At 41.5% G+C, this 72,089-nt stretch overlaps 3 protein-coding genes across 3 annotated transcripts in view; all 3 read right to left on the bottom strand.

The window, feature by feature from the left end:
• The window catches only part of LOC146702203 (uncharacterized), a 10,016-nt gene extending 3,029 nt beyond the window's left edge, over positions 1 to 6,987 (bottom strand). The window contains exons 1-4 of the mRNA XM_085468949.1: positions 6,726 to 6,987; positions 4,747 to 4,852; positions 2,759 to 3,355; positions 1,153 to 1,749 (exon numbers count right to left, since the gene is read on the bottom strand). Coding sequence (XP_085325075.1) covers positions 1,153 to 1,749; positions 2,759 to 3,355; positions 4,747 to 4,764 — 1,212 coding nt within the window. The 5' untranslated portion in view covers positions 4,765 to 4,852; positions 6,726 to 6,987. The remainder of the gene's footprint in view (positions 1 to 1,152; positions 1,750 to 2,758; positions 3,356 to 4,746; positions 4,853 to 6,725) is intronic.
• Positions 6,988 to 15,974: 8,987 nt separating this feature from the next.
• On the bottom strand, positions 15,975 to 23,510 carry LOC146702202 (uncharacterized). The gene is made up of 3 exons (XM_085468913.1): positions 23,504 to 23,510; positions 17,615 to 18,267; positions 15,975 to 17,062 (listed from the first exon to the last, which is right to left on the bottom strand). Exons 1-3 carry the CDS (start codon positions 23,508 to 23,510, stop codon positions 16,484 to 16,486), a joined length of 1,239 nt encoding a protein of 412 aa, XP_085325039.1. The 3' UTR covers positions 15,975 to 16,483.
• Positions 23,511 to 31,595: 8,085 nt separating this feature from the next.
• Positions 31,596 to 57,588, bottom strand: LOC146702201 (uncharacterized). The gene is made up of 5 exons (XM_085468911.1): positions 57,570 to 57,588; positions 53,773 to 54,425; positions 35,740 to 36,075; positions 33,239 to 33,751; positions 31,596 to 32,571 (listed from the first exon to the last, which is right to left on the bottom strand). The coding sequence occupies exons 1-5, from the start codon at positions 57,586 to 57,588 to the stop codon at positions 31,885 to 31,887; spliced, it is 2,208 nt and encodes a 735-aa protein (XP_085325037.1). The 3' UTR covers positions 31,596 to 31,884.
• Between the last annotated feature and the right edge of the window lie 14,501 nt (positions 57,589 to 72,089).

Below are 72,089 nucleotides of genomic sequence, written 5' to 3'. Positions count from 1 at the left end.
CTCATGATACTTGCAAGGAAATCAATTATTTTTCAAGAACATTTAAATAGATTCAACATCTTCAACAGATTTGCAGACTGCACAGATGGGACCTTCCCAAAGGAAAAAGTAGTATAGCTTACTAGGGTATATTAGACTTGATAGTTACTATATACAGTAATGAACTTCTATACATTTTACATCAGATTAAAACTTTGGGTGTAAGCTTCGTATAATTATTTATTAAAAGCTAGACATTTTAAATGAGAATATGAAAGAAAAATATGTCTTTGTGCCCCCTTTTCCCTGTTAATGCCCTATCGGCCCCCCTGGCTAAACTTTGCTAGATCAGCCCCTGCACAGTTACCAGCGTCAGCTACGTAGAAAAAGATCCTGGTGTGGAACGTAAATAAATTCTAACAACAGCTTATCAAGCTTAAACGTGCTGCAGTTGTTCAGCCGCTGGTTTCCTCTTTCTGGTGCGAAGTGGGCCAAAAACAAACAAGAGAGACGGACTCGCGACAGAAAAGCCGATCAGCTGATCATTAATCAGTTTCATGATTGAAGTAGCAGCAGGAGAGGGAGAGAGAGAGAAGAGGCAGTCGCTCCATATATCGGTTGTTAAGCTTAACGCTGGAATGCTTTACAAACATTCAGAGATGAACTTACACACTTGCTTTACTTCTCTCGGGGATAACTTCCTCAGAGATGAAATGCCGGATTGGTAGCAAGGCTCCAAATGCTCAAACAGACTGCAGACAGGTCCCGCACGCCACAACCACTTTATCACGTGATGCATACTGCTGCCACGTGCTACGGTTATGAGCCGAGTTACGCCATGTCGCAAGTTTTGTGAAGTGCTTTTTTGATATTTAATGGATCAGATTACATTTTTTATTTCTCTCCGATATCCGATCCAGTAATTTACGTCAGTATAAGACAGATACCGATACATAATATCGGATTGGTCCATCTCTAGTCTGTACATATGATTTTATGTCTTTTTTTCAGATTATGAAACTTGCTGCAAAACAATCTGAGGCAGATTAACTGTGCCGCCTCAGATGCAGCCTTTTCATGCAGTAGAATTGTTAACATGCTAACACAGTTTAATGAGCAGAGTTGTTCCAAACAGTCAGGCTAAAATGACAAGATAAAAACATAAATACATACCTCACAGTAACTGCGCTTCGAGAGTCTCTTTCTGGTGTGGCTCTGTTGGTGTCGTCTCAGGTAACGTGGAGCTTTAAAAGTCTTCTCACACAGGTCACATTTATGAGGTCTCTCCTCAGTGTGGGTAAACATGTGTTGTTGTAACTGCTGGTTTCTTGTAAAGTGTTTACCACACTGATCACAGCAGTACACATCATGTCCGGTGTGAATGCGTAGGTGTGTATTTCTGCTCACAATCAGGCTGAAAGTTTTTCCACAGATGTCACAGCTGTATGCTTTAATTCCAGAGTGGGTAACTAGATGAGCCTTTAAGTTGCTACTGTCAGTAAAAGCTCTGCCACACTGATCACAGGTGTACGCTTTAACTCCACTGTGGATGACTTGGTGTCTCTTTAGGGAATCCTTCCTGGGAAAAGTCTTTCCACACAAGTCACAGCTGTACGCTTTAACTCCAGTGTGGATGACCTGATGCTGCTTCAGTTTATCCTTCTCAGTAAAATCCTTCCCACAATCGTCACAGGTGTGTTTTTTCTCTCCCTTTCTTCTGTGAGGTTTGTCGGCCTCCTGAGAGCGCTGACTTCTCGCTCCATGTTGGTCCTGCAGTGACAGAGATACAAACAGAGGCAGTGAGTGAAATGCAGTCGTGGAACAAACTCAACCTTCAAACTCCCTCCATTAACACTAGTTTTAAACCTGAAGGTGGAGTGTGGCACCAAACACCTTAAAGGTCTCTTATCCCCACCTGCTGGTAGTTCTAACACATTACATCCAACCTGGTTTTAAAATAATTCATGACTGTTCAAACACTCTAAAATATTTTTGACTTTTTTTTTTTACTTTTACTCCTCAAACAAAAAGGACTTTCTACTCATTACATTTTCAAAACAGTCTTTTTTACTTTTGGTTTGAGAAATTTGAGGGGAGTTATTTCATCACTGCAGGCATCAAACATCAAACTGATTTGAGCCTGAAAAGTAACACATGAAAGACAATCCTGATCGTGTACTAATCACCAGGGTATGAAACAGAAAAAGAGATGAAAGAGGCAAAACTGTGAGTCATAGTCAGGAGTTAAAGTGAGACGTTGTTCTTCTTTCTTTTTTGCACAGCACCTGAACAAACAGGTAATTTCAAATGCAGCGTTTCTATCAACAAACATCAGCAAACACACAAACTGTTTGTGTGCAGTTTGTCTCACAGTGTGTTGCTGGCTAAAGGTCCAGCTGCTGCACATCACAGGGAGAGAAAAGAAAGAGAGCTAACTTCACTCAGAGATGGAGAAAGATAAGACACACAGGACAGGAGAGGAAGAAGAGAGGTTAGATTTAAAGGGAAGGACTGCTCAGTGGGATTTGATCAACTGGAGATTAAAGCTTACATGTAAGTCCTCATGTGTTGAAATCAGATATTGGGTCTGTACATGTGACACGTTTTTTTTTTTCAGATTATGAAACATGCTGCAAAACAATCTGAGGCAGATTAACTGTGCCGCCTTGATGCAGCCTTTTCCAGGCAGTAGAATTGCTAACATGCTAACACAGTTTAATTTGCGGAGTTGTTCCAAACAGTCAGGCTAAAATGACAAGATAAAAATATAAATACATACCTCACAGTAACTGCGCTTGTAGAGTCTCTTTCTGGTGTGGATCTGTTGGTGTCGTCTCAGGTAATGTGGAGATTTAAAAGTCTTCTCACACAGGTCACATTTATAAGGTCTCTCCTCAGTGTGGGTAAACATGTGGCGTTGTAACTGCATGTTGGTTATAAACCGTTTGCCACACTGATCACAGCAGTACACATCATGTCCGGTGTGAATGCGTAGATGTGTATTTCGGTGCCCTATCTGACTGAAGGTTTTCCCACAGATGTCACAGCTGTATGCCTTAATTCCAGAGTGGGTAACTAGATGCCTCTGTAAGTGGCCACTTTGAGTAAAAGCTCTGCCACACTGATCACAGCTGTACGCTTTAACTCCACTGTGGATGAGTTGGTGGTTTTTTAGGGAATCCTTCCTGGGAAAAGTCTTTCCACACAAGTCACAGCTGAACGGTTTCTCTCCAGTGTGGATGATCTGATGATGTTTTAGATTAGACTTCAGAGTAAATCCCATCCCACACTCGTCACAGCTGTATGTTTTCTCTCCCTTTCTTCTGTGAGGTTTGTCGGCCTCCTGAGAGCGCTGACTTCTCGCTCCATGTTGGTCCTGCAGTGACAGAGATACAAACAGAGGCAGTGAGTGAAATGCAGTCGTGGAACAAACTCAACCTTCAAACTCCCTCCATTAACACTAGTTTTAAACCTGAAGGTGGAGTGTGGCACCAAACACCTTAAAGGCATCTTATCCCCACCTGCTGGAAGTTCTAACACATTACATCCAACCTGGTGTTAAAAATAATTCATGACTGTTCAAACACTCTAAAATAATCTTTTCCTTATTTTCCTTACTTTTACTCCCCACAGAAAAAAAGGACTTTCTACTCATTGTATTTACAAAACAGATTTTTTGCTTTTGGTTTGAGAAATTTGAGAGGAGTCATTTCATCACTAAGGGCATCAAACATCAAACCAATATGAACCTAAAAAGTAACACATGAAAGACAATCCTGATCGTGTACTAATCACCAGGGTATGAAACATAAAAAGAGATGAAAGACGCAAAACTGTGAGTCATAGTCAGGAGTTAAAGTGAGACGTTGTTCTTCTTTCTTTTTTGCACAGCACCTGAACAAACAGGTAATTTCAAATGCAGCGTTTCTATCAACAAACATCAGCAAAATTCAGTTGTGTACATCCAGCTGATCACAGCCTGTACTTGAAGAAAATCTACTGGAGCTCTCAACAGAAATTATTGTGAGCTGTGATTCTTTTCCCCACGCTGAGCCACTACAGCTGATTTTAGGGTTCCCACCTGCTCAATCCCACTTTAACCTCTTCCCTGCTCATGTTCCTGTTTAGAGGCAAAGTCACCCTCTACAGTGTAGGCAACAGAAAATACACATATGTTTTATTTTCCTTCATTTTCTAATTAACTGATTCAAACAGAGAACCTTTATTAGAAATAAATAGTTTGTACTTCATTTACTAATCTTATTTTATTATTACATTAATAAAGCACAAGGTTCAGTTAACTTTGGATAAAAACATGTGGTTAAAATGTTCTTCAAGGAGCTACTTTTACTTTCTTACTCTGATTACATTTCAGAGCCTGTACTTTTTCACTGTTACTTAAGTAAAGAAGTTGAATGAATACTTTTACTGAAGTATTTTTAACACTAATATCTGTACTTAAGTATAGAGTAAAGAGAGTTTGAAGAGTTTCATAATAATTTCCCACTCTACAGAGCTCAGCTGACAGCTTCTGTCTGATATCGGGCTGCTGTTGTGGTGCTATGAACGTGTATTTTTGGGGATGATGAAAAAATGTTTTGTCTATTTGATTAATAAATATTTTTTATGAATAAACCTTCCTTGTTTTAACATGTGCTGTGGTCTCTAAAAAACAACATAATATGCAACACAGTCATATAACAGGTTGGGAGGATGAGAGTTTTAGACGTGACTGATTATTTGGTGAAACTGTGATATTTTCCTCACCTCCTGTGTTGAGCTCATTGTTTCCTCTGTAGTGACTCAGCTGAGTCCAGATGGCTGAAAATGTTCCTCTGCTGCTCCGTCAGACTCTTCTCCTCCTGCTGATCAGCTGGGACACAAAACAGATCTTTGTTAGGCTCCACACTGCACTGAAGAGTCAAAGTGTCTCATATGTTCATCTGACAACACAAAGTACAAATTTCACTCTGACTGCTTGTAGAAATCTTGTGAGACGTGTTGTGCTGCAAAGTGAGGAAACTCTCTCACTCACTTATACTTCAGGAGGAACTTTGTGACATTGGCTCTAATATTCTAAGCAGCCCTTTACTATGACAGGGCCAGAAAGTCCTATTTGAAGGTTTGGGAGAAGGACCATGTTAAAGGTGGATTGGGGTTTATACACTTTGTTATGATACAGGTAAGGCTGTAAGAGCCTGAGAAGGTGTCCTGAATGAACCTCTAAAACCAGTTTTCAGCTAACGACTCTGCTTCAGTCTGGAAAACAGCAACTACAAGTTTAAAGACTCCATCAACAATTCACACCCAGCAACAGCCTGAACAGCTCCTCCTGTGGTTTCCACAAACAGGGACAGACCTGTCACTCCCCCACCCCACACTTTCCACACCTTCAGCCCCCCAGTCCCACCACCTCCACCATTCCTAAAAGTTTGATTCTGTGCAGCCATTCCCCAACTGTCTGTGAACGGTACTGTCCTGATTCTTTGATGTTGGGCTGAGAACAAAAAAACATTACTCAGATCTTGTCCAGTCAACAACAATTATTTATTAAGCACATATGTGGGAGATGTACACGACACCACCCTCAGCGTAGTCCAGTAGATCTCAAAGAGGAAGCACTTCGATACACAGTTTTACATGTCAGGGTTCACGCCCCTTCATGCGTAAGCAGATAACATAACATGCACGATAGTTGTCTGCAACTCCTTTTATAGTATTGGTGTTTGTTCCTCACTAACGGTTTCAGCACTCTCTCACCTCCATCTGTTTCCTGTTTCTCGTTGTGAGGCCCCATGATCGTATATGACACATCCTGAGTCCATCCTGTTCTAATCTGCGCAGGCACGTATGCAGTTACAAGCAAAACACTACTTTAAATGTCTTCCAGTTTAAACCTTCTATCGCCTCTTGATTAATATGGCACTTATTTTAAATTACAACATTTATATTTCCCACAGTACTCATGGTCATTGATCAGTGGTTTCAGTGCTTTCCTTCCTGCTTTGACTGCAGCTGTGTTTGACACAGGAAGACATTTTTACATTCTTCACGATTATACTTTATTCTTTTTGGGGGAAGTGCAGCTTTAAACCTTCACATGATTCAAGTCAACCCAACAAATCAATCTGAACGATCACAGGTGGGAAAAACTTCTGTAGACAAAATGAAATAAAACCCAACATTTAATCCACAACATGATTAAAAACATGATTTCACCAAATCACCAAGAGCTGCACATTAACCACCACAATATATTTTATTCTCTGTGCTTTCAAATATGAACACTGTTTACTTTCATCTCTGTTTCATTAGTTTTTGTTAACATCTTCCTGTGCATCACTTTACAGCAGCCAGACTCATTAAAATGAGACTTTGTAGGAGTTCACTTCCTCTCATGTGTTCATCCACAGCAGCTGGACAATAAAGTTTATTGTGACCCTGATACTGCAGCAGATCGCTCTCATCCATTTCCTGTTATCGCTTCAAATAGAAACGAGGCTGTAGAGGTTTGGTGCAGGCAGAAAAACAGCTGCAGGGACAATGAAAAGACTTTTCTGCTCCAACTTCTCCCAGCATGCTGAGCTAATGATTAGCTGGTGTTTTTCTCCAAACACTCTCTCACGCTTCTCTCAACGTGTTCACAATAAACTGTGAACAGACACCGAGGAGAGCAGCAGAAGACCTCATTCAGGAGCTAAACTCAACATGAACTGAACTCACAGTAAAGTTAGCTCGGTGCTTACCTTTAGATGAGCCCACAAACCGAGAGAAACTCCGCGATGAAGCTGCAACTCTTTCCAAACACAGGAAACAGATCAGGGAGCAGAGACCCACGTGGTTCACGCTGATCTCAGCTACGATCCAGGAGACAAGGGTGGGCAGATCGATGCAGATATCGATCCAAACGTTGGTTTAGTTTGTTTTATCATCCAAAATCAGGATTTTACTCGCTTGGGATGAAACGGTAACTCCGTCTGCATAAACTGTGTCCAGCATGTGATCCCGGAACAGACTTCTTCTTCTTTCTATTGGTTATTGGCGGTTGTCAAACACCAAAATGGTGCATTACCACCACCAACTGGTGTGGAGTGAAACGTCGACACCAGAATCCTCCCTCAATGTATACTCTGTTTTAAAAACTGGAATAAGGCCTGACAACTTTCACTTCTTGAACCCTTTTGCAGTAAACTTACGTTTTGAACAGCGGGCGCGTCAACATTATCCCCCTATTCAGCTTCTCGGCGACTCAAAGGTTTGACAGTCACCAATAGTAGTGATCAAACCAATATGTCCAAATCTTATTCCAGATATGACCACCTCCTCTCTCCTACTCCTTCCTGTGCTTCTCATTTCTCCTACCCTCCTTAAATTTTTATACAACCATCGTCCCCTCCTTTCTTCCTCCCACTTTTTTTTTTACCATGTTTCCTTTATTTCTTGTCTTATTATACTCGTTATCTCTGTCTGACAGAAGTTAATAGCCAGTTCAGTTAACCCCATGTTTTGTGGCTTTCTTCACAACTCTGTCGTTTCATTTCCTCTGACTCCATAGTGAGCTGGAATCCATAAAAAGCCAACTATAAGTCCCATCATGTGTATTTCGTTAAATGTTTGCTGAACCTCTGTTAGTACATCTGCTCTACTTTCTGAGTGGCTACACTGTAAACTGGCCAATGAAGAGCTTCAGTCTGAACAAATGCCTGATTGTAACGGTCACATGTCTTCTACCCACTGTTACGTTTCGGTGTGTCAGTGTTTTGTTTTTGCGTGACTGTTATGTATTTCCTGCTTTACTTTGAAAGTCTGTGTTATCTTAGTGTGTTCAGTTTACGTTTTCCCTGTCTCGTCAGGTCTAATTTGCCCCAGCTGTGTTTCCCTCCTGTGGTCCATTCCCTGATTGCTCCTTCTATGTATTTAAGCCCTGTGTGTCAGTTGGTCATGGTCGTGATCTCCCCCGTGTTGTAAATAGTTTGGTGTGTTTGTTGTAAATAAATAGTCTGTTGTAAATAGTTGTGAATGGGTTTGTTAATATTTTCGTTTGAGACACCTTCGTTTTGGGATTTTGGTGGAGAGCTTTAGTTTTTTTTCTCGTGTGTTTTGCCTTATTTTTATTTTCCTGCGTTGCACCCCGGTTGCCTAGGCCGGGGTGTAACACCACTGAACAGCTGACAGTACTGGAAGCATTTCTCCAGTGTGTACTGACGGTCCACCATTGATCCTTTTCAGGTACCACAAATGCTACCCCAGTTTGACTGGCTGTATTCTTTGATGCATCTGTATATATTTGTACATAATTATAATACTGATCAATGTAAGTCTGTACTGTATGTAAGTTTAAATTAAATTCCCTATTCTTGTTCTTTTCGTGTAATGTGAAATCTACTGTGACATCAGAATATTTGGCTCCAGCTTATCCCAGGAACAACATTGGAGATTTGAGCGCAGTCCTAGGAACAGCTAGGATGCACAGGACCCTCAAGCCCCCAGGCCTCTGTTAGAGGACCTGAGCTTGAATGATAAACCACCTGCATGGGCAAGAGGGGAATTTATCATCTTTCTGTCTGGTTGTTTTTTTTTAACATCTATTTTTTATTATTTGTTAAGAGTGAGTACAAGAAAAAAATTATTATAATATGATGTGTTAAACTTGTTTAGATTATAGGAATAAGGAAGGATTTGTCTGTGTTTTAGTTTGGCTTAGCTGTAGCCTGAGATTGTGTAATTGTTTAGAGAGAAAGGAATTTATGGACACTGGGGGTCTGCTGTCATAAATGGAGGCAGGAAGCTACAGTGTGGGGTTGCTAATGCTTGTACCTTTAATAAAAACTCATAATTGTTATAAGTTAGAAGTAGGTTTGAAGGAGACTCTCCACATGCTTATCTGTAAATGTAAGACAACAAGAGGCCACTGGCCCAGTGGATGCAGAGTGGGGGTCTCAGTGTTTGTAATATGTTAACTCTGTTTTGTGTGTTGTCTAAAGTAATCTGATGTAGCTTGGTGAGGAGATTACTTTTGACCGGCAGGAAGTCACAGAGACACACACACACAGTGCTTTAACTGTTACGCACCCACATGCACACTCACTCACGTGCACACACATACACACGGGTACGCGCACACACAGGCAAGAGTGAATTCTGGTCCACACTAGTTAGTGGCGGCAATGCCCCACCTCCTTATTTGCAAACCACGAAAAAAAAGTGAGCATGCACCAGGAGAGGAAGACTGTGTCCAAATTCAGGGGATTCATACTTCAAATGCCGCATTTGTAGGCAATTATGTCACAGTGATGCGATGAAGGCTTTTCAAAGTCGAAGAGTCCTCCGAATGTGGTGACGAACGTGTCCTACTTTTCCACAGATTTCAAGGATTGGTTGGGTGTGGGGCGGAAGGGGCTTGAGCACCCGTCCCTTTCCTGATGGGAGCCCAAAGTGCCCGTTTGTTGAGGCATTTTTTTTATGTGTGTGTACTTGTGGAGTCCTGTCTGTGCCCCTCAAAAATAATATTTAACTATCAATCCTAGTTTTTGCTAAATAAAAGGAAATGACTTGCATCAGTCACATGATCGCCATTAACCAATGGGTATTTTTGAAAATGCAGATTTTTCTATGTGTTTGCACCTTTCGTCCACACGAAAACGGCGTTTTTGGTCACTGAAAACGGAGATTTTTAAAAACTCCGGCCAGAGTGGATATTTTTGAAAACTCAGTTTTTGCATTTACGTGTGGACGAGAAAAACGGAGAAAACGCAGCGTCAAAGGTGTGCGCCTTTTTTGACGTCACACTGTGCGCCACGTTATTGTTTCGGTGAAATGAATTTCTACAATACTGTTACTGTTAATTGTACTCTCTGCAGTGTTTAAATGCTTACATATACACACAGTTACTGTCCCTCCACACATACGACTCGGTTCTGCTTCTATGCCCCAGCTTTGTTTACTTTTTCCCACTGAGGCTTCCAGACTTCTGATTGGCCAACATTTCTGCACGGTTAGGAATATTTTTGCACTGTTGCTTTGGCATGTTCATAGCAGCGTTTTCCTTCATTTCTGCCTTTACGTCTGGACGGGATTATTTTTTAAAACGAAAATGGAAAATCTCCGTTTTCAAAAATACCCGTATACGTGTGGACGTAGCCACAGACTGATGCGACAAAACCAGTAAGTAGGTGTACAGTGCACACTGTAGTCTACAGCACACAGTATTAGCTTATTACGTACACGTTGGTAAGTTGTCTTGTGGCAACTGACGAATTGAAACAATTGAGCGTGCTGTGTGTGCAACAGCGCGACACACATTACCTGTCCTTTTATTAACTGTACAAGTAGTGCTGGTCGTAGCTGCTGGCTAACTGGGTAAGGCTGTCATGGGTCTGTAGCTCTGTCAGCGTTTTATGGAACATATTTAGTTTTAAAGTAAGTTACAGGGCTTCTCCTGCCTTTCCGCGAGGGCTTGTATTTCACTAAAAGCTATCTAATATTCATGTCCACATAATTATGGATGATTATAATTAATATTATATATAATTAATATTTAAAAATCACACGCTGTATTTTAAAGAACATACATTAAGAAGCAGATCATATTAGATTTATATTTTAAATAAGACAAAATGCTGATTTTACAGCAGTAAAATGATTGTATCTCTACAGTTTAAACATGTAATAAGCTTTCTGCCTGCACAGAGTGAATAGTGAAACGAATACATCATGAATACAATATTTCATATTTATTACTTTCCCCTCCTCATTGCTTTATTATTGTAGCTCTAGTAATAAATAATAAGGGAAGGATTCTGGATCAGCACCATGATGCCCAAAGTATATCCAGTATTCTGAAGAAGGTCTAAAATGTCACTGTGTGTGTTTTATGTATATAGATTTTTAAAATTATTATTCATGATATAACATTGTCCAGACATGGCTGGTAAGGACATGGGGAGGAAACAGAACTGTGTGAGGCTACTAAAGGCAGAGGATTCCTCAGCAGCTGGATTACAAAGAGCACAGGTAACATTAACACATGGACCAGTTGTTGGAAAGGTATTCCAGTATAAGAATAATAATAAGCACAACTGGAATGTTTTGCTGCTGTCACAATTTTTATTATAGATTAAGTGCAGGAGTTGTTAGGTGTGGATAATTACATAATAGTTTATTGCAATAGCAAGTTGTGCCTTGTTCTCAGATGGACACCAAGTGGAGAGTGATAGATGAGATGAGGGGATGTCATATACTGGCATGAATTCAAAATTCTGCTCCTCACATACAAGGTCTTAAATAATCAGGCTCCATCTTATCTTAATGACCTTGTAGTACCATATCACCTTATTAGAGCACTTCGCTCTCGCACTGCAGGCTTACTTGTTGTTCCTAGAGTATTTAAAAGTAGAATGGGAGGGAGAGCCTTCAGTTTTCAGGTCCCTCTTCTGTGGAACCAGCTTCCAGGTTGGATTTGGGAGACAGACACTATCTCTACTTTCAGTTCTGTTCTAGGATGCCCTCTGGACCTAGAGGTGGTGAGTGACAGGAGAATGGTGGCTAAGCTGTCATCCCTGTTGGACAACATCTCCCACCCCATGCAGGAGACTCTGACAGCTCTGAGCAGCTCCTTCAGTGGCTGCGGCACCTATGATGTGGGACGGAGAGATTTCGCAGGTCTTTCCTCCCCACTGCCATCAGACTCCACAGCACAAGAAAGACTTCAACTGACTAAGCACACACATCCACACATGTGCAATACTCTTTCTGGCATCGTTGTATTATACTCAATTCTATATAGCATTTGTAGCCTATTTTATTCGATTGTATGTAGTATTTTATTTCATTCTATTCTGATCCGTCTTAAGGACAGAATGAATGGGGCCATGTATCGTGAGATTTTGAGCCACAACCTCCTTCCATCAGTGAGAACTTTGAAGATGAAACGAGGCTGGGTCTTCCAACATGACAATGATCCAAAACACACCGCCCGGGCAACAAAGGAGTGGCTCCGTAAGAAGCATTTGAAAGTCCTGGAGTGGCCTAGCCAGTCTCCAGACCTCAACCCCATAGAAAATCTGTGGCGGGAGTTGAAAGTCCGTGTTGCTCGGCGACAGCCCCAAAACATCACTGCTCTCGAGAAGATCTGCATGGAGGAATGGGCCAAAATACCAGCTACTGTGTGTGCAAACCTGGTAAAGACCTATAGTAAACGTTTGACCTCTGTTATTGCCAACAAAGGTTATGTTACAAAGTATTGAGTTGTATTTTTGTTATTGACCAAATACTTATTTTCCACCCTGATTTACCAATAAATTCTTTACAAATCCTACCATGTGGATTCATGGATTTTTTTTTCACATTCTGTCTCTCACAGTTGAAGTGTACATCTGGTGCAAATTACTGACCTCTGTCATCATTTTAAGTGGGGGAACTTGCACAATCGGTGGCTGACTAAATACTTTTTTGCCCCACTGTATTATTCCAGTGTTTTTTCTCAAAATTTTCTATGCAACTTTGCACTGTCCATTGCTGTAACAAAAATTTCCCACACGAAGGATTAATAAAGGTTATCTTATTTTATGCAACCAAGACTACATATCTCCCGTACTGGCATCCTTACAGTGGCTGCCAGTTAGGTTTTGAATTAATTTTAACGTTTTATTATGTGTTTTTAAGGCGTTGCATGGGTTAGCACCCTCAAACCTTTCTGATCTTTTAAATTGGTTCGCTCCTGTAAGATCACTGAAGTCTGTGGATCAGATGCTCTTAGCTGTCCCAAGGTCCAGATTAAACACAGAGGATAAGAAAGGTCTGGCCTCTCTTATCTGGAAACAAAATTAACAAAATTCATTGAAAAACCTGTGGCAAAAATTCCTTTTAGTTTTGTTTTGTGAAGCTACAAACTGATGAACTAGATTACTGGTAGAATGATGTATAGAATGATGTTTTTTTCTACAGTTGACAGGCTAACAAACCCTCCTGTGTCAGTGGCAGCTGAACTTCATTCGACCATGACCTGCAATGACTTTGCCAAATTCTTCACAGAAAAAATTCAAAAGATTAGACAAGCAATTGGTACATCAACAGCAGATTCAGGATATGTACTGTGTCCACCGAAAAACTGTTTAAACACCATGAAACAGTTTCACCCGATTAACAGCAAAGACCTGGAGGACATCTTAGGTCAACTGAACTCCTCCTCTTGCTGTTTAGATGTCCTGCCAACAGGTTTTTTCAAAAAGGTCTCAAAGACTTTAGAGTCAGACCTGTTACAGATCGTCAACTTTTTTTTAATATCAGGTGTGTTTCCAGAACCACTAAAAACTGCTGTAATCAAACCTATACTAAAAAAGGACAATCTTGACAAGACACAAATGAACAACTACAGGCCGATCTCAAATCTCCCATTTTTAAGTAAGATCATTGAAAAAGCAGTTTCTCAACAGCTCAGTTACTTCTTAAAACAGAATAACTGCTATGATGCCTTCCAGTCAGGTTTTAGACAGAACCACAGCACTGAAACTGCTCTGACCAAAGTGTTTAATGACATATGTCTGAACACAGACAGTGGAAAAATGTCAGTCTTAGTTTTACTGGATCTCAGTTCAGCATTTGATACAGTTGACCACAACATATTACTCAAATGACTGGAGAACTGGACAGGTCTTTCAGGAACTGTACTAAACTGGTTCAAAACATACTTAGAAAACAGGAAATACTTTGTATCAATAGGTAACTTCACATCTGAGCAGACAAGTATCACATGTGGAGTTCCCCAAGGTTCCATCTTGGGACCCCTTCTGTTTAACATTTACATGCTCCCACTGGCACAGATTATAAAGCACAACAAAATAAACTATCACAGCTATGCAGATGACACACAAATATATATCACAATGTCACCAGGAGACCGAGGCCCTGTACAGGCTCTTGGTAAATGCATTGAGGAAATTAATGACTGGTTGTGCCACAATTTTCTCCAGCTAAACAGAAACAAAACTGAAGTAATAGTCTTTGGTGCCAAAGAAAAACGATTACAGGTCACCAGAGAACTTCAATCTATACACCTAAAAACCACCAACCAGGCGAGAAATTTGGGTGTAGTGATGGATGCAGCCCTACACTTAGAAAAACACATTAAGACAATAACAAAATCAGCTTACTATCACCTCAAGAATATTTCAAGGATAAAAGATCTGATGTCTCAATAGGACCTGGAAAAACTAGTCCATGCATTCATCTTTAGTAGGCTTGATTACTGTAACAGCATCTTTACAGGTCTACCTAAAAAATCAGTCAGACAACTACAGCTCATTCAGAACTCTGCTGCTCGAGTCCTCACTAAGACCAAAAAAGTGGACCACATCAGTCCAGCTCTGAGGTCCTTACACTGGCTGCCTGTCCGTCAGAGGATAGACTTTAAAGTCCTGATGCTGGTCTATAACGCTCTGAATGGTTTAGTACCAAAATACATCAGTGACCCAGTATGAACCTTCCAGATCCCTCAGGTCATCTGGATCCATTTTTCTTTAAATCAGTTCTCAGAGTCAGAACCAGACACGGAGAAGCTGCATTCAGCTTTTATGCTCCATATATCTGGAACAAACTCCCAGAAAGCCTCAGATCAGCTGAAACACTCAGTTTATTTAAATCCAGGTTGAAGACTCACCTGTTCTCAGCTGCATTTGAATAAAGCACCAAATCCACACTTTTAAGCTTAAATTTCAAAACTTACATTTTAACTACTGATTTTATCGACTGTTTTTTAATCAATTTTAAATCGTGCTTTTTATTTGTTTTTGTTTTTGAATGTCTCTGTAAAGCACTTTGAATGACCTTGTTGTGGAATTGGGCTATATAAATAAACTTGCCTTGCCTATAAATGAAACATGGTTTGCCCTCTTATACATATTGTAAAGATGTATCATGACTAGTAATGTGGGATACCACTGATTTCATTTCTGATTCGATACCAAGTAAAATTCAGGCTGGTATCGATGATACTGAACCGATACTGATACTTTGTACAAAAAATTATTTTATTTATTGTATCTTCTATTGTATCTCCAATTTTAGCGTCATCATGATTACAGGACATCAGACTACTTGTTCTTATCACTTAATAATGCAGAAGTCATCATATAATAAAAAAACTGAAGTGGTGCGCTATTTGAACACCTTGCTGGTTATAACAGAGGTAGGTACGGGGTTATTTAAGGTCAAGGGTAATTCTGTCCAGGTGTTGCTGATGAGAAGGGGCAAACCATTTCCTACTGTGCTTAGCCTAGTTACTTGTTGTCTGTGTTTAAATGGAAATTTAAATGGACGTTGCAAAGGAAATAAATGCACCTTTAAGCCCCCTCCTTGATTCAGAGTCTTTCCCTTGTCATGTAAATGGTCTCCTTGACTCTGGTCTCAAACAGGCGTTCCTCCCTGTCCAGGATGTGTACCTGTGTTCCTGGAGGACAGGCGGGTCCATGGACCAGTCCACAGCTGAACACCGTACTTGGGTTCAACATCCAGTGAAACTGAGGCCACAGCTCAGGACAATAGAAGATTGAAAAATGCTGCCTGGTCTAATGGGTCTCAATCTCTGCAACGTTCAGCTTTCAGAATTTGTCTTAAACAGCATAAAAGCATGGATCCATCCCACCTTGTATCAGGAAAACATTGATGAACTCTGAGCAAATGAAACCACAACTTTAAAAAATCAATTCCCAAAATTAATTGTTTCGACATCTTAAACACAAAATCATAAGTTTTAATACCTACAGCAAGTTTAGGGAAAAATAAAAGATTTTAAAGATCTTTCAACCTTTTCTTCTCAAATATAAAACAGCAGATGGAACTTACATGCATCTTTTATGGAATTGTCTAAAAATATCTAAATTCTGGCTCTGCATCAACAAGAAAATGAACTTGATACTAAACTGTAAGATCTGTAAAGATCCGGGTCAATTCTTACCACAGTTGCTGCCTCTGAATAAAAATCTGGACAAAAAGAGATCCACATTATTAAATAAGCTTATGTTTAATGTCAGGAGATGTGTTATTGAACTGGATTACGGAGCAGCCCCCTACTGTAACTCAGTGTTACAAGGAAATTTTTCATAACTTTCAGGTCAGATTTTTAATAAGCTGCAGGAACCCTGTTCAGTGTGAGTGGAGAGCAGCCAAGTCTCCTCCTCTGATAAACCTCCATCTGTGCCACTGAAAACAGTTCATCTGACTGACTGTAAACATGTTTCCATTTGTCACTTCAGCCTTTACTCTGAAATACAGGAAATGAAATCACAGCTCAAACTTCTTCATCCAACTGCTGGAACAAAGCGAACCACTCGACATGAACACTGAAGCAGAACAGTTTAGAAAGCTTAAAATGAGACTAGAGAACCATTTTCATTCATAGTTGCCTCATCAGATCTTTACAGGAGATTCACTCTGAACTCTGTGGAGCCTGATCTCAAGGGTTTTGAGTCTGACACTGAAACCAGAGGATCTTTCTGTCTCTTTAGATTCACTGTGATGGGAGTGATTCCAGCCCCGAGTGATGACACTGATGTTTGCACAGAGCAGATAATTTAGTGAATGTTTGGGCACATTGGTAACAGTGAAACAGTTTATTAGTAACGTGGGATCGTTTGTGTCTGGAGTATGAACTGAGATTCCTGAAGCTCTTGTCACACTGGTCACAGCTGTAGTTTCCTTCCATGTGTGCACGTTCATGATAGTTACGATTAGCTGATTGTGAGAAGCTTTGGTCACAGTGTCTGCACTTGTATGGTTTCTCTCCTGTGTGGACTCGTTTGTGTGTTTTAAGCCCACCTGCAGCAATGAAAGATGACCCACACTGATCACAGATGTGCTTTTTTGTCCCGCTGTGAATGAGTTCATGTCGTTTTAATCCATTTGATGTGCTGAAGCTTCTCCCACATTCATTGCAGTATTTCAGTTTGTCTCCAGTGTGTTTACGTTGATGTATTTTCAGGGTTTCTTGCCGACTGAAAGCTTTGTGACAAAGGTCACAATGAAAGTCTTTCCCGCCACCACAGTGATGACAGGGTTGAGAACTGGATCCATCTGTGTCGCTCTGCTTCTAAACAAAGACACAACGACAGTGTAAGTCAGTCCTTCAACATTTTTATCCTGAACGTCGCCTGAAATAAAGAGCAAATAAAAAACAAACAAAAATCATAACTGAAATGAAAATCTGAATAATCACTCAGAGCTGCTTTTTCATGCAGTAGAATTGCCGAAACATCAGAATCAGTGAGCTGCAAGCTTTCAGCCCCGACCATGTCCGTGCCGTCAGGGGAGAAATGCGACATCTCACTGATTCTGATCTGCGAGTCGGCGCTTTGTGTTTACGTCTTTGTGCAGAATCCGTGTTCCTGCTCTCATTTACTGTTTGGTGGTTGTCGAAATTGTATGAGGTTTTACCAGAGATTCGGGCGTTTCGGGAAAAAATAAAATTATAATAAAAAATCGATTCAGGATTTTAATGAATCGATATCACGTTATCCATGCCAGACTCGATTTTAATCGGTAAATCGATTATCAAAACCCAACCCTAGCTAAGACAGTTTAATGAGCAGAGTTGTTCCAAACAGTCAGGCTAAAATGACAAGATAAAAATATAAATACATACCTCACAGTAACTGCACTTGTAGAGTCTCTTTCTGGTGTGGATCTTTTGGTGTAGTCTCAGGTCATGTGGAGATTTAAAAGTCTTCTCACACAGGTCACATTTATAAGGTCTCTCCTCAGAGTGGGTAAACATGTGTTGTTGGAACTGCGTGTTGGTTGTAAACTGTTTGCCACACTTTTCACAGCAGTACACATCATGTCCGGTGTGAATGCGTAGGTGTATATTTCGGTACCCTATCTGACTGAAGGTTTTCCCACAAATGTCACAGCTGTATGCCTTAATTCCAGAGTGGGTAACTAGATGCCTCTGTAAGCTGCTACTGTGAGTAAAAGCTCTGCCACACTGATCACAGCTGTACGCTTTAACTCCACTGTGGATGACTTGGTGCTGTTTCAGAGCATCCTTCCAGGAAAAAGTCTTTCCACACAAGTCACAGCTGTACGGTCTCTCTCCAGTGTGGATGACCTGATGATGTTTTAGTGAACCCTTCCCAGTAAAATCCTTCCCACACTCGTCACAGGTGTGTTTTTTCTCTCTCTTTCTTCTGTGAGGTTTGTCGGCCTCCTGAGAGCGCTGACTTCTCGCTCCATGTTGGTCCTGCAGTGACAGAGATACAAACAGAGGCAGTGAGTGAAATGCAGTCGTGGAACAAACTCAACCTTCAAACTCCCTCCATTAACACTAGTTTTAAACCTGAAGGTGGAGTGTGGCACCAAACACCTTAAAGGTCTCTTATCCCCACCTGCTGGTAGTTCTAACACATTACATCCAACCTGGTGTTAAAAATAATTCATGACTGTTCAAACACTCTAAAATCATTTTTCCTTATTTTCCTTACTTTTACTCCCCACATTAAAAAAAGGACTTTCTACTCATTACATTTTCAAAACAGACTTTTTACTTTTGGTTTGAGGAATTTGAGGGGAGTTATTTCATCACTAAGGGCATCAAACTGATTTGAGCCTGAAAAGTAACACATGAAAGACAATCCTGATCGTGTACTAATCACCAGGGTGTGAAACATAAAAAGAAATGAAAGAGGCAAAACTGTGAGTCATAGTCAGGAGTTAAAGTGAGACGTTGTTCTTCTTTCTTTTTTGCACAGCACCTGAACAAACAGGTAATTTCAAATGCAGCGTTTCTATCAACAAACATCAGCAAACACACAAACCGTTTGTGTGCAGTTTGTCTCACAGTGTGTTGCTGGCTAAAGGTCCAGCTGCTGTACATCACAGGGAGAGAAAAGGAAGAGAGCTAACTTCACTCAGAGATGGAGAAAGATAAGACACACAGGACAGGAGAGGAAGAAGAGAGGTTAGATTTAATCAATCAATCAAAGCTTTATTCACCACATGCAGGTTGCCTTGCAGTGAAATGGGACCCCCCCCGACCTTACACACACAACACAGACATTACATGGGGTTACAAGTTGGAGATCGGTAGCGTTACAGAAAAACACTTAAATGTACACTACAATGGGAAAGTACAAGAGGAAAAAAAGAGACCTCTACTCGTGCTGTGCTTCCATGGTAGGACAGCATGAGAACAGGAAACAAAAAACTTCTCTGTACAAAAAGCACATAAATGTCCACAGCACAACTTTGTGAAAGACATGACAAGCCACAGGATTGGGTGAGGAGTGAGGAGTAATCCGAAGCGAACACAGCAGCCGCCCTGCACAGCGCTACCATTCCAGCACACAGACCCGCCGTGTTCCCCCGCAGGAAGCAGGAAACAGGAAACAAGCATCGAAGGCGTTTGGAAAGGGAGGGGGATGAGTGTGTGCTTATCAGTGTAAGTGTATGTGTGTGCGCGTGTCCAGAGTTCAGCTGAGACAGTGTCCTCCGCCCTATCAGGCTAAGTAAACAGTCTTCCAGCCAACCCAGGTGGCCTTGCATGGAATGGGAAGGAACAGACTAAACACAGTCGTTATCAGGGTGTTTTGTTGGGCTCCAGCCTTGAGGCCGCAGCTGGCGCCGAAGGGGTAGCCGCATGAAGTGATGATGGTTTTTACTTTAGTGCGAACAACTCATATGTATTTCAAAGCTGTTCCAACGCTGGTCTCTCAATCTCCCGTTGGAGAGCCGTGAGCTTCTCCATGATGTTATCCAAACTTACGCTCCGTGATGTTGTCATTCTTGTGGTCAAAGAGCAGGTTCTGAGAACTCACGACCGCAGTGCACTTCCCAAGATTTGATCCAATTTGCGCTCAAAGGTGTTATTGGAGCTAGCCCCTCCAGATGTAATCCAGTTTTTCACTCAGAGGTCTTGTTCTGAGTATTCACGGCAGCCATGCGTTCTCCAAGATCTTCTCCGTGCTGCACTCAATGAGCCCATTTTGAGAAACTCACGCCTCGTCCCATCATTTCAATCCCAGCGGGCAGCCTTGTGGGGGTTTGAACAGTCAGTTCCACTTCCTTAATTCTGCGATAAGCCAGGGCCAAGCCAGCTCCGATCAGCAAGAACCCTGTTATCATGGTTCCGAATAGGTAGATATCTTAAGCACTCAGGCTCACCCGAGCCCAGACTTCTTGTTGAGAAGGGGTGTCAATTGCATTCACAGACCAGTTGATCAAATCCATAATTCCTCAAAGGGAAGGACTGCTCAGTCGGATTTGATCAACTGGAGATTAAAGCTTACATGTAAGTCCTCATGTGTTGAAATCAGATATTGGGTCTGTACATGTGACATTATGTTTTTTCTTTCAGATTATGAAACATGCTGCAAAACAATCTGAGGGAGATTGACTGTGCCGCCTCAGATGCAGCCTTTTCCATGCAGTAGAATTGCTAACATGCTAACACAGTTTAATTTGCAGAGTTGTTCCAAACAGTCAGTCAACCAGATCTGTCGCTCGTGCATTGAATGTTCATTTCTCAACCATAAGCCGTCTCCACAGGCGTTTCAGAGAATATGGCAGCACATCCAACCGGCCTCACAACCGCAGACCTCGTGTAACCACACCAGCCCAGGACCTCCACATCCAGCAGGTTCACCTCCAAGATCGTCTGAGACCAGCCACCCAGACAGCTGCTGGAACAATTGGTTTGCACAACCAAACAATTTCTGCACAAACTGTCAGAAACTGTCTCAGGGACGCTCAACTGCATGCCCGTCGTCCTCATCGGGGTCTTGACCTGACTCCAGCTCGTCGCCGTAACAGACTTGTGTGGGCAAATGCTCACATCCGATGGCGTCTGGCACGTTGGAGAGGTGTGCGCTTCACGGATGAATCATGGTTCACATTGTTCAGGGCAGATGGCAGCTGAGAATGTCCCAGTTCTTGCATGGCCAGCATACTCACCGGACATGTCACCCATTGAGCATGTTCGGGATGTGCTTGACCGGCGTATACGACAGCGTGTACCAGTTCCCACGAATATCCAACAACCTCGCACAGCCATTGAAGTGGAGTGGACCAACATTCCACAGGCCACAATTGACAATCTGATAGACTCCATGTGACGATGTGTTGCACTGCATGAGGCAAATGGTGGTCACACCAGATACTGACCGGTTCTGGGTCCCCAGACCCCCATTAGCGCAAAAAACTGCACATTCCAGGGTGGCCTTTTGTCAGATCAGCATCCTGATGTGGCACACCTGTGAGGTGGGATGGATTATCTCAATATGGCAGATGTGCCCACTACCACACATTTGGACTGATTTGTGACCACTGTTTGGGAGGGATGGTTATATTGTGTATCTGGAATGAATTTTAGGTCTCTACGTCCATCCCATGGGGAATGGGAGCAGTAACAAAGGTGTTGCGTTTATATTTTTGTTGAGTGTATGTTTCATACTCTGGTGATTAGTACACGATCAGGATTGTCTTTCATGTGTTACTTTTCCCGTTTCTCAAGTTGGTTTGATGTTTGATGCCTGCAGTGATGAAATAAAGCCCTCAGATGCCTTAAAAGTAACACATCTGTTTTGTAAATGTAAGGAGTACAAAATACGATTTTCTTTTTCTAATGTAGGGAGCAAAAGTAAAATATTTTCCTTCACTGAATCAACTTTTAAATGTTACATTGTAATTATTAATATTGAAAAATGACAAAATGATAGAAATATATAATAGGAAACAGGAAACATGAAAAAGTATAGACTTGGTAAACATTTATTACTTTTCTGAGTGTGTTAGCATGCTAGCATTAATAACTGTGTACAGCAGGAGGGATGGGCATGATCTTAGAGTTTAAACAGTCATGAATTATTTTTAACACCGGGTTGGATGTAATGTGTCAGAACTACCAGCAGGTGGGGATAAGAGACCTTTAAGGTGTTTGGTGCCACACTCCACCTTCAGGTTTAAAACTAGTGTTAATGGAGGGAATTTGAAGGTTGAGTTTGTTCCACGACTGCATTTCACTCACTGCCTCTGTTTGTATCTCTGTCACTGCAGGACCAACATGGAGCGAGAAGTCAGCGCTCTCAGGAGGCCGACAAACCTCACAGAAGAAAGGGAGAGAAAAAACACACCTGTGACGAGTGTGGGAAGGATTTTACTTTTAAGGCATTCCTAAAACAGCATCAGGTCATCCACACTGGAAAGAGACCGTTCAGCTGTGACTTGTGTGGAAAGTCTTTTTCCTGGAAGGGTTACCTAAAAAAACACCAACTCATCCACAGTGGAGTTAAAGCGTACAGCTGTGATCAGTGTGGCAGAGCTTTTACTCACAGTAGCAGCTTACAGAGGCATCTAATTACCCACTCTGGAATTAAGGCATACAGCTGTGACATTTGTGGAAAAACTTTCAGCCACATAGAGAGCCGAAATACACACCTACGCATTCACACCAGACATGTTGTGTACTGCTGTGATCAGTGTGGCAAACAGTTTACAACAGACTCAAGCTTGCAACAACACATGTTTACCCACACTGAGGAGAAACCTTATAAATGTGACCTGTGTGAGAAGACTTTTAAAGCTCCACGTTACCTGAGGTACCAACAGATCCACACCAGAAAGAGACTCTACAAGTGCAGTTACTGTGAGGTATGTATTTATATTGTTATCTTGTCATTTTAGCCTGACTGTTTGGAACAACTCTGCTTATTAAACTGTCTTAGCATGTTAGCAATTCTACTGCATGGAAAAGCAGCTCTGAGTGATTATTCAGATTTTCATTTCAGTTATGATTTTAGTATTACTGTAGTATTATGGTGGTAGTATTGTAGTTATTGCAGCCCAGTAAAATGTGTTAACTGAAACAGTAAAATGTAATTGGACGTCTGCAGAGATGCTCTTTATTTATGTTGAAGGACTGACTTACACTGTCTTTGTGTCTTTGTTTAGAAGCAGAGAGACACAGATGGATCCAGTTCTCAACCCTGTCGTCACTGTGGTGGTGGGAAAGACTTTCGTTGTGATCTTTGTGGAAAAACTTTCAGTCGAAAAGACAATCTAAAAGTACATCAGCGTAAACACACTGGAGACAAACTGAAAAACTGTAAAGAATGTGGGAGAAGCTTCACCACATCAAGTAGATTAAAATGCCATGAACTCATTCACAGTGGGGTTAAAAAGCACCTCTGTGATCAGTGTGGGTCATCTTTCATCTCTGCATTGGAGCTTAAAACACACAAACGAGTCCACACAGGAGAGAACCCATACAAGTGCAGACACTGTGACAAAAGCTTCTCACATTCAGGTAATTGTAACTATCATGAACGTACACACATGGAAGGAAACTACAGCTGTGACCAGTGTGACAAGAGCTTCAGGAATCTCAGTTCATACTCCAAACACAAACGATCCCACGTTACTAATAAACTGTTTCACTGTTACCAATGTGCCCAAACATTCACGTCATTGTCTGCTCTGTGCAAACATCAGTGTGATACAGCCACATAGAGAGCCGAAATAGACACCTACGCATTCACACCAGACATCTTGTGTACTGCTGTGGCAAACAGTTTACAACAGACTCGAGCTTGCAGCAACACATGTTTACCCACACTGAGGAGAAACCTTATGTGATGTAAACACATGATGTCAATGAAAATATCCACCTAGTTACATTTTAACCCTGAGGGGTCGACCACTTTTTTATGTGCGATACCGATATCATAAATTTGGATATCTGCTTTTTAATCAATAAAACTGTTTTTTAAATATCTTGCTGCTTTTTGTATAACTTCATACTGAAGTTAAAAAAAACAGTAATTATTATTGTTATACCTGTATGCAAAAAATACACTGCACCCAAAATATTTCAGAGTTCAGCAAAACTGATCAATCTAATAAACTTCAACCTACTCCATCCTCCCTATTCATGTGAGTGAAGTTGGCCCCCCCCACCTTCTTCAAATCCAACAAGTGTTATCAAACGTTTGTGCTGCAAAGATTTTCGTTTGTGCTGCTATCGTTTTAAAGATATTAATAAAAAATTCTAGAGGTCATCAGAGGTCAACCAGCCCCCCCACATTAATGGAATCAAACAAAACCGGTGTCAATCAATTGTGCTACGTTTGTGCTGGTTTGTGCTGCAAAAATTGTCGTTCGTGCTGCTATCATTTCAAAAATATTAATAAAATAATGTCTTTATGTGTGCTCAATCATCCAGGTAAGTAAATTCCAAAAGTTGATTCTGTTCACCTGGACATTTTCAGTGGGAGAAACGTTTTGTCAGTCATCCAAGTGACTTCAGTCTCAGCTGACTGCAGGTTTCCCCAACCTTATAAACAGTACATTTGCACAGCGAAGGAAACTAGCACCACTGAATGAACAATGGGCTGGGGGGTTAGTTCCATGATTGTTAGTATGCAAATTCTTATGACCATTCATCAACGACTACTAATCAAAGACACAGATTCTCAAATGGCCATGAGTACCATTCACCGAGAGTTGGGGAATGGCTGCAATCACAGCATTGTAAGATGGCGAAAGATGTACCCTTGGGCCCCCCTTCTCGATTCAGAGATGGTCAGCATCCTGACAGCCTGATGGACGAAGCTGTCTCTCAGTCTGCGGGTTCTGGCCCGGAGGCTCTTCAGTATCCTTCCTGATGGCAGCAAACTGAAGAAGCTGTTTAAGGGATGAAGAGAGTCACCTGTAATGAAGAGGACCTTCCGGATGAGGCAGGCGCAGTAGATCTCCTAGAGAGGGAGGCAAGAGAGGTCCCCACAATCCTCTCTGCTGCTCTCACTACCCGTTGTCATTTTTTTCCTGCAGGACCCAGTGCAGGAGTCATACCACACAGTGATGCAGCTGGTGAGGATCAGTGATGGGAATAACGGCGTTACTTCTTTCAGTAACGAGTAATCGAACTACTTACTATTCCTATCGTTACAATGCCGTTACAGTTACTAGCAAGGAAACGCGGTCCGTCACTATTTTTCAACAAACAGAGGGTTGAAGCTGTGTTCAGCTTACTGCATCTTATATCAGTTGCACGGAAGTAGCTGACTACGTAAGTAATCTGGACGCTACAGCTTTAAGCAGCTGGGCGCTCCCGCGAACGGTAATCACGATCACTGTCTAGCACAACACCTGGAGCTGTTTGACTGAGGAAGAATAAAGTAGTCGTGGTAAGCCAATCCCATGACCAATTAAAGACGAAGCAACAAGGTGGTATATACCAGTTTTTAAATTGTGTTTATAGGCCACGTAAAACCAGAGTCATGATAAACAAGATATACACGGCGTTTTTTCCTCAATAGTTTCGTCACGTAAGGACAGCACCAGCAAGCACTCTCTGCTTCTCCCCCCTCCAGAGCGAGGGTGGAGCCGTAGGCATATTCAGTTCACAAGGGTTTAATGTTATATCAAAATAGAATCAAACACGTAACAGTAGCACCTAAAAACAATTTAAAAACTTGATTTTATAAAAAACAGTCCTGGATCACACATCGCTCTGTTTTCTCTTTTGTTTATAGTTTGTCCTTTTGGCATTAGATCCTAGGTTCCTTAAATGTGAGTGAAGTTGGCCCCCCCACCTTCTTCAAATCCAACAAAAGTGGTATCAAACGTTTGTGCTGGTTTATGCTGCAAAAATTTTCATTTGTGCTGCTATCATTTTAAAGATATTCAGGAAAATTTCTAGAGGTCATCAGAGGTCAACCAGTCCCCCCACAATAATGGAAACAAACAAAACTGGTGTCAATCAACTGTGCTACGTTTGTGCTATCTCTGTTTTACAGGATATTAACAAAAATGTAAAGGTCAAAAGGTCAACCAGCCCCCCCACATTACCCAAATCTATAAAAATGATGTCAAACATTTGTGCTACGTTTGTGCTGCTATCATTTTAAAGATATTAATAAAATAATGTCTTGATGCGTGCTCAATAATCCAGGTAGGTACCAATTTCAATAGGTACCTCCCACAGGTCGCACTTATTCCGCCAACGATGTGGAGATCGAGCTGTTTTAGATTCAGCAAAATCAAAGCACTCAAAAAGATCCTCTGGAAAAGATTAAAATTCTTGGAACAGAGTTTAATACACAGAATTATATCAACAGGAAGAAAATACAGTTCTTCTTGCCTTCTGGCAGCTGAGGCGAGAAAAAACAATCCCAGGTGGCAAAAACTTCATTAATATAATTGTAGATAATATTTGACGTAAATATGCGGGTCTTGTGATTTTAAACATGTAGGTTAGATGCTTATCACAGTGATTCCATTATATAACCACTCCAGTGTATGTATAGTGTATACATGTCAGTATAAGTCAAGTGCATTTTTAATCTGTAGCTCTGTTGCAGGGTGTTTTGGTACCATTCTTTATTCATGGCTGTGTTTTGGGGCAAAATTGTGAGCAGACTCCCTTGGATGAGAAGCAACCCCACACATAAATGGTCTCAGGATGCTTTACTGTTGGCATGACACAGGACTGATGGTAGCGCTCACCTTTTCTTCTCTGCACAAGCCTTTTTCCCAGATGCTTCAAACAATCGGAAAGAGGCTTCAGCTGAGAATATGACTGATAGGTTTGCAGCATAAACCTATTCGCTGGAACGTTAAGGACAACTTGCTACACAGCAAAAAGCAAGACACAAGGCACCAAAGTTCTTCGTGTTACTCATGCATGAGGGAGACCTGCCTGGAGCCAAGTGTCGTTCCACCACTTGACCTCCGTCAGACTCTCAGCCAGGGTCCCCATAGCACTCATTTTATTGTGGTCACATGAATATGCATAGGGTCATTAACATACAACATCTTACATAGGTATACATGTGAACAAAGAATACTGTCTGTGTGTGTGTGTGTGTGTGTGTGGGGTCAGAGTGTGACCCCATAAACGACTTCCCTTAACCTGCTCGTCTGGAAAATCCAACAGTTCATCTATATGTAAAAAAGCACTTAGACTAAAACTGACATAGCTACGTTAATTCAGGATTACTGAATTGGAGACTCGGCTTCGCACCCTTCATTCACCCGTAGCTAGCCAGGCCCCTGTAGCTGGTGCAGCCGAAGATAGCGTAGGCCCCGCTAGCTGTTCCCCGGCAGACCCCAAGCAGCTGGGGAAACAGGGAGGCTGGGTCACGGTGAGGAGGAAGCATAGTCCTAAACAGAAGCCCCAGGTACACCACCAACCCGTTCATGTGTCTTACCGTTTTTCCCCACTCGGCGACACACCCGCCGGGGGTCAAACTCTGGTAATTGGCAATTCTGTTTTCAGACATGTGAAGCTAGAGACACCGGCAACCATAGTCAATTGTCTTCCAGGGGCCAGAGCAGGCGACATTGAAGGAAATTTAAAACTGCTGGCTAAGGGTAAACGTAAATTCAGTAAAATCATAATTCACGTCGGCAGTAATGACACCCGGTTACGCCAATCGGAGGTCACTAAAATCAATATTGAATCGGTGTGCAACTTTGCCAAAACAATGTCGGACTCTGTAGTTTTCTCTGGTCCCCTCCCCAATCAGACCAGGAGTGACATGTTTAGCCGCATGTTCTCCTTAAATTGCTGGCTGTCTGAGTGGTGTCCCAGAAACGATGTGGGCTTCATAGATAATTGGCAAACCTTCTGGAGGAAACCTGGTCTTGTTAGGAGAGACGGCATCCATCCCACTTTGGATGGAGCAGCTCTCATTTCTAGAAATATGGACAAATTTATTAAACCCCCCAAAATATGACTATCCAGAGTTGGGACCAGGAAGCAGAGTTGCAGTCTTACACGCCTCTCTGCAGCTTCTCTCCTCCTGCTACCCCCCCAAAAATCCATCTCCATAGAGACTGTGTCAGCTTCCAAAAAAGACAAAAACAAACTAAAAACCAGCAACAAACAACTTAAACATAAACAATCACAAAGGAAGAACAATACAGTATCCACATCTGAACCAAAGAGTAAAACAGTGAAATGTGGATTATTAAATATTAGATCTCTCTCCTCAGAGTCCCTGTTAGTACATGACTTAATAATTGATCAACAAATTGATTTACTCTGCCTTACAGAAACCTGGTTGCAGCAGGATGATTATGTTAGTTTAAATGAATCAACACCCCCGAGTCATTCTAACTACCAGAAATCTCGAAGCACAGGCCGAGGGGGCGGTGTGGCAGCAATTTTTCACACTAGCCTATTAATTAATGAAAGACCAAGACAGACTTTTAATTCATTTGAAAGCCTGATGCTTAACATTGTCCACCCCAGCTGTGAAACTCAGAAACCAGTCTTACTTGTTATCATCTATCGTCCACCTGGGCCTTACACAGAGTTTCTGTCTGATTTCTCAGACTTTATATCTAATTTAGTTCTGAGCTCAGATCAAATAATTATTGTGGGTGATTTTAACATCCATGTAGATGCTAAAAATGACAGCCTCAACATGGCATTTAATCTGTTATTAGACTCAATTGGTTTCTCTCAAAATGTAAAAGAAGCCACCCACCACTTTAATCACACTCTAGATCTTGTTTTAACATATGGCATAGAAACTGAACATTTAACAGTGTTTCCTGAAAACTCTCTCCTGTCTGATCATTTCCTGATAACATTTACTTTTACAATAATTGATTACACAGCGGTGAAGAGTAGACTTTATCAAAGTAGATGTCTTTCTGAAAGTGCTGTAACTAAGTTTAAGAATATAATCCACCCACTGTTATCATCTCCAATGCCCTGTACCAACATAGAGCAGAGCAGCTATCTGAACGCTACCCCAACAGAGGTCGATTATCTTGTTAATAATTTCACCTCCTCACTACGTACGACTCTGGATACTGTAGCTCCAGTGAAAACTAAGGCCTCAAATCAGAAGTACCTGACTCCGTGGTATAATTCTCAAACACGTACCCTAAAGCAGATGACTCGTAATCTGGAGAGGAAATGGCGTGTCACAAATCTAGAGGATATTCATTTAGCCTGGAGAAATAGTTTGCTGCTTTATAAGAAAGCCCTCCGCAAAGCCAGAACATCTTACTATTCATCACTGATTGAAGAAAATAAGAACAACCCCAGGTTTCTCTTCAGCACTGTAGCCAGGCTGACAAACAGTCAGAGCTCTTTTGAGCCAACCATCCCTTTAACGTTAACTAGTAATGACTTCATGAACTTCTTCACAAATAAAATTTTTATCATTAGAGAAAAAATTACCAATAATCATCCCACAGATGTATTATTATCTACAGCTACTCTTAGTACCATTGATGTTAAGTTAGACTCTTTTTCTCCAATTGATCTTTCTGAGTTAACTTCAATAATTACTTCCTCCAAACCATCAACCTGTCTTTTAGACCCCATTCCTACAAAACTGCTCAAAGAAGTCCTGCCATTAATTAATTCTTCGATCTTAAATATGATCAACCTATCTCTAATAATCGGCTATGTACCACAGGCCTTCAAGCTGGCTGTAGTTAAACCTTTACTCAAAAAGCCATCTCTAGACCCAGCAGTCTTAGCTAATTATAGGCCAATCTCCAACCTTCCTTTCATATCAAAAACCTTGAAAGAGTAGTTGTCAAACAGCTAACAGATCATCTGCAGAGGAATGGTTTATTTGAAGAGTTTCAGTCAGGTTTCAGAGCTCAGCACAGCACAGAAACAGCTTTAGTGAAGGTTACAAATTATCTTCTTATGGCCTCTGACAGTGGACTCATCTCTGTGCTTGTCCTGCTAGACCTCAGTGCAGCGTTCGATACTGTCGACCATAATATCCTATTAGAGCGATTAGAACATGCTGTAGGTATTACAGGTACTGCGCTGCAGTGGTTTGTATCATATCTATCTAATAGACTCCAATTTGTGCATGTAAATGGAGAGTCCTCTTCACACACTGAGGTTAATTATGGAGTTCCACAGGGTTCAGTGCTAGGACCAATTCTGTTTACATTATACATGCTTCCCTTAGGCAGTATCATTAGAAGACATAGCATACATTTTCACTGCTATGCTGATGACACCCAGCTCTATCTGTCCATGAAGCCAGATGACACACACCAATTAGTTAAACTGCAGGAATGTCTTAAAGACATAAAGACCTGGATGGCCGCTAACTTTCTGCTTCTTAATTCAGATAAAACTGAGGTTATTGTACTCGGCCCTGAAAATCTTAGAAATATGGTATCTAACCAGATTCTTACTCTGGATGGCATTACCTTGGCCTCCAGTAACGCGGTGAGGAACCTTGGAGTCATTTTTGACCAGGACATGTCCTTCAACGCACATATTAAACAAATATGTAAGACTGCTTTCTTCCATTTGCGCAACATCTCTAAAATTAGAAATATCCTGTCTCAGAGTGACGCTGAAAAACTAGTTCATGCATTTATTACTTCCAGGCTGGACTACTGTAATTCATTATTATCAGGATGTCCAAAAAACTCGCTGAAAAGCCTTCAACTAATCCAAAATGCTGCAGCAAGAGTACTGACAGGGACTAGAAAGAGAGAGCATATTTCTCCTGTTTTGGCTTCCCTTCATTGGCTTCCTGTTAAATCCAGAATTGAATTCAAAATCCTGCTCCTCACATACAAGGTCTTAAATAATCAGGCCCCATCTTATCTTAATGACCTTGTAGTACCATATCACCCTATTAGAGCACTTCGCTCTCGCTCTGCAGGCCTACTTGTTGTTCCTAGAGTATTTAAAAGTAGAATGGGAGGGAGAGCCTTCAGTTTTCAGGCCCCTCTTCTGTGGAACCAGCTTCCAGTTTGGATTCAGGAGACAGACACTATCTCTACTTTTAAGATTAGGCTTAAAACGTTCCTTTTTGCTAAAGCATATAGTTAGGGCTGGACCAGGTGACCCTGAATCCTCCCTTAGTTATGCTGCAATAGACGTAGGCTGCCGGGGGATTCCCATGATGCATTGAGTTTTTCCTTTCCAGTCACCTTTCTCACTCACTATGTATTAACAGACCTCTCTGCATTGAATCATATCTGTTATTAACCTCTGTCTCTCTTCCACAGCATGTCTTTATCCTGTCTTCCTTCTCTCACCCCAACCGGTCGCAGCAGATGGCCGCCCCTCCCTGAGCCTGGTTCTGCCGGAGGTTTCTTCCTGTTAAAAGGGAGTTTTTCCTTCCCACTGTCACCAAAGTGCTTGCTCATAGGGGGTCATATGATTGTTGGGTTTTTCTCTGTATCTATGAAGCGCCTTGAGGCGACTTTTGTTGTGATTTGGCGCTATATAAATAAAATTGAATTGAATTGAATTAATCCTACCGTAAAACAATAAAACAAGGTACGACCTCTTCCCATGCTCCCAGGATGTAGGTGTGCATTCCTGGAATGCACACCAAGCCTTTGCAGCCTGCTAAAGATCACGCATCCTATCACTACACAATTGATTATACACCTCTAAGCATATATGGTTAAATATTTCCTAATACAAATGACAATAATAAAATCTAAACCCAACAATGACTTTGCCCCAGTCCTCAGCAGTCCATTCACCATGTTTACATGATTTTTGTTAAATTAAATCATGTTAACATGAAATAAACAGAAAAGGAAAACTGTGTTCTGACTTGTTTAGAAATATATTTTTCTTTTTTTTTTTTTATTCTTAGATTTTTTTCTAGCTCCAGTCTGTGTCTCCAACAAATAGGACAAAGGATCACCTGCAGCTCAGACGGGATCTACCCTCAACCTGAGCTCACCTGGTCCATCAGCCCTTCATCCAGCATCACCAACAAAAACACAACAGCCCACCAGACTGAGCAGCAGCTTTACAGCATCAGCAGTTCTCTGATACTTCCAAACAGTGACATGGATCTATATTACATCTGTGCAGTCAGCACTTGCAGAAACAGGAAGAGAGCAGCCTTCAGAAAAAGAAATTATACATCCATCCATCCATCCAGTGGAACATTTTCATCAGATCTTTACAGGAGATTCGATCTGAACTCGGTGGAGCCTGATCTCAAGGGTTTTAAGTCTGACACTGAAACCAGAGGATCTTTCTGTCTCTTCAGATTCACTGTGATCCAGTGATGGGAGTGATTTCAGCCCTGAGTGATCACGCTGATGTTTGCACAGAGCAGATAATTTAGTGAATGTTTTGGCACATTGGTAACAGTGAAACAGTTTATTAGTAACGTGGGATCGTTTGTGTGATTTAAGTTGACTTGCAGTGGTGAAGGATGACCCACACTGGTCACAGCTGTAGTTTCCTTCCATGTGTGTACGTTCATGAAGGTTACGATGACCTGATCGTGAGAAGCTTTTTTCACAGTGTCTGCACTTGTATGGTTTCTCTCCTGTGTGGACTCGTTTGTGTGTTTTAAGGTGACCTGCAGTGGTGAAGGATGACCCACACTGATCACAGAGGTGCTTTTTAACCCCACTGTGAATCAGTTCATGTTGTTTTAAGTAACTTGATGTGGTGAAGCTTCTCCCACATTCTTTGCAGTATTTCAGTTTGTCTCCAGTGTGTCTACGTTGATGTCTTTTTAGGGAGACTTGCCAACTGAAAGTTTTTCCACACACGTCACAATGAAAGTCTTTCCCACCACCACAGTGACGACAGGGTTGAGAACTGGATCCATCTGTGTCACTCTGCTTCTGAACAAAGACACAAAGACAGTGTAAGTCAGTCCTTCAACATTTTTATCCTGAACGTCGCCTGAAATAAAGAGCATCTCTGCAGACGTCCAATTACATTTTACTGTTTCAGTTAACACACTCAGTTTATTGGGCTGCAATAACTACAATACTACCACCATAATACTACAGTAATACTAAAATCATAACTGAATGCAGAGCGACTGAAAGCTCTGTTCCCCATAGTACTAAGGTGTGAGGACGGAACAGTAAGATGAATAGCAGATGATGATCTGAGAAGGCAGGAAACAGTGGTGATATGGAGCAGGTCACACAAATATGAAGGAGCAGATTTATGGATACACCTGTATGTAAGAAGTAACATTTTAAAATGTATCCTGGCTTCTATGGGCAACCAGTAAAGGTGCTGAAGAACTGGGGTAATATGAGCTCTTGACAGAGTGCAAGTTATGACCCGAGCTGCAGAATTTTTGAAGAAGTTGGAGTTTATGAAGGGACCTTTTAGGGAGACCAAATAGGAGGGAATTACAGTAATTAATACGGGACGTAATAATCACTCACAGCTGCTTTTCCATGCAGTAGAATTGCTAACATGCTAACAGTTTAATGAGCACAGTTGTTCCAAACAGTCAGGCTAAAATGACAAGATAACAATATAAATACATACCTCACAGTAACTGCACTTGGAGAGTCTCTTTCTGGTGTGGATCTGTTGGTGTCGTCTCAGGTAACGTGGAGATTTAAAAGTCTTCTCACACAGGTCACATTTATAAGGTCGTTCCTCAGTGTGGGTAAACATGTGGCGTTGTAAGTTTGTGTGTTTAGCAAACTCTTTGCCACACTGATCACAGCAGTACACGTCATGTCTGGTGTGAATGCGTAGGTGTGTATTTCGGCTGTCTATCCGACTGAAGGTTTTTCCGCAAATGTCACAGCTGTATGTCTTAATTCCAGAGTGGGTAACTAGATGGCTCTGTAAGTGGCCACTTTGAGTAAAAGCTCTGCCACACTGATCACAGCTGTACGGTTTAACTCCACTGTGGATGAGTTGGTGTTGTTTTAGAGCATTCTTCCAGGAAAAAGACTTTCCACACAAGTCACAGCTGAACGGTCTCTTTCCAGTGTGGATGACCTGATGCTGTTTAAGATGACCCTTCAAAGTAAAATCCTTCCCACACTTGTCACAGGTGTGTTTTTTCTCTCTCTTTCTTCTGTGAGGTTTGTCGGCCTCCTGAGAGCGCTGACTTCTCGCTCCATGTTGGTCCTGCAGTGACAGAGATACAAACAGAGGCAGTGAGTGAAATGCAGTCGTGGAACAAACTCAACCTTCAAACTCCCTCCATTAACACTCGTTTTAAACCTGAAGGTGGAGTGTGGCACCAAACACCTTAAAGGTCTCTTATCCCCACCTGCTGGTAGTAGGAACACATTACATCCAACCTGGTGTTAAAAATAATTAATGACTGTTCAAACGTTTCACTGTAGAAAACATTGGATTAATTTTTGATTAAAGGCAATTAAGTGCCATTCATTTTCAATCTATATTAATCGCATTTTATTTGTATGAGCAAAAAAAAAAAAAAAAAAAAAAAAAAAAAAAAAAAAACACAAAAAAGGGAAAATATACACACTTAATGTGTTTACTGCCTGATACCGGGCTACCGTTGTGGTGCTTTGAACGTGTTTTTTTGCAGTGATAAACCAATATTAAGTCTGTTCGAACAACAATAATACTACTATTAATAATAATATTATTATTAATAGTAATCAGAATAATAAAAACAATAATAATAATAATAATAATAATAATAATAATAATAATAATAATGTACTTCCACAGCATGTCTTTTATCCCAACCACTCTCTGCAGATGGCCCCGCCCCTCTGTCAGCCTTATTCTGCTGGAGGTTTCTTCCTGTTAAAAGGGAGTTTTTCCTTCCCACTGTCGCCAACATGCTTGCTCAAAGGGGGTCATATTATTGTTGGGTTTTTCTCTGTATGTATTATTGTAGGATCCACATTACAATAAAAAGCACCTTGAGGCGACTATTGTTGTGACTTGGTGCTGTATAAATAACACTGAATTGAACTGAAAATTTAATTAATATCTATGGGCTCAAAGTGTAGTCATTAATATTCTGTACTTGTAAATCAGTTTTGTATGTGTAAAAAGAATTTGTGTGTGCGTAAAAAAGATTTGTTTGTGGACTTAGCAAAAAAATAAAAACCCAAAAAACGTTACAAGTACGAATTTTGACCCTATTTTTCTTCCTTTCATCTGATTGGTCAATGTCATGTCAATGTCATGTCAATCACAAATGTAACAATCCAATCAGAGAACAGATGGGTTTGGCTGTCGGCAGGGCGCTTGTTTGAATTGGGCTGTAAAAACTACAATACTACCACCATAATACTACAGTAATACTAAAATCATAACTGAATGCTGAGCGACTGAAAGCTCTGTTCCCCATAGTACTAAGGTGTGAGGACGGAACAGTAAGATGAATAGCAGATGATGATCTGAGAAGGCAGGAAACAGTGGTGATATGGAGCAGGTCACACAAATATGAAGGAGCAGATTTATGGATACACCTGTATGTAAGAAGTAACATTTTAAAATGTATCCTGGCTTCTATGGGCAACCAGTAAAGGTGCTGAAGAACTGGGGTAATATGAGCTCTTGACAGAGTGCAAGTTATGACCCGAGCTGCAGAAATTTGAAGCAGTTGGAGTTTATGAAGGGACCTTTTAGGGAGACCAAAGGAGGGAATTACAGTAATTAACACGGGACGTAATAATCACTCACAGCTGCTTTTCCATGCAATTGCTAACATGCTAACAGTTTAATGAGCACAGTTGTTCCAAACAGTCAGGCTAAAATGACAAGATAAAAATAAAAATACATACCTCACAGTAACTGTGCTTGTAGAGTCTCTTTCTAGTGTGGATCTGTTGGTGTTCTCTCAGGTGATGTGGAGATTTAAAAGTCTTCTCACACAGGTCACATTTATAAGGTCTCTCCTCAGTGTGGGTAAACATGTGTTGTTGTAACTTTGTATGTCTTATAAACGGTTTGCCACACTGTTCACAGCAGTACACATCATGTCCAGTGTGAATGCGTAGGTGTGTATTTCGGTTCCCTCTGTGGCTGAAAGTTTTTCCACAAATCTCACAGCTGTATGCCTTAATTCCAGAGTGGGTAACTAGATGATTCTGTAAGTGGCTACTGTGAGTAAAAGCTCTGCCACACTGATCACAGCTGTACGCTTTAACTCCACTGTGGATGAGTTGGTGTTTTTTTAGGGAACCCTTCCAGGAAAAAGTCTTTCCACACAAGTCACAGCTGAACGGTCTCTCTCCAGTGTGGATGACCTGATGCTGTTTCAGTGAACCCTTCAAAGTAAAACCCTTCCCACACTCGTCACAGGTGTGTTTTTTCTCTCCCTTTCTTCTGTGAGGTTTGTCGGCCTCCTGAGAGCGCTGACTTCTCGCTCCATGTTGGTCCTGCAGTGACAGAGATACAAACAGAGGCAGTGAGTGAAATGCAGTCGTGGAACAAACTCAACCTTCAAACTCCCTCCATTAACACTAGTTTTAAACCTGAAGGTGGAGTGTGGCACCAAACACCTTAAAGGTCTCTTATCCCCACCTGCTGGTAGTTCTAACACATTACATCCAACCTGGTGTTAAAAATAATTCATGACTGTTCAAACAGTAAAATCATGCCCATCCCTCCTGCTGTACACAAATATTAATACTAGCATGCTAACACACTCAGAAAAGTAATGAATGTTTACCAGGTCTATACTTATTTTTATATTTCCTTTTGTTGTTTCCTATTAGATATTTATATAATTTTCTCATTTTTTTTAACAATAATAAATCCAATGTAACAGTTACTAGCTTGGTTTAGTGAAGGAAAATGTCAGAGTCTGATTGCAACCCGAGGGATTTCTTTTATAAAACATACTACCTACCTAAAAAAAGAAAAAAAACCATCTGTATTTCTATCTGCTTAATTTACAAAACAGATGATTTATTTGTAAAAAAAAAAAAAATGTTTGGAATCATGTATGATTGTGTTCCACTTCTAACGTCTACACCACTTTGTATTGGTCTTTCACGTGTGTCAACAGAAAATTGTACTTAGTAGTCAGTATAATCTTTTAATGATATAAGTGTGCATATGGTAGAGTACTGCATGTTGACCTTTTGATGACTTGTTGTTCACTACAAGACTTGTTATAAATTTCTTCCCACAGCGATAGTGACAGCTGGACACTCTTATCTTCGCTTCGTACCAGGCAGAGGAGTCGTTCCTTTGTCTCACACACACACACACGCACGCACACCAGGGCTCTAGAGTGCGACCAATTTTTTTTGTGTGTACAGTAGTTTACAATGACAATACAATCTGTTCCCCTCACATATTTTTTAGTTTTTCTTACATGAACAGATACGATAACACACACAGGCACACCCACACACACGCTTAAATAAACAAACAAAACAAAACCTAATAAGAAACCCAAAACAAACACAAACAACAAACCCCAAAACACACAAAAAAAAAAAAAAAGGGGGGGGGGGGGGGGAGATATGATATCAATCAGCTGGTAGAGCTTTTAAAGACTTGCAATAGTCTACGAAGGGGCCCCAGATACGATAAAATTCTCTGTATTTGCCCTTCGCCACAAGGCCTATCTTTTGCAATTTAAGAAATGACATCACATCTCTAAACCAAAAAGAAACTGAAGGTGGCTTTGAAGATTTCCAAAGGGGTAAGATGCAACGTCTAGCCAAAAGTGATGTAAAGGCTAATATTTTGAAGTGTGTAGGGTGGGTTAGACCAGTGTTGACTGGAAGCCCAAAAACAGCTAGAAAAGGGTCCATGCAGATTTGGGTCCCAAGAGCCTTGGAAAGAATAACTGAATACTGACTCCAGAAGCCATGGAGTCTTGGGCACAGAAAGAACATATGGCCTAGGTCCCATGGGGTGGCATGACATCTCTCGCACTGATCCATCACTTGTGGGTAAATGTCAGACAGACGAGACTTTGAATAGTAAACCCTGTACAACACCTTGAACTGGATAAGTTGTAACCTGGCACAGGACGTACTATAACGGACATTGGATACTGCCTTCTCCCATTGCTGATCCGAAAAAAATTACTCCTAACTCCCGCTCCCAAGCCCCCCTAATCTTAGCAACTGAATGGACATTTAAACCCATAATTTGTTTATATATTAAAGATATAATTGACTTCTTATTGGGTTTAAGGGATAAGAATTCCTCCCACGGTTGGACATTTGGAAGAAGAGGGTAGGAGGGGAAGAGAGCAGAAGTGCAATGCCATGCCTGAAAATAACGGAATAGATTGGTAGCCGGAAGATTTGTTTCTGAACACAGGTCTAAAAAAGTTAAGAAAGTGCCATCTTTATAGAGATCCTTAAACGTATTAATACCATGACGCTTCCACTGTACATAGGTACCATCAATGAGGCCAGGAGTAAACAGATGGTTCTGCGTGATGGGCATGTGTACTGACGCAGAGACGTACTTAAAATGACTCCTGAATTGTGACCAGATCCTTAGACTAGACTGTACCACGGGATTTTGGGTGAAATGAGAAGGCTTAAGTGGTAGTGGAGAGAACAATAAAGCTTCTAAGGATGAGGAAGTGCACGACAGGCGCTCCAGTTTGCACCACAGCAGTTCTTGAGATTCAAGCCAATGGGTCAATTTGTGAACATGAGAGGACCAATAGTAAAATAAAAAGTTAGGCAAGGCAAGACCGCCATCAAATGTCAGTCTCTGTAATAATGATTTCCTCACCCTGGGGTGTTTCCCTCCCCACAAAAACGATGTAACTAGCTGGTGGTCTCTCTCTCTCTCTCTCTCTGTACTTCAAGAACAGTTTCCCGTCTCCAACCTCTGTTTTCTGTATTATTCATTCGCTTATTACCCACCAGTCTACCGTTGTTTACAGCGCTGTCTTTTTCTTTTCTTTTTTTCACTTAAATGACCTCGGACAAGAAAGCCTATTTTTTCTGTTATTCAAGACTGAAGAAATTTAAACTTTATATGCAGAACATTGTAGAATATTTTTAAGGTTATCTGCTATAAAAAGCCAGACCAGGGAAAATCTCCTTCATGTTTTTCTGTGTTTTATTCTCAGTTACTTTCACACAAAGGCATCTGCTGTGATGTTCACAATTCTGAAGAAGTCAGTACTGATAAATGATCAGAATTATAATATTTCTGACTGTCTGAGGCTAAGTTGAATCGAATCGGGACTTTGAAAACCGGAATCGAATGGATTATAGAAATCAGTGATGATACCCAGCCCTAGTGAGCAGCCTAGGCCCGACAGCAGTGGATGTAGCTGCAATAGGAAAAGAACTATTGCTCACTTTTCTGTTAAGTTAAGGCCTGATCCTTCTGAAATTCATAGCCAGTGCTCTGACACGGTATCATCAATCTTTGAATGCTGAAAAAGCACAGTGTATCCAGAAAACACATTATATTATATCAATTATTATAAAATTTGTGTACGCCTAACTTTTGTGCCGGTACGCCTAACTTTTTAAAGTTAGGCGTACCGATACGCCCATGGCAAAAGGTTAGTCTAGAGCCCTGTATACACATCCACATTCCAGTGTAATGAACAAACGCACCCACTGATGTATATAAATAAAGACCAGGACAGTCTCAGAGCCCTCACTCCCGTGCGAGTGCTCTGTGACTGCCCTTGCTGCAAGTAAAACTGTGTGTTTCTCCTCTCTGATTCTCAGCTGAAGAAATGTCTTCGAATACATCTCTTGAAAACGTGGTATTCCAATGAAATTGATTCATGTTTGTGGCTGTAATGTAACAAAATGTGAAAAAAAGTTATAGGGAGCCAAAAATGCAAGCCACTGTAAGTCCTCATGTGTTGAAATCAGACATTGGGTCTGTACATGTGACATTATGATTTTTCAGGTTGTGAAAGATGCTGCAAAACAATCTGAGGCAGATTAACTGTGTTATTTAAAGACTGCATGAAGATCCTCTGCAGGTTAGTGCAGGATAAACAGGTTCGTTTGCTGAACTGTGATGGATTTAAAGTAAAGAACAGTGTGTGACTGGTGCACAGTGACTGTGGTGCTCATGTCACAGTTAGATTACATCAAGTGTAGCAGAGATTCATTTAAACTGAAGCTCATGATGCTGACATTCATTCACTGAGTTCCACCTTCATACCAACAGTATAGTGTCTAATATAAAGACAGTGTACTGTCAGTGTAGAGGATGGAAATCAGCCAGGACAGCTCATGAAACATCTGCTGACATCTGGTTGAATTCAGTTGTGTACATCCACAGAGAGCAGCAGGTCAGCTGATCACAGCCTGTAATTTAAGAAAATCTACTGGAGCTCTCAACAGAAATTATTGTGAGCTGTGATTCTTTTCCCCACGCTGAGCCACTACAGCTGATTTTAGGGTTCCCACCTGCTCAATCCCACTTTAACCTCTTCCCTGCTCATGTTCCTGTTTAGAGGCAAAGTCACCCTCTACAATGTAGGCAACAGAAAATACACACATGTTTTATTTTCCTTCATTTTCTAATTAACTGATTCAAACATCCATCCATCCATTCGCTTCCGCTTATCCTTTTCAGGGTCGCGGGGGGCGCTGGAGCCTATCCCAGCTGTCATAGGGCGAGAGGCGGGGTACACCCTGGACAGGTCGCCAGTCTGTCGCAGGGCCAACACACAGGGACAGACAACCATTCACTCGCACATTCACACCTGATTCAAACAGAGAACCTTTATTAGAAATAAATAGTTTGTACTTCATTTACTAATCTTATTTTATTATTACATTAACAAAGCACAAGGTTCAGTTAACTTTGGATAAAAACATGTGGTTAAAATGTTCTTCAAGGAGCTACTTTTACTTGTTTACTCTGATTACATTTCAGAGCCTGTACTTTTTCACTGGTACTTAAATAAAGAAGGTGAATGAATACTTTTACTGAAGTATTTATAACACTAATATCTGTACTTCTACTTAAGTATAGAGTAAATGTACTTTTGCCTCCTCTGATCATTTCTATAATATTATTTATATCAGTGATGGCCAAATGAAGCTTTCTGAAACACTGAAGCTTGTATTGAAAAAGGTTCATTACTCAAAGCTTTTCAACACAGTCCTCTTTGGTGACATCTGCTGGCCAAAAATGTGAAGAGCAGCTTGAATCTACAAATTATAATGAAGCTTCATTATAATTGCCCACTCTACAGAGCTCAGCTGACAGCTTCTGTCTGATATCGGGCTGCTGTTGTGGTGCTTTGAACGTGTATTTTTTGGGGTCATGAAAAAACTGTTAGGTTTAATGTATGTGTTGTAGGTTGCCCTTTAAAAAGCTACACAATGCCATTTAGAAAGCTAGAATGCTTCTGTTTGCTATCTAGGTAACCTACGCATATGACTACATGCATGACATTGATAAGGGGAACAAGCAGCCTTGAGAAGAACAGATTCTACCAACAACAATCTGGGACAGCTGCACTCTCATCATATAACCACACACAATGTATAATCACACTTGCACAGCACAATCACTTCGTAACCAGTTATAGTAGTTTCTCATAGGTAATACAGCAACAAGCTTTATGCTTCATGTGTGTAACCAATAAAAACAACCTGCAGGGGGAAAGCAAGTTGAAGTGGGTTGGAGACAACTGCTTCCCCCTCGCGAGTGAAAACTTGAGCTCTGTGTGACCTCGTTCCTGAGTGAGTTTCTGTTTATCCAGCAGTATCAGGGGTAAAACTCTGACAAATGTCCATTTGATTATTAATAATGTTGATGAATAAACCTTCCTTATTTTAACATGTGCTGTGGTCTGTAAAAAACAACATAATATACAACACAGTCATATAACAGGTTGGGAGGATGAGAGTTTTAGACGTGACTGATTATTTGGTGAAACTGTGATATTTTCCTCACCTCCTGTGTTGAGCTCATTGTTTCCTCTGTAGTGACTCAGCTGAGTCCAGATGGCTGAAAATGTTCCTCTGCTGCTCCGTCAGACTCTTCTCCTCCTGCTGATCAGCTGGGACACAAAACAGATCTTTGTTAGGCTCCACACTGCACTGAAGAGTCAAAGTGTCTCATATGTTCATCTGACAACACAAAGTACAAATTTCACTCTGATTGCTTGTAGAAATCTTGTGAGACGTGTTGTGCTGCAAAGTGAGGAAACTCTCTCACTCACTTATACTTCAGGAGGAACTTTGTGACATTGGCTCTAATATTCTAAGCAGCCCTTTACTATGACAGGGCCAGAAAGTCCTATTTGAAGGTTTGGGAGAAGGACCATGTTAAAGGTGGATTGGGGTTTATACACTTTGTTATGATACAGGTAAGGCTGTAAGAGCCTGAGAAGGTGTCCTGAATGAAGCTCTAAAACCAGTTTTCAGCTAACAACTCTGCTTCAGTCTGGAAAACAGCAACTACAAGTTTAAAGACTCCATCAACAATTCACACCCAGCAACAGCCTGAACAGCTCCTCCTGTGGTTTCCACAAACAGGGACAGACCTGTTACTCCCCCACCCCACACTTTCAACTCCTTCAGCCCCCCAGTCCCACCACCTCCACCACTCCTAAAAGTTTGATTCTGTGCAGCCATTCCCCAACTGTCTGTGAACGGTACTGTCCTGATTCTTTGATGTTGGGCTGAGAACAAAAAAACATTACTCAGATCTTGTCCAGTCAACAACAATTATTTATTAAGCACATATGTGGGAGATGTACACGACACCACCCTCAGCGTAGTCCAGTAGATCTCAAAGAGGAAGCACTTCGATACACAGTTTTACATGTCAGGGTTCACGCCCCTTCATGCGTAAGCAGATAACATAACATGCGCCAGTGAGTTACAGTTGTCTGCAACTCCTTTTATAGTATTGGTGTTTGTTCCTCACTAACGGTTTCAGCACTCTCTCACCTCCATCTGTTTCCTGTTTCTCGTTGTGAGGCCCCATGATCGTATATGACACATCCTGAGTCCATCCTGTTCTAATCTGCGCAGGCACGTATGCAGTTACAAGCAAAACACTACTTTAAATGTCTTCCAGTTTAAACCTTCTATAACCTCTTGATTAATATGGCACTTATTTAAAATTACAACATTTATATTTCCCACAGTACTCATGGTCATTGATCAGTGGTTTCAGTGCTTTCCTTCCTGCTTTGACTGCAGCTGTGTTTGACATAGGAAAACATTATTACATTCTTCATGATTATACTTTATTCTTTTTGGGGGAAGTGCAGCTTTAAACCTTCACATGATTCAAGTCAAACCAACAAATCAATCTGAACGATCACAGGTGGGAAAAACTTCTGTAGACAAAATGAAATCAAACCCAACATTTAATCCACAACACGATTAAAAACATGATTCTCCCAAATCACCAAGAGCTGCACATTAACCAACACAATATATTTTATTCTCTGTGCTTTCAAATATGAACACTGTTTACTTTCATCTCTGTTTCATTAGTTTTTGTTAACATCTTCCTGTGCATCACAGCAAACACTCAACTTCTCCCAGCATGCTGAGCTAATGATTAGTTTGTGTTTTTCTCCAAACACTCTCTCACTCTTCTCTCAACGTGTTCACAATAAACTGTGAACAGACACCGAGGAGAGCAGCAGAAGACCTCATTCAGGAGCTAAACTCAACATGAACTGAACTCACAGTAAAGTTAGCTCGGTGCTTACCTTTAGATGAGCCCACAAACCGAGAGAAACTCCGCGATGAAGCTGGAACTCTTTCCAAACACAGGAAACAGATCAGGGAGCAGAGACCCACGTGGTTCACGCTGATCTCAGCTACGATCCAGGAGACAAGGGTGGGCAGATCGATGCAGATATCGATCCAAACGGTGGTTTAGTTTGTTTTATCATCCAAATTCAGGATTTTACTCGCTTAGGATGAAACGGTAACTCCGTCTGCGTAAACTGTTTCCAGCATGTGATCCCGGAACAGACTTCTTCTTCTTTTTATTGGTTATTGGCGGTTGTCAAACACCAAAATGGAGCATTACCGCCACCAAATGGTGTGGAGTGAAACGTCGACACCCAAAACTGGAATAAGGCCTGACAACTTTCACTTCTTGAACCCTTTTGCAGTAAACTTACGTTTTGAACAGCGGGCGCGTCAACATTATCCCCCTATTCAGCTTCTCGGCGACTCAAAGGTTTGACAGTCACCAATAGTAGTGATCAAACCAATATGTCCAAATCTTATTCCAGATATGACCACCTCCTCTCTCCTACTCCTTCCTGTGCTTCTCATTTCTCCTACCCTCCTTAAATTTTTATACAACCATCGTCCCCTCCTTTCTCCCTCCCACTGTTTTTGTCATGTTTCCTTTATTTCTCACCTTATTATACTCGTTATCTCTGTCTGACAGAAGTTAATAGCCAGTTCAGTTAACCCCATGTTTTGTGGCTTTCTTCACAACTCTGTCGTTTCATTTCCTCTGACTCCATAGTGAGCTGGATCCATAAAAAGCCAACTATAAGTCCCATCATGTGTATTTCGTTAAATGTTTGCTGAACCTCTGTTAGTACATCTGCTCTACTTTCTGAGTGGCTACACTGTAAACTGGCCAATGAAGAGCTTCAGTCTGAACAAATGCCTGATTGTAACGGTCACATGTCTTCTACCCACTGAACAGCTGACAGTACTGGAAGCATTTCTCCAGTGTGTACTGACGGTCCACCATTGATCCTTTTCAGGTACCACAAATGCTACCCCGGTTTGACTGGCTGTATTCTTTGATGCATCTGTATATATTTGTACATAATTATAATACTGATCAATGTAAGTCTGTACTGTATGTAAGTTTAAATTAAATTCCCTATTCTTGTTCTTCTTTTCGTGTAATGTGAAATCTACTGTGACATCAGAATATTTGGCTCCAGCTTATCCCAGGAACAACATTGGAGATTTGAGCGCAGTCCTAGGAACAGCTAGGATGCACAGGACCCTCAAGCCCCCAGGCCTCTTTTAGAGGACCTGAGCTTGAATGATAAACCACCTGCACGGGCAAGAGGGGAATTTATCATCTTTCTGTCTGGTTGTTTTTTTTTAACATCTATTTTTTATTATTTGTTAAGAGTGAGTACAAGAAAAAAATTATTATAATATGATGTGTTAAACTTGTTTAGATTATAGGAATAAGGAAGGATTTGTCTGTGTTTTAGTTTGGCTTAGCTGTAGCCTGAGAGTGTGTAATTGTTTAGAGAGAAAGGAATTTATGGACACTGGGGGTCTGCTGTCATAAATGGAGGCAGGAAGCTACAGTGTGGGGTTGCTGATGCTGATGCTTGTACCTTTAATAAAAACTCATAATTGTTATAAGTTAGAAGTAGGTTTGAAGGAGACTCTCCACATGCTTATCTGTAAATGTAAGACAACAAGAGGCCACTGGCCCAGTGGATGCAGAGTGGGGGTCTCAGTGTTTGTAATATGTTAACTCTGTTTTGTGTGTTGTCTAAAGTAATCTGATGTAGCTTGGTGAGGAGATTACTTTTGACCGGCAGGAAGTCACAGAGACACACACACACAGTGCTTTAACTGTTACGCACCCACATGCACACTCACTCACGTGCACACACATACACACGGGTACGCGCACACACAGGCAAGAGTGAATTCTGGTCCACACTAGTTAGTGGTGGCAATGCCCCACCTCCTTATTTGCAAACCACGAAAAAAAAGTGAGCATGCACCAGGAGAGGAAGACTGTGTCCAAATTCAGGGGATTGATACTTCAAATGCCGTATTTGTAGGCAATTATGTCACAGTGATGCGATGAAGGCTTTTCAAAGTCGAAGAGTCCTCCAAATGTGGTGACGAACGTGTCCTACTTTTCCACACATTTCAAGGATTGGTTGGGTGTGGGGCGGAAGGGGCTTGAGCACCCGTCCCTTTCCTGATGGGAGCCCAAAGTGCCCGTTTGTTGAGGCATTTTTTTTATGTGTGTGTACTTGTGGAGTCCTGTCTGTGCCCCTCAAAAATAATATTTAACTATCAATCCTAGTTTTTGCTAAATAAAAGGAAATGACTTGCATCAGTCACATGATCGCCATTAACCAATGGGTATTTTTGAAAATGCAGATTTTTCTATGTGTTTGCACCTTTCGTCCACACGAAAACGGCGTTTTTGGTCACTGAAAACGGAGATTTTTAAAAACTCCGGCCAGAGTGGATATTTTTGAAAACTCAGTTTTTGCATTTACGTGTGGACGAGAAAAACGGAGAAAACGCAGCGTCAAAGGTGTGCGCCTTTTTTGACGTCACACTGTGCGCCACGTTATTGTTTCGGTGAAATGAATTTCTACAATACTGTTACTGTTAATTGTACTCTCTGCAGTGTTTAAATGCTTACATATACACACAGTTACTGTCCCTCCACACATACGACTCGGTTCTGCTTCTATGCCCCAGCTTTGTTTACTTTTTCCCACTGAGGCTTCCAGACTTCTGATTGGCCAACATTTCTGCACGGTTAGGAATATTTTTGCACTGTTGCTTTGGCATGTTCATAGCAGCGTTTTCCTTCATTTCTGCCTTTACGTCTGGACGGGATTATTTTTTAAAACGAAAATGGAAAATCTCCGTTTTCAAAAATACCCGTATACGTGTGGACGTAGCCACAGACTGATGCGACAAAACCAGTAAGTAGGTGTACAGTGCACACTGTAGTCTACAGCACACAGTATTAGCTTATTACGTACACGTTGGTAAGTTGTCTTGTGGCAACTGACGAATTGAAACAATTGAGCGTGCTGTGTGTGCAACAGCGCGACAAACATTACCTGTCCTTTTATTAACTGCACAAGTAGTGCTGGTCGTAGCTGCTGGCTAACTGGGTAAGGCTGTCATGGGTCTGTAGCTCTGTCAGCGTTTTATGGAACATATTTAGTTTTAAAGTAAGTTACAGGGCTTCTCCTGCCTTTCCGCGAGGGCTTGTATTTCACTAAAAGCTATCTAATATTCATGTCCACATAATTATGGATGATTATAATTAATATTATATATAATTAATATTTAAAAATCACACGCTGTATTTTAAAGAACATACATTAAGAAGCAGATCATATTAGATTTATATTTTAAATAAGACAAAATGCTGATTTTACAGCAGTAAAATGATTGTATCTCTACAGTTTAAACATGTAATAAGCTTTCTGCCTGCACAGAGTGAATAGTGAAACGAATACATCATGAATACAATATTTCATATTTATTACTTTCCCCCCCTCATTGCCTTATTATTGTAGCTCTAGTAATAAATAATAAGGGAAGGATTCTGGATCAGCACCATGATGCCCAAAGTATATCCAGTATTCTGAAGAAGGTCTAAAATGTCACTGTGTGTGTTTTATGTATATAGATTTTTAAAATTATTATTCATGATATAACATTGTCCAGACATGGCTGGTAAGGACATGGGGAGGAAACAGAGCTGTGTGAGGCTACTAAAGGCAGAGGATTCCTCAGCAGCTGGATTACAAAGAGCACAGGTAACATTAACACATGGACCAGTTGTTGGAGAGGTATTCCAGTATAAGAATAATAATAAGCACAACTGGAATGTTTTGCTGCTGTCACAATTTTTATTATAGATTAAGTGCAGGAGTTGTTAGGTGTGGATAATTACATAATAGTTTATTGCAATAGCAAGTTGTGCCTTGTTCTCAGATGGACACCAAGTGGAGAGTGATAGATGAGATGAGGGGATGTCATATACTGGCATGAATTCAAAATTCTGCTCCTCACATACAAGGTCTTAAATAATCAGGCTCCATCTTATCTTAATGACCTTGTAGTACCATATCACCTTATTAGAGCACTTCGCTCTCGCACTGCAGGCCTACTTGTTGTTCCTAGAGTATTTAAAAGTAGAATGGGAGGGAGAGCCTTCAGTTTTCAGGTCCCTCTTCTGTGGAACCAGCTTCCAGGTTGGATTTGGGAGACAGACACTATCTCTACTTTCAGTTCTGTTCTAGGATGCCCTCTGGACCTAGAGGTGGTGAGTGACAGGAGAATGGTGGCTAAGCTGTCATCCCTGTTGGACAACATCTCCCACCCCATGCAGGAGACTCTGACAGCTCTGAGCAGCTCCTTCAGTGGCTGCGGCACCTATGATGTGGGACGGAGAGATTTCGCAGGTCTTTCCTCCCCACTGCCATCAGACTCCACAGCACAAGAAAGACTTCAACTGACTAAGCACACACATCCACACATGTGCAATACTCTTTCTGGCATCGTTGTATTATACTCAATTCTATATAGCATTTGTAGTCTATTTTATTCGATTGTATGTAGTATTTTATTTCATTCTATTCTGATCCGTGTTAAGGACAGAATGAATGGGGCCATGTATCGTGAGATTTTGAGCCACAACCTCCTTCCATCAGTGAGAACTTTGAAGATGAAATGAGGCTGGGTGTTCCAACATGACAATGATCCAAAACACACCGCCTGGGCAACAAAGGAGTGGCTCCGTAAGAAGCATTTGAAAGTCCTGGAGTGGCCTAGCCAGTCTCCAGACCTCAACCCCATAGAAAATCTGTGGCGGGAGTTGAAAGTCCGTGTTGCTCGGCGACAGCCCCAAAACATCACTGCTCTCGAGAAGATCTGCATGGAGGAATGGGCCAAAATACCAGCTACTGTGTGTGCAAACCTGGTAAAGACCTATAGTAAACGTTTGACCTCTGTTATTGCCAACAAAGGTTATGTTACAAAGTATTGAGTTGTATTTTTGTTATTGACCAAATACTTATTTTCCACCCTGATTTACCAATAAATTCTTTACAAATCCTACCATGTGGATTCATGGATTTTTTTTTCACATTCTGTCTCTCACAGTTGAAGTGTACCTCTGGTGCAAATTACTGACCTCTGTCATCATTTTAAGTGGGGGTACCTGCACAATCGGTGGCTGACTAAATACTTTTTTGCCCCACTGTATTATTCCAGTGTTTTTTCTCAAAATTTTCTATGCAACTTTGCACTGTCCATTGCTGTAACAAAAATTTCCCACACGAAGGATTAATAAAGGTTATCTTATTTTATGCAACCAAGACTACATATCTCCCGTACTGGCATCCTTACAGTGGCTGCCAGTTAGGTTTTGAATTAATTTTAACGTTTTATTATGTGTTTTTAAGGCGTTGCATGGGTTAGCACCCTCAAACCTTTCTGATCTTTTAAATTGGTTCGCTCCTGTAAGATCACTGAAGTCTGTGGATCAGATGCTCTTAGCTGTCCCAAGGTCCAGATTAAACACAGAGGATAAGAAAGGTCTGGCCTCTCTTATCTGGAAACAAAATTAACAAAATTCATTGAAAAACCTGTGGCAAAAATTCCTTTTAGTTTTGTTTTGTGAAGCTACAAACTGATGAACTAGATTACTGGTAGAATGATGTATAGAATGATGTTTTTTTTCTACAGTTGACAGGCTAACAAACCCTCCTGTGTCAGTGGCAGCTGAACTTCATTCGACCATGACCTGCAATGACTTTGCCAAATTCTTCACAGAAAAAATCCAAAAGATTAGACAAGCAATTGGTACATCAACAGCAGATTCAGGATATGTACTGTGTCCACCGAAAAACTGTTTAAACACCATGAAACAGTTTCACCCGATTAACAGCAAAGACCTGGAGGACATCTTAGGTCAACTGAACAACTCCTCTTGCTGTTTAGATGTCCTGCCAACAGGTTTTTTCAAAAAGGTCTCAAAGACGTGTTACAGATCGTCAACTTTTCTTTAATATCAGGTGTGTTTCCAGAACCACTAAAAACTGCTGTAATCAAACCTATACTAAAAAAGGACAATCTTGACAAGACACAAATGAACAACTACAGGCCGATCTCAAATCTCCCATTTTTAAGTAAGATCATTGAAAAGCAGTTTCTCAACAGCTCAATTACTTCTTAAAACAGAATAACTGCTATGATGCCTTCCAGTCAGGTTTTAGACAGAACCACAGCACTGAAACCGCTCTGACCAAAGTGTTTAATGACATATGTCTGAACACAGACAGTGGAAAAATGTCAGTCTTAGTTTTACTGGATCTCAGTTCAGCATTTGATACAGTTGACCACAACATATTACTCAAATGACTGGAGAACTGGACAGGTCTTTCAGGAACTGTACTAAACTGGTTCAAAACATACTTAGAAAACAGGAAATACTTTGTATCAATAGGTAACTTCACATCTGAGCAGACAAGTATCACATGTGGAGTTCCCCAAGGTTCCATCTTGGGACCCCTTCTGTTTAACATTTACATGCTCCCACTGGCACAGATTATAAAGCACAACAAAATAAACTATCATAGCTATGCAGATGACACACAAATATATATCACAATGTCACCAGGAGACCGAGGCCCTGTACAGGCTCTTGGTAAATGCATTGAGGAAATTAATGACTGGTTGTGCCACAATTTTCTCCAGCTAAACAGAAACAAAACTGAAGTAATAGTCTTTGGTGCCAAAGAAAAACGATTACAGGTCACCAGAGAACTTCAATCTATACACCTAAAAACCACCAACCAGGCGAGAAATTTGGGTGTAGTGATGGATGCAGCCCTACACTTAGAAAAACACATTAAGACAATAACAAAATCAGCTTACTATCACCTCAAGAATATTTCAAGGATAAAAGATCTGATGTCTCAATAGGACCTGGAAAAACTAGTCCATGCATTCATCTTTAGTAGGCTTGACTACTGTAACAGCATCTTTACAGGTCTACCTAAAAAATCAGTCAGACAACTACAGCTCATTCAGAACTCTGCTGCTCGAGTCCTCACTAAGACCAAAAAAGTGGACCACATCAGTCCAGCTCTGAGGTCTTTACACTGGCTGCCTGTCCGTCAGAGGATAGACTTTAAAGTCCTGATGCTGGTCTATAAAGCTCTGAATGGTTTAGGACCAAAATACATCAGTGACCTCCTGACCCAGTATGAACCTTCCAGATCCCTCAGGTCATCTGGATCCAGCTTTTTATCAGTTCCCAGAGTCAGAACCAGACACGGAGAAGCTGCATTCAGCTTTTATGCTCCTTATATCTGGAACAAACTCCCAGAAAGCCTCAGATCAGCTGAAACACTCAGTTTATTTAAATCCAGGTTGAAGACTCACCTGTTCTCAGCTGCATTTGAATAAAGCACCAAATCCACACTTTTAAGCTTAAATTTCAAAACTTACATTTTAACTACTGATTTTATCGACTGTTTTTTAATCAATTTTAAATCGTGCTTTTTATTTGTTTTTGTTTTTGAATGTCTCTGTAAAGCACTTTGAATCACCTTGTTGTGGAATTGTGCTATATAAATAAACTTGCCTTGCCTATAAATGAAACATGGTTTGCCCTCTTATGCATATTGTAAAGATGTATCATGACTAGTAATGTGGGATACCACTGATTTCATTTCTGATTCGATACCAAGTAAAATTCAGGCTGGTATCGAGGATACTGAACCGATACTGATACTTTGTACAAAAAATTATTTTATTTATTGTATCTTCTATTGTATCTCCAATTTTAGCGTCATCATGATTACAGGACATCAGACTACTTGTTCTTATCACTTAATAATGCAGAAGTCATCATATAATAAAAAAACTGAAGTGGTGCGCTATTTGAACACCTTGCTGGTTATAACAGAGGTAGGTACGGGGTTATTTAAGGTCAAGGGTAATTCTGTCCAGGTGTTGCTGATGAGAAGGGGCAAACCATTTCCTACTGTGCTTAGCCTAGTTACTTGTTGTCTGTGTTTAAATGGAAATTTAAATGGACGTTGCAAAGGAAATAAATGCACCTTTAAGCCCCCTCCTTGATTCAGAGTCTTTCCCTTGTCATGTAAATGGTCTCCTTGACTCTGGTCTCAAACAGGCGTTCCTCCCTGTCCAGGATGTGTACCTGTGTTCCTGGAGGACAGGCGGGTCCATGGACCAGTCCACAGCTGAACACCGTACTTGGGTTCAACTTCCAGTGAAACTGAGGCCACAGCTCAGGACAATAGAAGATTGAAAAATGCTGCCTGGTCTAATGGGTCTCAATCTCTGCAACGTTCAGCTTTCAGAATTTGTCTTAAACAGCATAAAAGCATGGATCCATCCCACCTTGTATCAGGAAAACATTGATGAACTCTGAGCAAATGAAACCACAACTTTAAAAAAATCAATTCCCAAAATTAATTGTTTCGACATCTTAAACACAAAATCATAAGTTTTAATACCTACAGCAAGTTTAGGGAAAAATAAAAGATTTTAAAGATCTTTCAACCTTTTCTTCTCAAATGTAAAACAGCAGATGGAACTTACATGCGTCTTTTATGGAATTGTCTAAAAATATCTAAATTCTGGCTCTGCATCAACAAGAAAATGAACTTGATACTAAACTGTAAGATCTGTAAAGATCCGGGTCAATTCTTACCACAGTTGCTGCCTCTGAATAAAAATCTGGACAAAAAGAGATCCACATTATTAAATAAGCTTATGTTTAATGTCAGGAGATGTGTTATTGAACTGGATTACGGAGCAGCCCCGCTACTGTAACTCAAGTGTTACAAGGAAATTTTTCATAACTTTCAGGTCAGATTTTTAATAAGCTGCAGGAACCCTGTTCAGTGTGAGTGGAGAGCAGCCAAGTCTCCTCTAATAAACCTCCATCTGTGCCACTGAAAACAGTTCATCTGACTGACTGTAAACATGTTTCCATTTGTCACTTCAGCCTTTACTCTGAAATACAGGAAATGAAATCACAGCTCAAAATTCTTCATCCAACTGCTGGAACAAAGCGAACCACTCGACATGAACACTGAAGCAGAACAGTTTAGAAAGCTTAAAATGAGACTAGAGAACCATTTTCATTCATAGTTGCCTCATCAGATCTTTACAGGAGATTCACTCTGAACTCTGTGGAGTCTGATCTCAAGAGTTTTGAGTCTGACCCTGAAAGCAGAAGAGGATCTTTCTGTCTCTTCAGATTTACTGTGATGGGAGTGATTCCAGCCCCGAGTGATGACACTGATGTTTGCACAGAGCAGATAATTTAGTGAATGTTTGGGCACATTGGTAACAGTGAAACAGTTTATTAGTAACGTGGGATCGTTTGTGTCTGGAGTATGAACTGAGATTCCTGAAGCTCTTGTCACACTGGTCACAGCTGTAGTTTCCTTCCATGTGTGTACGTTCATGATAGTTACGATTAGCTGATTGTGAGAAGCTTTGGTCACAGTGTCTGCACTTGTATGGTTTCTCTCCTGTGTGGACTCGTTTGTGTGTTTTAAGCCCACCTGCAGCAATGAAAGATGACCCACACTGATCACAGATGTGCTTTTTTGTCCCGCTGTGAATGAGTTCATGTCGTTTTAATCCATTTGATGTGCTGAAGCTTCTCCCACATTCATTGCAGTATTTCAGTTTGTCTCCAGTGTGTTTACGTTGATGTATTTTCAGGGTTTCTTGCCGACTGAAAGCTTTGTGACAAAGGTCACAATGAAAGTCTTTCCCACCACCACAGTGATGACAGGGTTGAGAACTGGATCCATCTGTGTCGCTCTGCTTCTAAACAAAGACACAACGACAGTGTAAGTCAGTCCTTCAACATTTTTATCCTGAACGTCGCCTGAAATAAAGAGCAAATAAAAAACAAACAAAAATCATAACTGAAATGAAAATCTGAATAATCACTCAGAGCTGCTTTTTCATGCAGTAGAATTGCCGAAACATCAGAATCAGTGAGCTGCAAGCTTTCAGCCCCGACCATGTCCGTGCCGTCAGGGGAGAAAGGCGACATCTCACTGATTCTGATCTGCGAGTCGGCGCTTTGTGTTTACGTCTTTGTGCAGAATCCGTGTTCCTGCTCTCATTTACTGTTTGGTGGTTGTCGAAATTGTATGAGGTTTTACCAGAGATTCGGGCGTTTCGGGAAAAAATAAAATTATAATAAAAAATCGATTCAGGATTTTAATGAATCGATATCACGTTATCCATGCCAGACTCGATTTTAATCGGTAAATCGATTATCAAAACCCAACCCTAGCTAAGACAGTTTAATGAGCAGAGTTGTTCCAAACAGTCAGGCTAAAATGACAAGATAAAAATATAAATACATACCTCACAGTAACTGCACTTGTAGAGTCTCTTTCTGGTGTGGATCTTTTGGTGTAGTCTCAGGTCATGTGGAGATTTAAAAGTCTTCTCACACAGGTCACATTTATAAGGTCTCTCCTCAGAGTGGGTAAACATGTGTTGTTGGAACTGCGTGTTGGTTGTAAACTGTTTGCCACACTTTTCACAGCAGTACACATCATGTCCGGTGTGAATGCGTAGGTGTATATTTCGGTACCCTATCTGACTGAAGGTTTTCCCACAAATGTCACAGCTGTATGCCTTAATTCCAGAGTGGGTAACTAGATGCCTCTGTAAGCTGCTACTGTGAGTAAAAGCTCTGCCACACTGATCACAGCTGTACGCTTTAACTCCACTGTGGATGACTTGGTGCTGTTTCAGAGCATCCTTCCAGGAAAAAGTCTTTCCACACAAGTCACAGCTGTACGGTCTCTCTCCAGTGTGGATGACCTGATGATGTTTTAGTGAACCCTTCCCAGTAAAATCCTTCCCACACTCGTCACAGGTGTATGTTTTCTCTCTCTTTCTTCTGTGAGGTTTGTCGGCCTCCTGAGAGTGCTGACTTCTCGCTCCATGTTGGTCCTGCAGTGACAGAGATACAAACAGAGGCAGTGAGTGAAATGCAGTCGTAGAACAAACTCAACCTTCAAACTCCCTCCATTAACACTAGTTTTAAACCTGAAGGTGGAGTGTGGCACCAAACACCTTAAAGGTCTCTTATCCCCACCTGCTGGTAGTTCTAACACATTACATCCAACCTGGTGTTAAAAATAATTCATGACTGTTCAAACACTCTAAAATATTTTTCCTTTTTTTCCTTACTTTTACTCCCCACATTAAAAAAAGGACTTTCTACTCATTACATTTTCAAAACAGACTTTTTACTTTTGGTTTGAGGAATTTGAGGGGAGTTATTTCATCACTAAGGGCATCAAACTGATTTGAGCCTGAAAAGTAACACATGAAAGACAATCCTGATCGTGTGCTAATCACCAGGGTGTGAAACATAAAAAGAGATGAAAGAGGCAAAACTGTGAGTCATAGTCAGGAGTTAAAGTGAGACGTTGTTCTTCTTTCTTTTTTGCACAGCACCTGAACAAACAGGTAATTTCAAATGCAGCGTTTCTATCAACAAACATCAGCAAACACACAAACTGTTTGTGTGCAGTTTGTCTCACAGTGTGTTGCTGGCTAAAGGTCCAGCTGCTGTACATCACAGGGAGAGAAAAGAAAGAGAGCTAACTTCACTCAGAGATGGAGAAAGATAAGACACACAGGACAGGAGAGGAAGAAGAGAGGTTAGATTTAATCAATCAATCAAAGCTTTATTCACCACATGCAGGTTGCCTTGCAGTGAAATGGGACCCCCCCCCCGACCTTACACACACAACACAGACATTACATGGGGATACAAGTTGGAGATCGGTAGCGTTACAGAAAAACACTTAAATGTACACTACAATGGGAAAGTACAAGAGGAAAAAAAGAGACCTCTACTCGTGCTGTGCTTCCATGGTAGGACAGCATGAGAACAGGAAACAAAAAACTTCTCTGTACAAAAAGCACATAAATGTCCACAGCACAACTTTGTGAAAGACATGACAAGCCACAGGATTGGGTGAGGAGTGAGGAGTAATCCGAAGCGAACACAGCAGCCGCCCTGCACAGCGCTACCATTCCAGCACACAGACCCGCCGTGTTCCCCCGCAGGAAGCAGGAAACAGGAAACAAGCATCGAAGGCGTTTGGAAAGGGAGGGGGATGAGTGTGTGCTTATCAGTGTAAGTGTATGTGTGTGCGCGTGTCCAGAGTTCAGCTGAGACAGTGTCCTCCGCCCTATCAGGCTAAGTAAACAGTCTTCCAGCCAACCCAGGTGGCCTTGCATGGAATGGGAAGGAACAGACTAAACACAGTCGTTATCAGGGTGTTTTGTTCGGCTCCAGCCTTGAGGCCGCAGCTGGCGCCGAAGGGGTAGCCGCATGAAGTGATGATGGTTTTTACTTTAGTGCGAACAACTCATATGTATTTCAAAGCTGTTCCAACGCTGGTCTCTCAATCTCCCGTTGGAGAGCCGTGAGCTTCTCCATGATGTTATCCAAACTTACGCTCCGTGATGTTGTCATTCTTGTGGTCAAAGAGCAGGTTCTGAGAACTCACGACCGCAGTGCACTTCCCAAGATTTGATCCAATTTGCGCTCAAAGGTGTTATTGGAGCTAGCCCCTCCAGATGTAATCCAGTTTTTCACTCAGAGGTCTTGTTCTGAGTATTCACGGCAGCCATGCGTTCTCCAAGATCTTCTCCGTGCTGCACTCAATGAGCCCATTTTGAGAAACTCACGCCTCGTCCCATCATTTCAATCCCAGCGGGCAGCCTTGTGGGGGTTTGAACAGTCAGTTCCACTTCCTTAATTCTGCGATAAGCCAGGGCCAAGCCAGCTCCGATCAGCAAGAACCCTGTTATCATGGTTCCGAATAGGTAGATATCTTAAGCACTCAGGCTCACCCGAGCCCAGACTTCTTGTTGAGAAGGGGTGTCAATTGCATTCACAGACCAGTTGATCAAATCCATAATTCCTCAAAGGGAAGGACTGCTCAGTCGGATTTGATCAACTGGACATTAAAGCTTACATGTAAGTCATCATGTGTTGAAATCAGATATTGGGTCTGTACATGTGACATTGTGTTTTTTCAGGTTGTGAAAGATGCTGCAAAACAATCTGAGGCAGATTAACTGTGTTATTTAAAGACTGCATGAAGATCCTCTGCAGGTTAGTGCAGGATAAACAGGTTCGTTTGCTGAACTGTGATGGATTTAAAGTAAAGAACAGTGTGTGACTGGTGCACAGTGACTGTGGTGCTCATGTCACAGTTAGATTACATCAAGTGTAGCAGAGATTCATTTAAACTGAAGCTCATGATGCTGACATTCATTCACTGAGTTCCACCTTCATACCAACAGTATAGTGTCTAATATAAAGACAGTGTACTGTCAGTGTAGAGGATGGAAATCAGCCAGGACAGCTCATGAAACATCTGCTGACATCTGGTTGAATTCAGTTGTGTACATCCACAGAGAGCAGCAGGTCAGCTGATCACAGCCTGTACTTTAAGAAAATCTACTGGAGCTCTCAACAGAAATTATTGTGAGCTGTGATTCTTTTCCCCACGCTGAGCCACTACAGCTGATTTTAGGGTTCCCACCTGCTCAATCCCACTTTAACCTCTTCCCTGCTCATGTTCCTGTTTAGAGGCAAAGTCACCCTCTACAATGTAGGCAACAGAAAATACACACATGTTTTATTTTCCTTCATTTTCTAATTAACTGATTCAAACATCCATCCATCCATTCGCTTCCGCTTATCCTTTTCAGGGTCGCGGGGGGCGCTGGAGCCTATCCCAGCTGTCATAGGGCGAGAGGCGGGGTACACCCTGGACAGGTCGCCAGTCTGTCGCAGGGCCAACACACAGGGACAGACAACCATTCACTCGCACATTCACACCTGATTCAAACAGAGAACCTTTATTAGAAATAAATAGTTTTTACTTCATTTACTAATCTTATTTTATTATTACATTAACAAAGCACAAGGTTCAGTTAACTTTGGATAAAAACATGTGGTTAAAATGTTCTTCAAGGAGCTACTTTTACTTGTTTACTCTGATTACATTTCAGAGCCTGTACTTTTTCACTGGTACTTAAATAAAGAAGGTGAATGAATACTTTTACTGAAGTATTTATAACACTAATATCTGTACTTCTACTTAAGTATAGAGTAAATGTACTTTTGCCTCCTCTGATCATTTCTATAATATTATTTATATCAGTGATGGCCAAATGAAGCTTTCTGAAACACTGAAGCTTGTATTGAAAAAGGTTCATTACTCAAAGCTTTTCAACACAGTCCTCTTTGGTGACATCTGCTGGCCAAAAATGTGAAGAGCAGCTTGAATCTACAAATTATAATGAAGCTTCATTATAATTGCCCACTCTACAGAGCTCAGCTGACAGCTTCTGTCTGATATCGGGCTGCTGTTGTGGTGCTTTGAACGTGTATTTTTTGGGGTCATGAAAAAACTGTTAGGTTTAATGTATGTGTTGTAGGTTGCCCTTTAAAAAGCTACACAATGCCATTTAGAAAGCTAGAATGCTTCTGTTTGCTATCTAGGTAACCTACGCATATGACTACATGCATGACATTGATAAGGGGAACAAGCAGCCTTGAGAAGAACAGATTCTACCAACAACAATCTGGGAGAGCTGCACTCTCATCATATAACCACACACAATGTATAATCACACTTGCACAGCACAATCACTTCGTAACCAGTTATAGTAGTTTCTCATAGGTAATACAGCAACAAGCTTTATGCTTCATGTGTGTAACCAATAAAAACAACCTGCAGGGGGAAAGCAAGTTGAAGTGGGTTGGAGACAACTGCTTCCCCCTCGCAAGTGAAAACTTGAGCTCTGTGTGACCTCATTCCTGAGTGAGTTTCTGTTTATCCAGCAGTATCAGGGGTAAAACTCTGACAAATGTCCATTTGATTATTAATAATGTTGATGAATAAACCTTCCTTATTTTAACATGTGCTGTGGTCTGTAAAAAACAACATAATATACAACACAGTCATATAACAGGTTGGGAGGATGAGAGTTTTAGACGTGACTGATTATTTGGTGAAACTGTGATATTTTCCTCACCTCCTGTGTTGAGCTCATTGTTTCCTCTGTAGTGACTCAGCTGAGTCCAGATGGCTGAAAATGTTCCTCTGCTGCTCCGTCAGACTCTTCTCCTCCTGCTGATCAGCTGGGACACAAAACAGATCTTTGTTAGGCTCCACACTGCACTGAAGAGTCAAAGTGTCTCATATGTTCATCTGACAACACAAAGTACAAATTTCACTCTGATTGCTTGTAGAAATCTTGTGAGACGTGTTGTGCTGCAAAGTGAGGAAACTCTCTCACTCACTTATACTTCAGGAGGAACTTTGTGACATTGGCTCTAATATTCTAAGCAGCCCTTTACTATGACAGGGCCAGAAAGTCCTATTTGAAGGTTTGGGAGAAGGACCATGTTAAAGGTGGATTGGGGTTTATACACTTTGTTATGATACAGGTAAGGCTGTAAGAGCCTGAGAAGGTGTCCTGAATGAACCTCTAAAACCAGTTTTCAGCTAACGACTCTGCTTCAGTCTGGAAAACAGCAACTACAAGTTTAAAGACTCCATCAACAATTCACACCCAGCAACAGCCTGAACAGCTCCTCCTGTGGTTTCCACAAACAGGGACAGACCTGTTACTCCCCCACCCCACACTTTCAACTCCTTCAGCCCCCCAGTCCCACCACCTCCACCATTCCTAAAAGTTTGATTCTGTGCAGCCATTCCCCAACTCTCTGAACGGTACTGTCCTGATTCTTTGATGTTGGGCTGAGAACAAAAAAACATTACTCAGATCTTGTCCAGTCAACAACAATTATTTATTAAGCACATATGTGGGAGATGTACACGACACCACCCTCAGCGTAGTCCAGTAGATCTCAAAGAGGAAGCACTTCGATACACAGTTTTACATGTCAGGGTTCACGCCCCTTCATGCCTAAGCAGATAACATAACATGCGCCAGTGAGTTACAGTTGTCTGCAACTCCTTTTATAGTATTGATGTTTGTTCCTCACTAACGGTTTCAGCACTCTCTCACCTCCATCTGTTTCCTGTTTCTCGTTGTGAGGCCCCATGATCGTATATGACACATCCTGAGTACATCCTGTTCATCCACAGCAGCTGACTAAAGACTAAATAATATTTTTTATGTTCTTGACATATCTGTTAATTCAGTCGAAGCTGGTCTCTATTTTGAAATCAGGTGTCCGCGCATCCTGCCGTAATACTTAGAATACAAAGGAAACACAAAGCATGGTGGAGGCTGACTTGACTTTAATTCCCAAACTGGAAGCTGGGTTGACACCAGTAGCATGCTGAGCTAATGATTAGTTGGTGTTTTTCTCCAAACACTCTCTCGCTCTTCTCTCAACGTGTTCACAATAAACTGTGAACAGACACCGAGGAGAGCAGCAGAAGACCTCATTCAGGAGCTAAACTCAACATGAACTGAACTCACAGTAAAGTTAGCTCGGTGCTTACCTTTAGATGAGCCCACAAACCGAGAGAAACTCCGCGATGAAGCTGGAACTCTTTCCAAACACAGGAAACAGATCAGGGAGCAGAGACCCACGTGGTTCACGCTGATCTCAGCTACGATCCAGGAGACAAGGGTGGGCAGATCGATCCAGATATCGATCCAAACGCTGGTTTAGTTTGTTTTATCATCCAAATTCACTATTTTACTCACTTTGGATCAAGAGCGTAGATTTGGGATGGACGGAAGGGACATGTCCCCACCAATAATTTGATCTCTTTGAGTAAAGAAAAACAAAACCGATAGAAATTTAAAAAAAAAAAAAAAAAAACAACAAAACGATCTGTCAGCGTCTCGTTTCACTCACCCAGCGGTGCAGAAAGAGTTAAATTACGTTCTCTACTGGAGTCCTACGTCATGTGACAAATATGGCCAATGTGATTGGCTGAGCCTTTCAGGGAGGTCTGTTTAGTTTTAGCAGCGGCAAGCCTGCGCTGTGAGGAGGAGAGGAGGATGGCAGCAAAAAGATCCTGGATATAAGAAAGTATTTTTTTAATGATGGGTAGATGAGGCCTCATGAAGCGTTTTAGCACAAACTGTATCCATGCTGTGTCGACACAGTTTTGCTGTTTTGCTCCATACTGGCACCTGCTGGACCTTAAATATCATTGCAGGCAACTGACTTGAGACTCACAACAGACACTGATTCAATGACCTAGTCATACTTATATACACTGTATACACTGTAAGGTATTGTACTTTCCATGGAATCATTTTACATCTATATTACAAATATTGTAGACATCTTTAAAACATATTATGAATGACATTAAGTGAAAATTAAAATGAAAGTATTGTGAATGTAATATTACCCATTTGACTCAGAGTTTATTATAAATTTGTATTCAGAAAATTAGGTTTATCCAATGTATTTGCATTCAGTCTATTGCGTTTTTTGTTTTGTTTTTTACACCATTTCCCCAGCTTTGGAAAACTCACAGGAACAGATGAAGCTGGGGTACACAAAAGCTGTAAAGCCAGGTGGATAAGGTTCTGATAATATGTCTTCCTATTCCCTCAGTACGTTACACTGAATCTCCACAATACTAAGGGGTTGGCAGTCCTTTATAATAAAATCCAGTACTGCCTGGTCTAGAACAGTCTTCCTAGATGAAAATAATAAAACACATATTAATTAAAACAAATGATGATAAAGATGTTCAGTGTCTATATAGGCCCACCAGTGTTCATCCTCGGTGTGTTTGTCTCCTCATTTTCATGTTTGGCTCTGTAATGCCTAAACACTGAGGAGGTGCTTTTGTTTGTGTAAGAAAGCTCTGCAGAACAGATGCGACATTTAACCTGCATGAAATGAAATAAATAATTTACACTTCAAGTCACATTGCTGTTTTTCCTATTATGGAAAATAGGACACCTACACCAGGAGATGCCGGACTAGAGCAGCGCAGATACTGAAGGACCCGTCCCATCCTGGCAACAAACTGTTCCAACTTCTGCAATCTGGTAGAAGGTTCCACATCTTCCGGGCAAGGACAGAGAGACTCAAGAGGAGCTTCTATCCCCAAGCCATCCGTGCCCTAAACACACACACCCGCCCTCTCACATCATCTATAATTGACTGAGACAGGACTCTTCCAGACACTAAACCAAGGCACAATGTACATTTCAATTCCTTTAATTTTAAATATGTTTATATTGTCTATCCTGTAAAATAGTCAGATGTCTATTCATATTAATGTACAGAATTCACCTGCTTGCTGCTACTACTGCACATTCACCCAGTGTATATACTATATGTATATACTATATGTATATAGCATATACAATTTTTGCACATGTCGAGGAGCGTGTCAGGCTACATTTCACTGTATGTTATACTTGTATAACTATGCATGTGACAAATAAAGAACCTTGAAGAACCTTGAAGAATGATAGATTACACTGAAACAAAGACAGACAAACTATTACCTTATTTGCAGTTAAAAGATCAAAATGATCCCACACAGCAGAAACATTTCTTTTTCTTTCGGGCTCCATTTTGTTATGGAGAGAGATGTGTATTATTATTATTTTTTTAATCTTTGCGAGAGTAATTTTGTGTTTTTTTGGTAGCGACTCATTCCGTTGGCAGATGCAGATGCGGTACCTTTTAAACACAGATTGGGTCGTTGGCAATGAACGATACAGCAGCTGTGTCGATCACGTGACTTTTTCTTAAAGCGACGCACGCATCGATACAGGCATCGCTAGGTGAGCTTGATACATGCGTCGGTGTGTCAGTGTTGCTGGACCCAGAAACGGCCCTAACCAATCTGGCGCCCTAGGCAAGATTTTAGGTGGCGCCCCCCTACATCAGCAGTGTAGTGTAATGTTGTAACAAATAATATTTCTATTAAATAAGCTTTACTTTGCATTTTAATTAACGTGGGATTATTTTTTGTATTTAGAAATAATAGTACCAACTTTTTTTTTTTCAACATTTGTGGCACTGGCATGGCGCCCCCTGATGGACGGCGCCCTTAGCATTTGCCTATACCCGCTCCACCACAACCACCCACACATGCAGGGCCTTGGAGTAGGGGTATGTCACCAGGGTGCAGAGGAGGCTACCCCCCCCCCCCCCCCCCGTCCCCCCGTCCCCTTCTGGCTGCCTCTGCCTCAATTTTATCCCACAACTTAGACATTCACATTACTCACACTCTCATTACACATACATATAGGATCTTGGGGGTGGGCACGATACACGGAGTCCAAAGTACCATCCACCCCTGGCATCGTTGCCCACCTCTCAATTTTAAATACACTTAGACATTGAGGGCTAGCAGGAGGGACCATGCGCTTACCTGCTGCTCTCTGGCAGGTAGCTCCAAGCCCTCCTGGGTTTTAAATGCACCTTAGAACACACATGCATCAACACTACAATGAGCGGGTGGAGGGAGGTTTGGAGTCTTCTCTCACCCCCATTCTCTGCGACCTGCTGGAGCGGGGGGGCTAGGACTAGGAGGAGGAGTTGGCCGTCCGACTGCGGTCTGGAGTGTGGAGCCTTCCTGCTGCTGCGGAGTCGGGGCGGTCTGCCTCCCCCCACCGCAGGAAAAAGGGAAACACCACCTGGGTCTGGGTGCAGTTCCCCCCTCCAGGGGCGGGGGCACGTAGACCTGGTTTGTAGAGTACGCTTGGGGAGTGTGATCGTGTGTACAGCGTCTCTTTATGTCTGTCTCCACGTTGGTTGAGTGTGGAGTAAGTGCATATGAGAGCATGAGGGCGGGAATGGATGTTTGTATCTGTGTGTGCCTGTATGTCTGTGTCTATATGTCAGGTTGGGTATCAGGCGCCACCTCTCTGGGGACATCTCAGGCCCTCCAAGGTTTGGAGGCCTATCTCCCCCTACCACCAGTTCCCCTGCCAGTGGCGGACCCCCTCAGACATCGGTGCGTTGCTGGTTCTTTGTGTCCGGGGATGGGCGTCCAGGTACACACCGGCTCACTCCTTGGCGGCCGCTTATCGGGGCCTGGAGCCTGGGGCTTGCTCGGGCCACTTCGGTCACTCAGGCGCAGCTGGCTGCCGGCGGAGCTCACGGGCGCGTCACTGCAACTCCCCCTGGCTTCTGCTCCGCGGCTGCTGAGTGAGCCCTCATCTGGGACTCTCCTCAGCTCTTTCCGGGACAGTGGCGCAGCTGCCCCTCTGTTGGTCTTCCTTGGTCTCTTGTGTTCTGGGGGCCTCTGGATGTCTGGAGTTTTGATCTCCTCCACACCTGCTTCACGCCCTGGAGGACGGGGCTGTGGCCCCCCCCCCCCACACCCTCTAGCAGATTATTACATGAAGGAACCTTTTAAAAAAACAAAAAACAAGCGCGTCCATGCTCACAGGTGTACACACGGGTGATCACACCCACAAACTACACCCTTTTTGGCTCCTACCTCAAAGCACACTGTGTTCTGTTGATCTTATGTGCTGCACAATAATGTTTAACATTTAGTATTTACTGTCATATTCCCATATATCATTGTGATGTTGTTTATTCTATTACTCTTGTTCTCTTCTGCTTGCTTTCTTTTTTCTTTCTCAGCAGGTGATCCAGGTGATTGATATATGCATTTTTTTTCTCTGCCCGTTCTGTTGGTTTTTGTCTTTTGCCCTTCTCCCCCGTCCCTCTTCTCAGCGGTTTCTCTTTCCTTCTTTCTTTCTTTCTCCCCTTCTTTCCCCCAGTCAAGTCTGTCCCGTATTCAGTAAGTGAAAATAAAATAAACAATAAAAGGTGAATCAAATGGACCATTACGGCAAGGCTGGGATGGTCAGTTTGGTAAAGTAAATCCGTTGGGCATCTTTCTTTGCCTTTAGACAACCCTAACGCCTTAACGCCCACTCACATCCTGGGCCATCTGATCTCAGGAATTCACATGATAAGGTGGGGCCAGGTTTCACAATGAACGCACCCGAAACTCTGGCTGATTGGGACCCACACCCAGTTTCACACCTTGGGTCAGGCGATTAGAGGATCATCAAGGGGTCCTTTTGTCCCTCTGTGGGGGGTCACTCCCACTAGGTTTATATCTGGGACTCTCCACCATTTGACCTCAGAACTGAAGAAGCTTCACGGATGAGAGGTGAAACGTCTTCAAGCAACTTAAAGAAGTCCAGACGCTTTTCTTTGCAAGCTCCTTTGACTACGATGACCTGGATGACTGAGAACCTTCACAGACATAGAATAAATCACACACACAAGTACAATAATACAAAAATCACAAAGAACTAAAAACACTGGGTCAAGAGACCCAGGACCCTGACAGATAGGGGCAAGAGTGCCTAAAATGTTGCATAATTTTGCTAAGAGATCTGTTACTTTGTGGTAATCTTAGATGAGTAGTTTTATGGACAAAAACCAGCAGGTCATTCAGAGATGTTGGTGTCCTATAACTGAAGTAATGTTGTTAAGTCCTTAAAGTCATATTCTTTTATTGTCATGACTGTATTTTTAAATGGTTTAAAAACACGTAGAATAGCATATGTAGGCAAGTATATTTCTCCTTTTTTTTTTTAATCAAAATCCGTCCCCACCAATGCCAAAACCAAATCTACGCCCTTGCTTTGGATGAAAAAATAGCTCCGTTTATGTATATATATATATATATTTTTTATTTCCCAGCACGCCCCTGCGGGCGGTTTATCCTTCAAGCTCGGGTCCTCTACCAGAGGCCTGGGAGCTTGAGGGTCCTGCGCAGTATCTTAGCTGTTCCCAGGACTGCGCTCTTCTGGACAGAGATCTCCGATGTTGTTCCCGGGATCTGCTGGAGCCACTCGCCTAACTTGGGAGTCACCGCACCTAGTGCTCCGATTACCACGGGGACCACCGTTACCTTCACCCTCCACATCCTCATATATATATATATATATATATATATATATATATATATATATATATATATATATATATATATTAGGGGTGCAACGATATTCGTATCGATATTGAACCGTTCGATACAGTGCTTTCGGTTCGTTACGCATATGTATCGAACAATACAACATTTGTAATTTATTTTATCAACTTTCCTTCTGACGATGCTGTCTGTGTGGAGCGCTCAGTGAATCTGCGTTCGACTACTCCGCCTAGGCTGCACTGTCGAGCGCAGATCCACTGAGTGCTCCACACAGACAGCATAGTCAGAAGGAAGAGCGCAGGGCACCTCCCCCACCCTCATTCAGATCTGGCGTTTGGAATTATTTTGGTTTTCATGTGACGTATGACCCTGAAGGTAAGCGAGTCATGGACTAAAGTAAAACAGTATGTTGGATGTGCCATGCAATGCTCAATTACATGGGTGGGAACTAGTGTGTTAGCGCAGTTAGCTCGTTAACGTGTTGGCCGTCTAGCCCCATGCACGGGGCGATCGGCGGTAGCTCGTTAACGGAGATTTGCCGTGTTGTGGCGTTAAGGTCATTTCAACGAGATTAACCTGAAAGCACTAGTGGGAACACAACGAATATGACTGCACATTTACGCCGACATCATCCTAGTGCAAAGACAAAAACAACAAGCATGCTACTAACTTTAGCCGAGTCATTTAGACAGCTGTTAGCACATGATTCTCCTTATGCTGCTGAGAATATAGCCCAGAAGAAGCGGATAGTATAGCTTTTATTTTGGAAAGAGACATTTCTCTGTAATAAACTCTCTTTTCCAAAGATGCATGATTCCTCAATCAGATACAGGGCTTGCAATATCGCTAGCCTGACGTCCTGGGGCTAGCGATTTTTTCAGTCGGGCTACAAAAATCTATCTCTTCCCTGCCCGTCGGGCTATTGTAGGAAGGAAAAATATATGTCAATGCTTTTGCATTCTTTCAGAAATGTAGCTGGGTAATTATGTCATTGGCATCGGTGAGCCACTGTCAATATGTGACATATTGAAATCGCGTTTGAATTTGCGCTTGTTTTTTTGCTTTCACTTTGCAATTGTGCGAACTGTGTATAGAGAGCGACAGCACTGATCTGTGAGTGATGATAATTTGTGCACCAATTCCTCTGACATCGTCTTATTAATCGTTAGCTTACTATGCAAACATGACAAGTGAAATCTCCCGCAGCTTAAACATGTGAGAGGTTGATCGCGCAGAGAATCGCTTAGCTTATGTGAGTGAGTGTGTAAAAGCAGCAGGATTTATATTTGACTACGATGACCTGGATGACTGAGAACCTTCACAGACAGATATATATTTCAGTTCTGCTGAGCCAAATAAGACAGGTCAGGGTGAAAAAGTGACAGCCAAAGAAAAGCTTACCACAAAACGGAGAAGTTATGACAAATCAGACTATAAGGCAAAAAGAAAGTGCAGCTTTATGGTTTCATGGACAAAATAATTTCTGTGGCTGCAATATGACGAGCTAAATAACCAGGGCTGCACATAAGTGGTCCGCAGGTGCGCATTCGCTGTCAAAATAAAAAACACGCACAAGGGTTAGGGTTAAATTTAAAAACTGTACTTTTGAGTTAAAATATATATTTATAATTTTAATAAATGACAAATTAAAAAGGCATGAACATTTTTTTTGTATCGAAAAAATATCGAACCGTGACACCAAAGTATCGAACCGAACCGAACCGTGAATTTTGTTTATTGTTGCACCCCTACATTTTATATACAGTGGAGCAAATACCAAGAACACAAATCCCTGTGAGCTCACTAGACTCCCATGTCATGTCTTCACCCAAACATTCGTGCTCTCTGCTCTCGTCTTCCCGAACTCCCTGTGTGTGCTTTCCTTTTTCGTCCACGCTCCTCCTACAGGGAAACACTAACTCCCACGGGCATACATGACCAGCATGACACTACACTTAGACACACACTAACTTGGAGTGTAACTCAACGATCCAGCGTCGAGGAGCTCTAAGCTACACTCCTATGTTACTCCCCTGACAAGTCAGATCAGCTGCAGGTGTGTAAGGTCCTTAGTTGTGGCCAAAAAACAAAACAAAAGCAAAAACAAAAACAAAGAAACCCTGGTGTATTGGCTCCATTTTTTGATAAATAATTGTATATATTTACACAATGTGTGCATAAGTTTTCAAAATACACAATTTATATTTGCATGGCTGTAGGTGGCTGTAGGTTTGCATGTGAGTGGCTGTAGTTCAGGTGGTAGAGCAGGTCATCTACTGATCGGAAGGTTGGTGGTTCGATTCCTGGCTTTCCCCAGTCTGCATGCCAAATATCCTTGGGCAAGATATTAACCCCAAATTGCTCTCCGATGCATCCATCGGAGTATGAATGTGTGTGAATGTTAATTAGAAAGCAACTAGAACAATGTGCTTGTGCGAATGGGTGAATGCACAAGTTGTGTAAAGCGCTTTGAGTGCTCAGAAGAGTAGAAAAGCACTATATAAGAACCAGTCCATTTACCATTTCAAATTATAAAATAATTTATTTAACATGTCTGTGGTTTTTACAGTAAAAAAATACTACTAGGGTAGTCTTTTGTATGATTTCAGGAATCTTGTGTTAATACAGTGTGTCAATGAAAAAACAAATAAATTCAGACACGTGAGGTTGAGCTACAAACAATGATACAAAGCAAGGCAGGAAAAAACAACCTTTCTGATCTTCTAAATTGGTACACTCCTGTAAGATCACTGAGGTCTGTGGATGCTCTCAGCTGTCCCGAGGTCCAGGTTAAACACAGAGGAGACCGGGCCTTTGCTGTGACTGCTCTTAAATTGTGGAACAAACTGTCACACGAAGACCTCTCCAACATTGGACACTTTCAAAACCCGTCTAAAAAATCCACTTATATTCCTTGGCTTTTAAATCAGGATGAGTTTGTACTACTTTTATCTTACTTCTTACTCAAATCTTCTAATTTTATGATTCTTTCATGTCTTCTTATGTTTTATCTCTTTTATCTCTTTTTATGATCTTAAATGTCCATCACCTTGGTCAACAGTTGCTGTTTTCCATGTGCTATATAAATAAATTTGACTTGACTAGACTTGACTATATATTCAGGAGTGTTGCAATGCTATGGAGGAACTGCAGTATTTGCAGGAGTTAATAATGCCAGCTAACATTAAATTTCTGATTCAAACTTTTGCATGCCAAATATCCTTGGGCAAGATACTAACCCCAGTTTGCCTACTGGTGGTGGTCAGAGGGCCCGGTGGCGCCTGTGTCCGGCAGCCTCGCCTCTGTCAGTGCGCCCCAGGGCAGCTGTGGCTACAATGTAGCTTTCCATCGCCAGTGTGTGAATGTGTGTGTGAATGGGTGAATGACTGAATGTAGTGTAAAGCGCTTTGGGGTCCTATGGACTAGAAAAGCGCTATACAAATGCAGGCCATTTACCATTTAAACTGAGATAAAAATAAAGAACAAAGGCAAATGAGATTCTCAAGAAGACTGGCCAAAGAGCATGTTTCCTAGATATTGTTTTAGAAAGAAAGTTTCGGATAACAAATGGAGTTTAAGCTGTGCAAAATGTTTATTCTGTAAACTGAATGGAGGAAAACCCAGCCAACAACAGATGGCAGACCTGCCAGAGGAAAGAGTGGTTCCAGATCTGCAACCTTTCAGAAACGTTGGTCTAGATTATTTTGGTCCACTTGTTGTGAAAAGAGGGCGCAGTATTGTAAGATGGTATGTAGTAGCGTTCACTTGCATAACAAGCAGAGCCGTGCACCTCGAAGGGGATTACTTTTTAGATACTGACTCATGCTTTATTGCACCATCAGAAAAGCTATCACAGGACACAAATGACCTCCAAGCATTAACACCGAACCACTTCCTCGTCATGAAGTGAAAACCAGCTCTTAAGGGCCCCTGAATGATTTTCTCCATCTGGAAAGAACAGGCCTGTTGCAACCTGTAATATGTCCTTTTTCTTGGCATCCTTGCAAATGTCTATTTTTCTTGTTCCTCCTCCTCATCTAGCTCTAACCTGCTTGAAAACCTCAGTGTCTTCATCATAATGCATCCATCCTATTTCTATTTTTCTATTTCTCTTCAGAGCATTTCTTTTATGGGTTGTTTGGAAATGTTCTTTTTGCCGTGTGCTACTGCCATCATCTTCAGATAATTTTCTTTTGGACAGTTTGGATTTCAGCCATTCAAAAAGCGCTGACTTGCGGCTGCTGCCCCTCCGTCTGTAAAATCCAAATACTGCTAGACAATCACCGTATGATGGCAAATAAGTCTTCAGCTCCTCATCTGTCATTAGACTTATGACACTGGCATCAATCTAAAGATGGAAAAATAATTTAATTTATTAAAACAACCAGCCTTGAAAATACAATCCTATTTTTAACTTAAGAACAATGAGGAAAAGTTGCATTTCAACCAGTATCTTGTTGGAATTAAGTACCTTCTCATTCTCCAAGGTCTGTATAAATTCCTCAGAGACTTCTCTTTGTTTCAAGAATTCAGTCAAGTCTCCCATGCTGTAAGGAAGGATGTAAATTAAAATTACCTATTATAAAGCCACCATGTTATCATCAAAGTATCTGTGCCTACCTACATTATGAGCTCTGACTATGGTGGGGAAGTGGGAATGGCATTTTTAAGTGTCCATTTGCACTGTAACTACAATCAGCATCACAATACAGTCAATCCCACCTTTTCCCATTTGCCTGGTTACATTTTTATTGGTTTTGTTCCTTATTTATATAGTTTTCAGTCATATTCCCTGTTTTGGGTGATTTGTGGTTTTGTTTTATATAGTGCTGTACACTTATTACCTATGCTTTCAGCAAAACGTCTGTTTCATCAGACGTAACAGGTGTCATTAGCGTGTAACAGAAACCTTATAGGTACCTTTGGTTAACCTTCACATTGCATTCTATTCAACTTTGTATGTAACAATCGCTGTCACACTGTTTTGTATACCTTTTATCCAGTTATCATTTGTAGGAAGGTATTCAAAGCTGAAGAGCCTGGCGCCATTTGTTGTTATACAGTAGCTCACGACACAATCTAGTTTTGAGTGCGCACCCGTTTGATTTATTAACTCAAAAATTTGAGAAAAGTAACTCAAAATTTCGAGTTAGCGCTGCCAATCAGTAATCTACGTGAATGACGTCATTTCCTTGTTACCCGGAAGCTGAAGCCCTCAGCTACAAATGCTACAGCTAAGCTACCGGTATTACATCCAGTTGTGAATGCACAGATTGCTGAGTGTTTTCAGCCTGGCTTCACAAATGATAAAATCCTTGTGTTATTAGCTGAATCACATGGTGTTACTATCAGCAAACGTACTCGCGAAAGCACCAATTTGTTGGGATCCATTTTTGAGTGCGCGTTCCTCTGCGCCATATGCTTCCGGGTAACAAGGAAGCGACCTCATTCACGTAGATTTTTGATTGGCAGAGCTAACTCGAAATTTTGAGAAAAGTAACTTGAAATTTTGAGAAAAGTAACTCGAAATTTTGAGAAAAGTAACTCGAAATTTTGAGTTATGGATACTATTTTTTTGGTTTTTATTTAGTGGCGGAAACCGGCTTCCATATATATATACGTATGTGTAGCCGTTATATGAGGGATTAACTATGTGACTTACTGAAAGTTTGTCTGCTTTAGTTTTTTTTCATTGTCAGTCGATCAATCAATCAATTCGACATATGCAGGTTGCCCTGCAGTGAAATGAGACCCCCCCCCATCACATAGGGATACAGGTTGGAGATCGGTAGCGTTACAGAAAAAACACTGAAATATACACTACAATGGGAGGGTATAAGAGGAAAAACAGAGACCTCTACTCATGCTGGGCTCCTGGGAGGACAGCATGAGAACAGGAAACAAAAAAATCCTCTGCACAGAAAAGCACATAAATGTCCACAGCACAACATTATGGAACACGTGACAAGCCACAGGGTTGGGTAGGGGGTGAGGAGTAATCCGAAGCAAACACAGCAGCCATCCTGCCCAGTGCTACCATTCCAGCGCGGGCTCACCGCTGGCCGTGTTCCCCAGGAGGGAACAAGCATTGAAGGCATTTGGAAAGGGAGGGGGGATGAGTGTGTGCTTATCAGTGTATATGTATGTGTGTGCATGTCCAGAGTTCAGCTAAGATAGTGTCCTTCACCCTGCTAGGCTAAGTAAACAGTCTACCAGACAACCCAGGTGGCCTTGCATGGAATGGGAAGAACAGTCTAAACACAGTCCATTATCAGAGTGTTGTTGTTCAGCTCCAGCCTTGAGTTTAGAAACAGACTGTGAGAGAGTGTTCCAGGGAAAAGTAAAAACACCAGACAAGAAAAGGACATAAGAAGCTAAGCAGGGAAGATAAGGGAGAGGAGAGGAGAAAAAGTGCGACCGCCTTCACCGAGAGCCAAACGAGTTTTGTGTATGTGTTGGGTGTGTATGTGCATTACCTTTTATGTTTTATTGTCTAACACTAAATAAAAAGATTAGGAAAAAAAGGTTTTGAATATTTTATTTTTCTTACATTTCAGGTCAGATTTTTAATACAGTGGGGCAAAAAAGTATTTAGTCAGCCACCGATTGTGCAAGTTCCCCCACCTAAAATGATGACAGAGGTCAGTAATTTGCACCAGAGGTACACTTCAACTGTGAGAGACAGAATGTGAAAAAAGTATTTTGGCCCATTCCTCCATGCAGATCTTCTCGAGAGCAGTGATGTTTTGGGGCTGTCGCCGAGCAACA

The sequence above is a fragment of the Copadichromis virginalis genome, linkage group LG9, assembly GCF_057382275.1.
Source record: "Copadichromis virginalis isolate Kocher_CV1m ecotype Utaka linkage group LG9, C_Virginalis_male_GT1.1, whole genome shotgun sequence".
Classification (NCBI taxonomy): Eukaryota; Metazoa; Chordata; class Actinopteri; order Cichliformes; family Cichlidae; genus Copadichromis; species Copadichromis virginalis.
This window is presented reverse-complemented; position numbering and strand designations above follow the sequence as displayed.

What these genes read in the sequence shown, in the direction of transcription:
- LOC146702202 (XM_085468913.1), bottom strand. An exon ending in ACAAGTGCAGTTACTGTGAG is followed by an intron (nt 17,063 to 17,614) that starts GTATGTATTTAT and finishes GTCTTTGTTTAG; the next exon opens with AAGCAGAGCGACACAGATGG.
- LOC146702201 (XM_085468911.1), bottom strand. An exon ending in ACAAGTGCAGTTACTGTGAG is followed by an intron (nt 36,076 to 53,772) that starts GTATGTATTTAT and finishes CTGTCACTGCAG; the next exon opens with GACCAACATGGAGCGAGAAG. An exon ending in CCAAGTGCAGTTACTGTGAG is followed by an intron (nt 32,572 to 33,238) that starts GTATGTATTTAT and finishes GTCTTTGTTCAG; the next exon opens with AAGCAGAGTGACACAGATGG.